The sequence below is a fragment of the Strix uralensis genome, chromosome 3 (assembly GCF_047716275.1).
Source record: "Strix uralensis isolate ZFMK-TIS-50842 chromosome 3, bStrUra1, whole genome shotgun sequence".
NCBI classification, from domain to species: Eukaryota; Metazoa; Chordata; class Aves; order Strigiformes; family Strigidae; genus Strix; species Strix uralensis.
Window position 1 is genome coordinate 76,394,007 of NC_133974.1, and position 67,448 is coordinate 76,461,454.

Consider the following 67,448-nt stretch of genomic DNA (forward strand, 5'->3'; position numbering starts at 1 on the left):
CACATCCCTAGGAGACTGGTAGATTGGTCCACCTAAGCGTTTGGTTGCCTATAGGATTTTCCAGAGATTTCCTTTCCTGAAGATATTTGAGGGGATTCTTCTCTTGCTAAAAGCTGGAAACCCCAAAGTAATTGAAGGAATCTTATGACACATGGTTGCCTCCTTTGGCCTTATCCTTCAGCCAGACTGAAACATCTAAAGGGAGAAACCTATTTGGAGTGTTGGAGTTACTCTGACCAGCATGGTTTAACAGAGGTATTGGTGAAATCTTGTCTTGCTTTCCATAGCTGAAGTGGTTTTTTTTTTCCTATCTGATAATGCTGTAGCTTTTTACATTGTAAAGCAAGAATAGTCAGTGATAGGAGCCAGTGGAATCCAACGCAGGTATTGTACTGCTCCTGGTGCTCCGTGTTTCCACACAGAGGGTTCAGATACATTTTATGCATGCAGATTTAATACAGCCAAGTTCAGATTAGCCAACATGCAGCATGTGATCACAGGTGTATTGGTGCATTCACTGTCATGTACGTTTGTCAGTGTTGGTCATCACATAGTATGTGCTTTTCTAGGACACCCCCCCCCCCCCCAATCCTACTAAATTTTACTACATGGATTAAAAAAAATAAATCTCCCAACTTTGTTGATACTCTAGCTAAGGAGGGACAGCATATTTTCTAGCCCACTTCTTGGCCTTCAGTTGCAAATTCAATGCAGTGCTTTGGCTGGCACGGCCATTAGCCGAGTATCTGTTCTGCAAATGAGTCAGCACAGGACTCGGTGCAGGGAGGAGTAAGGACTGAAGATCCAGGCTGTGAGATAATGAGTGATTTCAGCCCATCTATCCATTTATTTTTTTTTACTGCTGTTACTTTCTTTGACTTAAGCTCTTGGTTCTTCCTTTTACTCTGTCCCTACTTCCTCCAAATGCCTTAATATTGTTGCCTCCCACCCGCATCTCTAGGCCTCCCAGCTTCGTTTCCCCACAGAGAAACATTTCAGCCTGCTAAGGCTTGCTGCTGCCATCTCCTCTCCTTCCAGCCTCTGCCTCTGTGGCTGCCAGGGAGCTCCAGCTCCCAGGACCGGGACCCTCTCGCCGGCTCCCCCCTTGCAGCGGTCTCCTCCCAGGGGGGCAGCCTGGCAGTAGCCCCTGGGTACCTTTGGGCAGGTCAGGTAGGAACGGCTCTTGGGCCTGCTGCATAGCACTGCCTATGCGGGAAAAAAAAAAAAAAAAAAAGTGTGTTAAGTTTCTGTTAAATTTAAAAAAAAAAAAAAAAAGAAAAAGGACGTGCTGGTAGTCTCTGTGTGTCTGTAACCGTTGCTGAGCAGATCAGAGCAACAGCGGCTTTGCACAGCTTTATTTAAATTGTTCCTCTATTTTTTCTCTGCTCACGCAGATCCTATGAAATACCACCCTGAAATAAACTGGGTGCCCTCACAGCCAAATGTAACACCAGAGCACTTGACCTGCGTGTTTTATTTTGTAGAGAAGCGAGCGGAGCCTCCCGAGGGCGGGCGGGCGGCAGCCCCGGGCCCGGCGGGCGGAGGCGCCGCAGCCGCTTCTCTGGCCGCCGCCGGGGGGCGGGTGGCACACGACGCCCGCGCCCCATCACCGGGGCGGGGTGGGGGGCCCGGCCGGCCGATGGGCCAACCTCCCCGCTCTCCCCCAGGGCCTGGCGCCCAATCCCCGCTACGGGCTCTCTCCTCCCAGAGGCGGGCGAGGGGCGGGACCGGCAACACGCGAGGGGCGGCCCCGGCGCCGGCTCCGCTCCGCTCTCGCCCCGGCGGCGGCTGTCGCTCCCGCTTCTCGCCGCCGCTCCGCACCCGCCGCTGCTGCCGCCATGAGCGCAGACCCCGTCGTCGTCGTCTCCGCCGCCAGGACCGCCGTCGGTGAGGGGCCGGGCCGGGCCGGGCGGCGGGTGTGAGTACCCCTCCAGGGGCCGGTGCTGAGCGCTCTCTCTCCCTCTGTGTCTGCCCAGGCTCCTTCAACGGCGGCCTGGCGGCGCTGCCGGCGCACGAGCTGGGGGCCGCCGCCATCCGGGAGGTGCTGCGGCGGGCCGGGCTGGCCCCCGCCGAGGTGTCGGAGGTGATCCTGGGGCAGGTCCTCACCGCAGGTACGCGGGCGGCGGGGTCCCCCTTCCCGCGCCGGGCGGGCTCTTCCTCTCTGCGGCCGCCTCCCCCCTTGGCTGCCCCGCCGGAACGGCCGGCTTTCGGGTTTCGGACCATCATTGCTCGCCGCTAAGAACGTGGTCCGCTAACAAAGGACTTGAGTGGCATCTTGGCCGCTTCTTCATCCGCTCTGGATGGCCAGACCCATTGCTGGGTTTTTGGAAGGGGTGTGGTGGGGGGATAGTTCGGGTTTTTTTAAATCTCCAAAGTAGCTAACAGTGTACGTGTGAAAGTCAGATTCTTTTCTTTGTTACAGCATCCCTTCTCTCGCGTTGGTTATCCCCTGTCGTAAACTTAGCATCATTAAGTAATGATCACTCTGAGACTTTAAGAGCGAGGCCTGTGTTTGTGTTTATCCGCAAGACCGACCTGCGAGATCTGTGATGCCACTTGCCTGGAGACAAGTATTTTGATTTAATGAAAATGCAGCTGATAGGGAATTGTTTGTTTTGAACGGCCCCTGGCTTTTTCCAGGGTAATGTTTAATCAGTAGAGTCATAGGGCAGGCTTGTATTTTAAAGATGGAGGAAGAATATAAAGGAACTAAATATTTTTATCTTACTTAAAGCTGATCCAGATTTCTGTATATTTTTAGCTCGCTGAATGATGTGCTCTCCTTATCCCTTTCTATGCATACAAAGAGCTGGCGTTACTTTGGCCTGGGGAGCTGCAGATGAAATGTTTTCTTTGAATATAGTGCTCCTACTCTCTCCATCAGCATTACAACAGAGAATGGAAGCTTTCGGGACTGTCCTTGCATAATTGTGCTTTTGGTTTCCATAGGGAAAGTTGTCTGCTGGTGATGTACAGAAGATGTCAAAAAGAAACCCTTCAGCGAGTAGCAATTTAAATGAGTTGTTCTTACCTTACACACATACAACAGGCTCGTGCTAGTTTGAAGTTGGCATTTCATCTGACGTGCCATCAACAGCAGAGTTGCAAATATAAAACTATCAGTAGCAAATCCCCCATCTTGCAGGTATTTTATTGATCAACAATATAAATGAGACAGGTAATTGAGCTCCTCTTTACAGATTACTGATGGGAACTTCTCTATCTACCAACTGAAAATAGGAGCAAGCTCTAAATTTTGGTGGAATTGGGGTACCTGTTGTGAAAAGTGACAAGGCCGGCATTTGTTTTTTAAGAACAGACAAAGGAAAAAACACTGCCTGTTCCTGCAGGTGCTGGCCAGAACCCCGTCCGACAGGCGAGTGTTGCTGCGGGAATCCCTTACTCTGTGCCTGCCTGGAGCTGCCAGATGATCTGCGGGTCAGGCTTGAAAGCAGTATGTCTGGCTGCTCAGTCCATACTGACGGGAGACTCCAGCATCGTGGTCGCAGGCGGCATGGAAAGTATGAGCAAGGTAAAGCAAACGATTGCACTGACATTGCGCTGACTTACTGGGAGCAAACAGCATTAGGTTATGTTGAAACCCTGTATTTAGGCGAACGCTCTGGAGGCAGATTGAAAGAGTAGCTTTGGTTTCTGCACTTGGGAATGAATTTGCACATGCAACAACTGACTTCAGTAGCTTTTTTTAAAAAAAAACGACCTCATACTGGTAGCTACTGAAAAGGTGCCATGCAAACACACGCATTTAAAATTCCATTTTAATTTCTACCTAGCCCTTTTTTGGTGCATGACTTGCTCATGGCAGTTGGCAATAGACAGGGTCTTTTTGCGTTGTAAGAAGCCCAAAGAAGGAGTAATTGGAAACATTATTGTTCGCCAAGCAATTTGAGCTTGGAAAGGAAACGAAGCATTTTTATTTCAAGGTATTCATGCCATGGCTGTATTGAGGAATGGTGCTGGGCCAGTGATCTGATGCCTAGGCGGGAGATGGCCTCTTCTGCCGGCGCTTGCTTGGTGCCTGTGCTGAGAGTGATGTTGGCGTTCACTGGCAGCAGAATGTGATCAGAAACCGCCTAGAGCAGGCTGGTAGGATGGGGGACCCACAGCTGTATGGCCCCAGGGATGAGTGATTCGATCTGTGGAGAGAAAACGCTTGGTGCTTGGTGATGTGCTGCTGGGGAAATGCACAGGCCAGAGCGCGCCAGCTGGCAGACTGCGGAGGGAGAGACAGAGTGGGCAGCCGGGGAGACTGCTGGGATTTGGCGTAGCTACCTGCAGCCGCAGGGCAGGGTCTGTCTCTTCAGCTGTCTGGCTGTATTGTGCACTGGAGATGTAAAACATCTAACTGCTTTTGAAATACCTTCTTGCAGGCACCTCATGTAATTCACATGCGAGCTGGGGTAAAAATGGGAGAGGCTTCCTTGCAGGACACTATAATCCTTGATGGACTTACAGATGCATTTTATCAGTATCATATGGGTATAACAGGTATGTGGTGACAGTCCAGAAAATGAAATGGTAAACTGGGGAGGGGGGAAGAATTCACTGATAGGAAATTTCAGAAATCTGAAGTTTCACATAAGGTGTTTCAAGCTGCCCTTAAGTTGTAGTCCTGAAGAAGAAAGAAATCCCTAATACTGAAAGGCATTGAAGGCATTTTCTGCTTTGTTTGTAAAGCTACTGGGGTTTTTTTTGTGTCTGAGCTAATCTCGCTGCATCTCTTCTGCATCTGAGCAATTTAATTTCAGGAAAAACAAGCAAAATAATCCCTGTATGTAACTGAAGCACTCAGCAGTACAGATTTACAGTGGGCAGGAATTACCTAAAAAATTACCTAAATTACCGTGGATACACATGGTTCTGCAACTTCAGATTATTGCATCCTGGACGGGATAGTCAGCCAACTGCTTTTGCAGACCCTGCTTATGGAACAGAGTAACTTCAGAACTGTTCCCTCCTCTGAAGTAGTTGTAGAGAGATCTGAGCATAATAGTCCAGAGAAGCAATAAACTAGAAAAGCTTGTTTGCATTTGTATTTAACTTGATGTACCATCTGGGAGGAGATCCTGCACAGGAATTTTCACCCTCAAAAGAAAATATGGTAGAGAATCACGAGCAAACAAAATGAGGAAACAAGCTTAGCTGCTTGCTACAGCAAACATTAATAATTACCTTTGTGCTTACAATTTTGCAACTTAAAATGTTAGCATTTCCTGATGGCAATTTGCATTTTGTTCCTATTTCAGCTGAAAACGTGGCCAATCAGTGGCAAGTCAGCAGAGGGGAGCAAGACCAACTTGCTGTACAGTCACAAAACAGGGCAGAGGCAGCACAGAAAGCTGGCTATTTTACAAAAGAAATTGTTCCTGTTCTTGTACCTTCTAAAAAAGGTAGGTGGGAATGAGATAATGAGAGGTTATTTTTAAAGAGAAAATACCTGTTTTCTACTATGTCTCCTATAACCAGTGTATGGTTTCCCACTTATACAGCCTTTTCTGTAAGCTATTCTCTAAGTGTGTAGCCTGTTATTCTTTTTTTCAGCTTTCAGGCGTTATTTTTTAAATAAGAGAGAATCAGTGCAAATGTGGAATATCTAAATGTTGCTCTCTGCAAATACTACTACTGTGTTTTATTGGAGATGTAATTACTACCTAGGCAAAATGCTGAATTAAGCTAGGCTCAGAAATGGTACCAAAATCAGTATTTTTCATTTCATTAGGATCCTGCTGCACCAAACTTAAAACAGTCACGTTGATCTGGCAAACCTTGCCCACCTAGTAAAATACACAGTGACAATAATTAGGGTTACTAGTTAATTAACTAGGTCAGGTTACATGTATTAGGTATGTTTCTCTTTAGGTCTGTTAGGGTCATAACCAGACCTATTATGGTGCTTGAGCCAAAGGTCTGTTTCTAGAGCAGGGGAATTCCCTCAGCTCCTTGTGAGGTGGATGCAGAAACTGAATTTTCCAAATAGAAATCTAGAATCAGTTGTTCAACGTTTGCATTGAATAGACCCTGTGGGAAAAGTTCTGGCATTAGGCTGGTTATAAACTAATGAAAGGCTTTCCTGATAGCAGTTTAGATAATGATATTTAATGACTATTTGCAATGAGATTCCTACAAGTATCATTTGGAAGACAGCCTTCTGCTTGGAAGAGAAGCTTTTGGCTTAGGAACAGCAAGAGCAAGATCTGCTTTTGTACAACTAGACAGTATTTTAGTTGTTAGTGTTTGTCTCGGAAAACCCAGCTGTCTGTCCTGCTAGAGGCAGCTGGAGGGTTAGGGCAGTTTGTTGAACTGCACTGAGTTGGAAGCTGTATCTGACATAAGAATGGCTTGTTGGTTAAAAGGACTATGGCCTGTTGTTTGCGCCAGCTTTCTGTTCAAGATGTCTGTGTGTCTGATTAGACCCTCCTGTGAGTGTAATGCTCTGTTTTGCAGGTCCTGTAGAAGTTAAAACAGATGAACACCCTCGACATGGGAGCAACTTGGAAACAGTGGCAAAGCTAAAGCCCTGTTTCCTGACAGATGGAACTGGCACAGTAACAGCAGCTAATGCTTCAGGTTGGTCCGTCTGACTAAAACCAAAATGGGAAAGAACAGCAGCTAGTTGTGGTTCAAGACAAGGTCTCTGCGTGGGGTTTGGCTGCTGTGTGGTTACCGATGGAAGTGTTTTTGCAGGAAGTGGCAATGTGTTCAACAACATGGGTAGAACTCACGTATAACTGGTGGAGGATTTCTTTGCAGATGAGTTGTCTTTTGTTTGCTTGCTTTCTATGAACCAATACAAGTGTTTGGACAATAGCAACATTTGATAGGCTGGAACAAATAGAAACTAAATTGTCTCACCTTAAAACTATCTGTCCAGTGGTTTCTAATACTGCAGGTCTAGACAAAGGAAAACTTAACGATTCATGTTTGAAAACGTTACTGCTGTGGGACTAACTCTCCTGCCACAGGTGGCTTTGAAACTTCTTCCTTGGGCCCTTATGCTGCCTCTTCCAAAGCATACCTAATAAATCTGATGTGTTCTTTTTTCAGATTGTGCCTCAATTCTTACACCTGCTGCTTTCTAAATAGAAATCACAAATGTGTCACATTTACAGCAGTATAGCTATGTTACCCACTTTAGGTGTTTGTGTCAGAGGTCAGACTTGGTTGATCTGAACAATATTGACCTAAACCAATAAAAGATTGGTGATTTTTGTTTTGTCTAGGCTGTGAACTTATGCAAGCAGGAACAGGTGGTACAGTAAAAGCCATAAAGCCCAGCAAATACAGACAAGTTTTTTGTCATTCCACAGGTATAAATGATGGAGCTGCAGCTGTAATTCTAATGAAGAAATCGGAAGCTGCTAGGAGAGGTCTTATGCCTTTGGCTCGGATTGTATCTTGGGCTCAGACAGGTGTAGATCCATCCATAATGGGAGTAGGGCCCATTTCAGCAATAAAGAAAGCTGTAAGTAATTATCTATCTATGTACCTATTATTAAAAAACTCTTGCTTGTAATCGCTTTTAATTTTCTGGCCGTGTCTTTGTTTTTCTATATTCTAAGAAAAACTTAGTAGAAAAAATAAACTAAGTGAAAACAAAACTTAAAATAGTGGGGAATATATAAAAAGGTCTCCAAGCGTTACCAGGCTAGTGCCTGCTTGTTGGAAAAAAAATGCATAGGTGTATGAATGGAGTTCAGAGCACAAACTAGTCAGGTTTGTGGAAGGCCACCTGGATAACTTAGGGGGCTAAAGATCAAATTACATGGATGTGTATACTAACCTAATTTGGGGATGATTTGGTCCTGCCACAATATGGTTCTGATGCTGTGTCTGGCCAGGTTCGCTTTCAGATCACTGCCTGATTGCATTTGTAATAGTACCACCCTGGGAGAAGGGCCACTGACTGCATCTGCATTAGTATCGTGATAGCGCCCTTTGTGTTTTAGTTTGCCCTGCAAAAGGGTTGGAGCGTGTAAGTTGGATGCATTTCAGATGAAACTAAACAAGGTGCGCTCCAGAACCATGTCTAATGTGCTCAGACCATTATTGCACCCACTGAGGCGCTCTGTGTTCAGTCCACAGGACAAGGTTCTTGGATAAAATGCCCCGAGTGAGCAGCCCCTATGGTACCACACTGCTTGCTAATACAGACGTAGCCCATGGCAACCCCAGCTGATTATTTGGTAGGACTGAACTATGAAGAGAGCTCTTGTACAGCTGATACGGATAGATTTTCTTTAGTATTCCTTCTTAGTTTTATTTATACTGTGTAAAGGCCTTATTTTGTTCATCTCTGAAATGTCCTGACAGTGTAGAAGCCTAACTTGAACTCACCCAAGCTCTGTGGCTTTTTAATGGGAAAATCAGAACTATAATGCCTGAAACTTTTTCTTACCAGATCTCAAACTGTTCTTTTAAATCAAGAATGCTGTAAATGTATATACAATACACAGTTTAAATTGTAGAACAGACAAGCTGTATTTAACGGTACCTATAACTTTATGCTGAAAAAGGGCACACTACTACTTAATGTGAATTTTGCAGTGTGTGCTATCAAACACTTCACACCCTCCATATATTATCAGTTTATCTCTTCAGAATTTCAGAGTAGCACTTTATAGTGAGAGAAGGGCTAGGCCCTGCGTTTTAGTGTTACAACATAGTAAATCTTAAAACACTTTTCCCAGAAGGTAAATGGTTTCCATATTGTCTCCATAATATCTAGTAGAAAGAGTCCCTCCTCCTCAACTGTAGTCTTGGAGATGCACCAGTCTGGCTAACTAGTTATGAAACATCATTGCTGCAGGTAAAGCATTGCTGTCAGAAACAAAGGGAGTGGAAGTAAAAATGTAAATATGTGAAACATGCCTAAGCCTGTACCCAAACAGGCAATTGCACCACAAGTTTCTCAAGTGAAAACATGAGCCAAACCATCTTCCAAAATAGCTGCCTGTGAAAAGCTTCAAGCGGCATCTCTCAAAGGCAGGAGACTGGACAAATTACACTTGACACCTGTCACTAATGGTCATGTCACTGTTTCCTGTGTAAAAATATGTATTAAGGAGAGAATCTCTAATGGAATCATACTTGTGTCCTGAAAAACTTCCTTTTAATCTGCTAAAATGTACTTTTGAAAACAGTGCTTGTTCTGTCAAGGGCACCACACACGGTCTGATTCCCACAATTGCACCACCGCCACTGCGTGTGTAAAATTAGTCAAGATTTTTTAAAAGCAGCCAGCATGTTACAGCACATTGTACTGACTTCTGCTGACACTGGGGTTTTGTCTGTTGCCTTCGAGAATTCTGTCATCAACCCTGGCTATAAAAGAATTCCTTCAACTTTTTGGAAGTGGTAGCTTTGAATTGCCCAACTGACATCTTGGGAAAAGCTTCCTCCAGCCCTGAGGGTGACCTAAAAGATGATAAAGCCTCTATTTCTTTTCTCAGATTGACAAAGCCAGCTGGACTCTGGAACAAGTTGACCTGTTTGAAATTAATGAAGCCTTTGCATCACTCTCTGTTGCAATAGCAAAAGAACTGAAAGTAAATCCAGAAAAGGTAATGAGTTATGTTTCAGGCTTTAATTAGTGTGCCTCTTGTAATTCAAAGTGGCTCTGTTCTGTGCATCTGGATTGTATTCCAGAGGCGAGTAGGGTCCTCTTGCAATCACTTTGCCATAGGCAAGAAGGAAGGGGACCCTGGTCGGCCTTTTGTTACGCTACTGTGCTGTAGGCTTGCTTTGGTAGCAGGCACGGGTTCCTGGCTGAACAGGTGCCCACCCTATGGCAGCGCCTTGGAATGCAAAGCTAGGGAACTGCTTGAGCACACTTACTTCACTTCAGGATATGAACTTGCTGCTGGAAGCGTATTTGACACATTCACATTGAAACTCAACTAAGCTAGTTCAATGATTTAACTTTTCTGTATTGGTTTTTTTTTAGATTAATATCCAAGGTGGAGCTATTGCTCTTGGCCACCCTCTCGGTGCCTCGGGTTGTCGCATCCTTGTTACTCTTCTACATGCACTGGAACGAACAGGTGGAAAACGTGGTGTTGCTGCTCTTTGTATAGGAGGCGGTATGGGAATAGCCATGTGTGTTGAGAGATGAATGTGACTGGAAGAAGAACCCAGCGTTAACTAGCTTTTAAACAGTTTACTAATAAAACTTCTAATCATGGAGCTTACATATGGTTGTTTTGCCTAAAATTAAATAAGCTTTTTGCCACTCAATTGCTGCCTCGACAAAAAGATTAGTGGCTACTACAGGCACTTGAGTTGTTAACACACATTAGAGTTTAAATTCTCAACCCAAGGACTAACCTCACTTTCAAGAATTAATTTGTTCGAGAAAATTGCAGCAGCATTCAACCACTTGTTTTATTAACATTTTAGTTACAAGAGTGGGAAGTGTAAGTTAGACAAACATAAATAAAACCTAAGTTATTCTTCAAGTGCTCCAGAGTGAACTGCATCCTCATAGCACCCTCTCTCTTCTTTAGTTTCAGGGTGCAGTTTAATAAGATCATCAATTCGAAGAATAGTAATTGCAGCTTCTGTTGCAAACTTTAGGCTCTTAGTTTTGACCATGGTTGGTTCAAAGACACCGGCTTGCTTATTATCACGAGGTTTTCCATTGATCAAATCAAGACCAATCCTGCAAAGAAGAAATACTGTCAGATGAGAGGTAGGAAAAGTAGAGATAGAGTTGGCAGTATGCTCTTTAACTACTACTAGGTGCCAGTGGCGCTTATGCAGGACTGAAGGATGGAGGGAGGAAAGTGTTCAGTGATAACCTACACCCTTTTTTTCCATGCAAATCATGGTTCAATGAACTGGTAGAACAATTTTACATCTAAGTCACCAACCCACTTCACTTGTAATAGCCTTCCTAGAGGTAGATACTTGCCATTTTAGATTTTTGCGATCTGGGTTAACTTGAGCCTCGTTGTGGAACGCTCTCAACTTTGCAACAAGATCTGTCGCATCTTGAGCAGCATTTACTGCCAACGTATTTGGAATTATTAAGAGGGACCTTGCAAATTCTGCTATTGCGAGTTGTTCACGCGATCCCTAGAAAGAGAAGAAAGTGAAGAAAGTTTTGTTGCAGCAGTTGGTTTGAAAAGGAAAAAAATATAGCCACCAGCAAGAGTGTCAAGAATTGACATGCAAAGCCTATTTTTAGGTCATCATCTAGTCTAATTAACAGAGAAATAATAATTCATATCCTCCATTTTAAAGAACCATTTTGCATTCTGTAAGATGATTAAATTTTCATGAACCACAGAACTGATTTCCAGTAAATAAATGCTTGAGAATTCAAATTTTCCTAGTTTAACATGACGTGCACACTGTTACTTCTTCATGCAAGACTTACCATGCTGGTTGCGTAGTTTTCAAGATATATTGAAAGTGCTGCCTCTACAGCACCACCACCTGGGACCACAGACTTGGATTCCAATACCCTTTTAACAACACAGAGCGCATCATGTATAGATCGCTCCATTTCATCACACATGAAGTCATTTGCTCCTCGTAAGATAATTGATGCTGAAGTACGAGCTTTTGTACTGGGGGAAAAAGGAATCAGAAGTCAGCTGTGTTGAATAGAATATAAATTAAAACTTTTCTTGCTGAAATTTTTCTTCTAAAGCCAAGTTCAGTCAAGACAGATTCTTTCAATATTCAAAAGAAAATATCAACATTGTTATGCACTCTTGCAGGATGTGTGCATAACAACTTAAGTCAGCCAGTCTTCCACTATAAATGTTAAGATGTAGTTGGCACCTCCTTATTCAGATGAAATTACTCAGATGGTACCTATTTCCCTTTACTGTCTGTAAAGGGAAGCCAGTTTAGAAAAGTCAGTCTATCAGATTGTCTCTCACATTATGGTTGATGAAAACAGGTGTCCAGCCCCAGCAGAAGAGATTAAATACCGATACTTTCACCTCTAATTTGCAGCGGACTTGGATCCTCTCTCTCATGCATATAACTACTCATACCATTGAAATAGCATGGAAGTAAATAAATGGGATTTTATTTCAAACTTAGTAGAAAGTGTACACAAAACTGAGTATTTTAAAAAGGGTCCTTACTTTTTGATTAAAATCAGCTCATCATCACAGATTCTTTCCTGAATCACCTCTTCTGCCTGTCCCAGCATTAATGCTTCAAAACTCTCCTCACCTTCAAGGTTTGCAAGGGTTGAACATATGGTTGCTTTAACAAACAAACAAAGTGAAATTAGCATTCAATTCCAGCATATCCTTTGCCGACTACCCAGAAGAGGCATACACAAAGAAAAACAGAAATAAAAGCAGCATAGTTTTTTCTTAAATTCAGTGGCACTTTTAATTCTTGGGTAGAAATTCAACATTCCACAGTTTGTAATTGATACTGCTATTTTTACTCAACTTTTACAGCACTTACTTTTCCACAGCTAGTACAAGCTCCTGTGCTTTACCAGAATGAAAATGCTTTTTGCAAATTTAAGAATTGACAGATAAAATCTGTATAGGACCAGAATCTTTTTCAGTATGCATTTAATGATTCATGAGTTCATTTGTCTTGAACTATCTAAACAATATACTTAACTCTCCAAACAAGGGCTTATTAATGTGTGCTTAATAAAGACTTCTAAATAAATACAGATTCTGGCTCAGCTCTACCCATCCTCCACTCCTTGCACGGCTTGCATGTTAAGAAGCCAAGTTTTGAAAATTAGTTACTAATACCCTAACAACAGCTTTTACTTTAAAAAAAGTAAAAAAAATTCTATATATACATACCTCCAGATGCCTTAGCAATCCGCTTAAGGTCCTTTTTTACAACTCTTCGTACTGCCATAGCACCAGCATCAACGAAATATTTCAGACACATATCATCAATACCTCCAGTGGTGAGAATAACATTGGCACCAGTGGCCAAAATCTTCTGGATCCTTTCTTTGGTAATATCTGACTCTCTGCAACGATAAAGTGAAAGTTATAAAAAAAAAAATCTATTTAAAAGTCTAGAATCACATTCTGTCAACCCATTTCCTGAAATCTTAATGCAGAGCCCTGGAAGGAGAAGGGACATTGCACATACTTGGATTTCTTGAGAACTGACTTAATGGTAGTTCTGCCCCCAGAAGCGAAGACTTACCATTAATATTTGGTATCGCTGGGAAATGTTAACATTTAAAACATTTTTACCTCTTGTGCTTAGCCAAAATTACACTGAGCCACCTCAGCTGAAGAGACCAAAACAAGCCTGTGAAACCCCACTGTCTCAGTTACTCAAGCTTCCACACACCTCTGCCTTATCTGGTCCAGCTTCTCAGGGTCTGAGATAACAATCTGAACACCAAGCTTCATTTTTGCTTTCTGCAGGCTGAAATCAAGGCATGCAATCTTTGCGTTAACTATTCTCTTGGTCATACCTGACAAGAGAAAACAAGAAAGAAAAAGGATTTTGTCAAATCGAGTTAACAGAACGTTGAGTTAGCATTACAGATTAAAACTGTTACTTTCACATTTCAGATTTCTATTAAGTTTGCTTCTCTGCCTCCAGTTCTGCCCTAGTACAGAAAAATGCTAATAAAGACTTTCGAAGAGGTTTCTTAAGAAAACATCTCCTGTAACCTGTTACCTTTCCCCATCCCCACAACATGAACGCCCATGAAAAGCTGATCCATCAGTCTCACACCCTTTATGTTACCTCATACCAATACAGCTCTGCTAAATGTACCAGCTCCCTATGAACTTGATGTTGGCTCCCCACAAGGGAGGTGCGCTCATGTTCCAGAAGATCTCAGTGTTGGCACGCTGATACTGAGCAAGGCAAACTACAGTAACTTGCCTACTAGCTGGCAGACCCTAGAAACCACTACTGAAGCAGTAAGTTTCTAATGTGTTTTTGTTTAATTGTTCTGGAATTGAAAACCCACATGATTTGCAACGGATGCAGTCAGTAAGAAGATCCATGCAGAAAGACTAAGAGGGCTGCGTTCATACAAAAGCATTATAAAACAGCACGTTCTTACCCTGTGAGCCCACCACACAGTTCAGAGCGTAACCGTTCACAAGTATGCTCTCTTTTTGGCTGCGGCCGTGTGCCTTCAAAACATTAACCGAGTTGATTGGATACCGAGCCTGACCCTTCTGGTCAGTGTATTTAACTGCCTGTGCAGCATCCACCACCATATTAGCAAAGAAATCACCATCACTAAAATGCTGTTAAGGTTAAAATTGAAGATGAAAACTAGCATTACACTTAACAAAAAAGTCACTGACAGTGCCCAAACTAAGTCAAAAACTGTTTCCAAACAAGAACTCCAGAAAGGCATGGAAGTACTAGCTTTCTTTACCACTGCCTTAAAGGAATGAGTAATTCTTAAAGCTGAAACACTGGTAAGAAAATTAGGACAGGCTAGAGTAATGCTTGCATTTTACACATCTTTTGTTCCTTAACAAAAATACCCATCCTATGGTCAGTCTGCATTCCCTTGTTAGCACAAAAGCTAAAAATGCATTTTTTTCTGTGATATACAGTAAAATGCAACCTTCTTTCCTCTAGTTTCACTCCCCAGGTACTTGACTTCTGTAACACGTTCTTCCATTCACACAAAACCTTATGTAGTCTCACTAACATGCAATGTCATAAGGAAACAATACACTGTTAAATGTATTGTTATGTGCCTAACCAGGTTTAAATAAATTGTGAAGAGTCTGAACATGTTTTTCTATATCAGAAAATAGTATCTGTGAAATGTTTTTCACACCCCTGTTAGAAAAACAACAGCTTGAATGCCCCATTCATAAAACCTGCTGCAAAGGAAACTAGCCTAGCTACTCAAGTTCTTCAATCAACCACTCTCACTTAACTAACTTGATCAAGTTAAAGGATACATTCCTATAATTTTAGAGGACATTGATGTTTTAGCAGCATTAATTAGGCACTCCCTGCCCAATTCATCTGTGTTAATAATAAGATTTTCATTGATGTAGCGAACTGCTTCCCTGTAGAATAAAGAGAAATGCTGGTAAAGAATTTCACCCCCACAAAAAGACAAAAATCTTACATGTTTTCAGCCCTTCTAAATGTTACCTCACAGAACACAGGCATGAAATCAATTCCTCTTCTATGACAGGAATGTGACATTTTAATGTGATTACAGAAAAACAAAATTTAAAAAAACCCCAAACCAACCAAAAAGCCCAAAACAAAACACCATATCCACTTTGCACCAAGAAGTCTGTATTAACAGAGTCACAAATACAGAAATAAACAAAAAGCATGCAGTTATTGTACCTTAAAAAATGCAATGTACTTGAACTATATTAGTTTCTTACTTGCAAGCAAGTCGGTATCCGCCAATAATGGAGGTAGGATGAATTTTCTGTTTCACTAGCTCATCTGCATTTTTTAGAAGTTCTGCAGCAATAATTACCTGTTCAAAATACAAACACTATATAGATGTATTCCATACAAGCAAAGTAACCACCTGTTTCTATTAAGTGGAAAGCAGTCACAAGCAGTTGTCCAATGTCTACTCAGTGGAAACAAGTACTTGCAACCTATAGTTTCTGACATCAGGTAACAGCCACCTCATTCCACCTCCCTGCCCCCCCCACCAGCTGTCAAAAGTCTCAGGCAAGTTTTCAACACTCAGCATCCTTATTAGTTGTAACACTCAATCTTCAAGAAATGAAAAAAATTATGAATAATTATTAAATTTACAAAAGTTTAATGAATAGTACATTATGCATTATGAAAAATATGAATACTGAAACTGCAGTAGGCAAATTCCATTCCAGAGCACCAGCTGCATATGGAAACTAGCATCTCTAAAAAACCACAAGCCTCATTTGTTTATTCTGTAACCTACTTTGAAAAGACTTTCGGTGCATCTGCCTGTAATGCTTTCTTACGTACCACTGAGGTTGTCCCATCGCCAACCTCTTTGTCTTGCAGGTCTGCCAGTTCACAAAGAACTTTTGCAGCAGGATGTTCCACTTCGAGCAGTTTCAGAATGGTTGCACCATCATTAGTAATGGTCACGTCCTAATTTTCAGAAATCAAATGTTAATACAAAGTGTATTTCTATTGTGTTTTTATTGTTGTGTTTCACAACATTCATACAAATGAAAACTAATTATTCTTTGCAAATATCCATAAAATAACTATTTATACCAAATGCTTACTGCTTTTTTAACCAGGAGTCCCGTTCTAACAACGGAAATATTGCCAGTGCTGAATCTTTATGTTACAGAAACTCATCAAGTATTTTGCATGTACCAGATTAGTAGTAGTGCAGTGACTACTCTCTAATACAGTATTTTATTACAGCAGCCTGTAAAATGGCAAACCTTCCTCATTTGCTTCAAGTGTTTTAAAATCTGAAATATGGAATACTGCTTCAGAATTGTTATGGCATTATTTATTTTTTGTTATTTCTCCTAATGTGGAGACCAGGATATACAAGTCAACACCATCACAAGACCTGACTTTAAATGTAATGGTGATATTAATTCCTGTGAATTTGACCAATACTTGTAAGTAGTGATGAGAACTTAGACGTAGAAAGGAGACACCTGTACCACATAAACTACAGTACCAGATTAAACTAAAATGATGTAGCATACATTACCTGATGCTCAGTTTTACCACAGTTCTCCTACCCCCTCTCAGAACCATGAAAAAACCAGGCACGTGCACATTAGACCTATAAAGCACACTAAGCGGAAGCACTTTTACACAGGAACACAAGCCCTCCTGACGCTTCTTAAAGAAAGCTTACTTACCCCAATATCATCCACCAACATCTTATCCAGACCAACAGGCCCAAGCGAACTCTTCACAATATTGGCAATAGCAGATGCAGCAGTAACTGAATAAATAAATGAAAGAAAAAATTGTTATCTTTCCAACTTTATGGTGATTCAGGTTTACAAGAAATTGTGCCAAGAATCTACCATTCAGAAACTTGAGATAAGTGACCTAACTCAGGATTATGTTTCAGCCTAGCTAAGCTAGTAATGGCTCGATGCTACTAAAAAATACAGCTGGTATCAAACCTCACTCTTCCCTCCAAGCTGGTTCAGCTAACCAACCTAGCAAAACTAACCGATCAGAAAAAAAGAATCGTTTTCTGCTGGCTTGGTAAGATGGAGGACCTACTGAGGTCAGAAAAGCAGTAGCTTTGCAGAGGAGGTATGCAGCACTGTTTCTTTTGGCAGCAGCAAGTCATGCCATGAAACTTCACTCTCATTTACACCTCAGTTCTAGGCAGATACAGAACTATGGTATCACCGTAATTCAATTACACACCTTTTTGTCCTGATCAGGTCTGTGACTGAGACAAAACATTTATTTTGTAACTAAGTCAAGCAAGTGAAAGTGACCTTTCAGCCACTACTAAAGTAACATGAAACCTCTAACACAGCAGCTTGTGTTTAAAGGATGTTCAGCCAACTTCATATAGGAAAAAGATACAATCAACCTTTTCCTTCAGACCGTGGCAAGTTTTTCTTTATCCCACAAGCATAGCCACTTAATCTGGAAACTGAAAAAGTGGTAGTAGAATGGGAATAGTTACAACTCAAACCTTCACTTTGAACTTCAAACAATGTAAGTATTTTTTTGTTTGTTTTGGAGGATTAATGACAGCTTTCTGAAAGAAACACCCGTTGAATCAAAGGGGCCATTATCAAATCAGCCGTAGATTAAGGTAATTCTCATTGTAAGTGTTCTGCCTAAAGTATCCTCAGAACTGCATGACTCTCACGATCATCATGAATCAGGTCTTCAACTCCTTCGTCTTTTAACTACTCGGAAATTAAGAACAGTCTCAGAATTTGCAGCCTTCCCCCAAGACCCGGGATAAAATCCTGAAAAATGTGGAACCTTTTAAAACTACAGTTGAAGACACTCATCTTGAGGACGGTCCCCGCTTTCAGAAGCGTGTTATTTCCCCGCACCGTGGACCAGTAAGCTTCCCCAGCCGCTCCTTTCCCACCGAGGTTCCTCAGCCAGTCTGCAGGGCCTTGCCGGCTCACGCCCTCCGAGCTCGGGACGGGACCGGCCCGACCTCCCCTCAGGCCACCCCGCTCCCGCTGTGCGCTTCTACCAAGGAAGAAAGCGGGATGCCGGACCACTTGGCGGCCAAGAGGCCTGGGAGCGGCGCGGGATCGCGCGAAGTTCTCGCCTCCTCGTGGAGGCTGCGGAGAAGGAGCAGGGCCACCCGCCCTCCCTCCCGGCGGCAGCGGCCCTCCCCACGGCTCCTAGCGGCTCGGGGCTGAGGGAAGCGGGCGGCAGGGCGAGGCCTTTTCCGGGTGGGGGCAGAGGCGGGTAAGCACATGGCGGCGCTAACGGCCGCGCCATGTTACCTCCTTTCTGCCCCTCCCCCCACCGCTCACCACGCTCCCGCCGGCAGCGCGCGGCCGTTACCGTTTTGCGTGCGGATCGCGTCGCCGCTGGTCCGCTCGCCGAACACAGCCAGGGGCCCCTCCATCGCCGCCATCTTCCCGCCCAGCCACGGCGCGCAGCGGAGAGGAAAGGCAGCGCGCGGAGCCGCGGAATGGCCAGAGGGCCGTAGGGGATGCTGGGTAAACCCCACCCCCCGGCAGAGGCTGGGGCACAGGGGACGGCCCCGCGCACGCGAGGGGCGTGGCCACGCCACGCCTGCCCAATCCAGGCGCGTGGCACGGCCCAGCCTCAAGCCGCGATTGGTGCGCGCGGTGGAACAAAGCCGCCACGCCGAGGGAGGGGCAGGAGCACTTCCAGGAGGTTCTAGAAGGTAGGGCGGGCCGCGCGCGTGCGCGCTGCATCCCCCGCCCCTCAGGGGCGCGGCGCGGCGCGGGAGGGGGCGGAGGCTTCCCCACAGCGAGGGCTCGCTGCGGCGGGAGGGGCGGAACCTCCAGGTCCCCGCCAACGGCGCGGGGTTTGGGAGAGGTCGGGGTAACGCTGCAGCGGCCGGGGAGAGGGCAGCGGGAGGGGGCGACTCAGCGGCCGCTGCCGTGGGGTAGGCGGTACCGCGGGCCGCTTGAGCCTGATTCAGTAGCGGGAAGTCCGCCGTCTGCAGCGCACAAGAAGCAGTTTTGCTTTTAACAACGGCGGGCAGTTCTTGTAACGGCTTTGGTAGGCGCTCGGAGCCCGCCTCCCCGCCTTGCCACGCGCGGCCGTCCGCTTCCTGAGCCCAGCTCCCGTTTCTGTAGCCCCGTTTCAGAAAACGTAGCCTCAGTCTTTGCACATCGGCACCTCCTCACGCCCTTTCTCCAAATGAAAAAATTAAAGATCTCCTAAGTCGAGAAAAGCCTCTTTAACCAAGTAATAAGCGATAGGACAAGAGGTAATGGCCTCAAATTGCGCCAGGGAAGGTTTAGACTGGATGTTAGGAAGCATTTCTTTACAGAACGGGTTGTTAGGCGTTGGAATGGGCTGCCCAGGGAGGTGGTGGAGTCCCCATCCCTGGAGGTGTTTAAGAGTGGGGTCGACATAGAGCTTAGGGATATGGTGTAGTTGGGAACTGTCAGGTTAATGGTTGGACTGGATGATCTGCAAGGTCTTTCCCAACCTAGACGATTCTGTGAGCTGCCTCCTTTGTTCTGTCAGACGTGACTGGCACCACCACGCGCTTGCCCAGGCGGTAGTTAGTCAGCGGAACGGGAGCCGGGGTGGTCGGCGCTTCCGCATGACGTCATCAACGGCGGACGGAAGTTCCTTGAGGCTGCCTCCGGGGGACGTGCCGGCCTCGCCAAGATGGCGGCGCCCAGGTGCCCCTGAGCGGGGGGAGTTGACAGCCGCCCGCGGTCACGGCGGGCACCGGCTCCCCATGGCGCTGAGCAGCCGCAGCTGGTTGGTGCTGGCGGCCGCCAGGCTCCAGGCACGTGGAGCGGGTAAGCTCAGCCCCTCTGCGGCTCGCCATGCCGGTCCTTCCCGTCAGGGGGGCTCCGCGTCCCCTGTGCTGCCGGCGGAGGGCCGCTCCCAGCGCGATGCGGCCGCTAGGGGTGTTGGCGGCGCTGGTCCGCCTTGCGCAGGCCCCGGTCTTTGCCGGCCTCCCGCCTGTAATGGCCGTTCGGGCTGCTGTGGGGCGGGGGCGCTGCTGGTGCGTCTCCGGCCGGGGCGGGCGGTCTGACAAGGAGAGGCCGTGCCCGTCACAGTGGTGAGAGGTTCCCGCTGCCGCTCGGACCAGAAAGTTGTGTAGCAGTGTGAGTTCGCAAGCCTAACTCCAAATTCGTGTTTGTTAGGTTAATTAGTGACGATTAGCCTGACAGTATCGAGGATTTTTACCTTGTTATTTGGTAGCACTGTCGTTGGTTCTTTGTGTGCTTCAGTTTCAGTATTTTGTAAAGCCTTAATCCTAGGGATCTTCTAATCACGCATGAATTTCTATTTTATGCGTGGGTTTTGAACCACTGTTAAAACTTAATATACTTTTTAGCCTACAGTTCACCTCTTAAATTGGAGAAACAGGTTGAGCTCAGATAATCCATCTATTTAGTATTTTAAAATAACAGCCGATTTTGCCCTGCTAACTATACAAGCTGCATCATTCTGTATTGTATTCGTTCTATTGTCTGCACTACATATTTTTTTAAGTCTGTGGGATTTTACTTCCTGCTTCTCCCCAAGGTCTTCGTTTGGCATCAACTACGGTCAGTCTCAAAACTGAGACTGAAGTGGACACAAGTGAAAATGAGGTTGTTGCCCCGGACTTCACTAACAGGAATCCTCGGAATTTGGAGCAGTTGGCCCTGGCTAGGAAGGAGCGTGGCTGGAAGACAACGTGGCCAAAGCGTGAATTCTGGCATAGGTGAGTCAGAATTCATTTCTGCTGATGGCTGACTCCAAAAGAAAAAAACCAAAACAGCCAAATGAAACTAAAGCCCAGAAACCCACCAGGTGGAAATTCCTCAAAATGCACTTTTTGGGTTGCTGAATCAGTTGCCCCTTTAGTTGTTCTTAATCAATAGGTATCTTCTGTGTTCAGAGAACAGTAGGCTAGCATCAGGTGAAAGCAATGCGTTGAAAATCTTTCCATCTATTGTTAAGGTAGCAGTAATATTGCTTAAGCAACTGCTGTTTAACTTAGGATTTTTCTAGTCCTGTGCTGACTATGCATCATTGTTTTATTTGAGGCACCATAATGGTCTGTTTGAATTTTTTGGTGTTTTGGTTTTTTGTTCTTAAATGCTGATTGCTTTGTCCTCTGGAAAATATGTTCATTTTAAACTGGGCATTCAAAGTCATCATTTTGTATTTGAAGGAAGAACCACATCCAGTTTGTTCATACCTGGAAATGTGATATTGTCTCAGTGCAGTAAGAAATAGTTGCTCCTAATGCTCAGTGGTTACGTGTTACGGCTTATGAAGTAGTGCTTGACCACTTGCTGATCCTGACAAGGTGTTATCTGCTGTGTAAACATAAGAGATTGCTCAGTGAACTAAAGTTACATTTCTGCTGGAGCAGTTCCCCTGATCTAGCCCATAAGCACCCGTACCACGCTGTGCAGGTGCCCGGTGCTTGGCTTGGAGTGAGTGCTGGCATGAGGCAGCGTAGGACTCTGCACCTGCGTAACTGTGAAAAGTTGCTCTTGGAATTTCACTCTGCTAAACTGGTAATATGAGTCCTATTTTGAGTCCTAATAAGCAAAACCCTAGATAATAAAAGTGATACTAAGAATTCATTATTATATTAATAGTTCTAGTACCTTCACTTTTATTTCGTGAAGCGTGTCACGCGTTTAAGCATTTGGATGTGTTCTCTCTTTACGTCTGGAAAAGGCATGGTAATCCCATGTTGTTTCTTCCCTTTGCTCAGATTACGTCTTGAGCGGACACAGCATTATGTAGAAGCCTTCGTTGAACGCTCTAACGGGGATGTTGTGGTATCTGCCTCTACCCGAGAGTGGGCCATAAAGAGACACCTCTACAGTCCCAAGGGGGTAACGGCATGCAAAAACCTCGGCCGGGTAATGGCACGGCGCTGCTTGGAAGCAGGAATCAACTTTGTGAACTTTAAAGCTATTATCCCCTGGGAATATCGTTGTGACTCGGCAAGTACCCATCTCCTTACACTTGTTTGGCTCTTCTTTCCTTTTTAAGCATTAATTTTATGCCTCTTCACCATTAATTTTCTTATGTGGCTTGACAGTCCCTTCTTGCAACACTCAAAAGGGTAGCTTTGACAAGCTGCAGTTCCTGACACTGTGCTTCAGTGAGGCTGTTAACCTCTGCCCCTCCATGTAACATGTCCCCACTGATATTTCGGTGCTGATGCTTTTTCTTTGTATTTATTTGTGTCTTTGTCTTTTAAACAAGATTCAGGAATTCAAAAAAGCTGTGGAGGAGGGCGGTGTCGTTCTCTGTGAGCCACGAAGAATCTATCAGTAAAATGGAAACAGGAAAACTTTCCAAGGAACAACGATTACTGCTTTAGGTGTGTGTACCAGCACTGCGAAGGTCCGGAGCTGGAAAAAGTTGGAACATGGCATCGTATAAATAAAATATTTTAAAATGGACAGAAGTGTGTCATATTCTTGATTCTAAAATTATCAACGCCTTTAGGGCTAGAATAAACCGCTATCATTGTTCAGCCTTACAGGTTAACAGAATTTACTTCAGAATTCAATAATTTTAAAGTATATTTTCTTTTTAATATTTGATTTTGTGTTTGTTCTAACCTGAACTCTGGAAATGGTTAAATATTTGATCCCTGTACAATCTAATGTGAATGTTTAGAACTGTAATCAAGTTATGTGCTAAACTTGGTAAAAAGATTAAATTCCCTTATCTCACCTTTGCAGCTTTCTTGCAACCTGCAGATTCTAACTACTTAAACCTCGCAGGCCTTGGGAGGGAAGCTGCGCAGACGCCTGCTGTAGGGAGTAAAATGCCCCTTTCCCCCCCTTCTGTGTCTGCCTGCTGCTGGGCCACAGAGCGACGCCCTCAGCTCAGCTGCGCTCAGCTCGGCCACCTGGCAGGTGGATGGGACTGGCAGAGCTCCCCAACGTGTCCGGGCCCCGAACCCCACCGGTGCCTCGGAACTCGCTGTCGAGGAAGCTGGGCTGGGAGAGGCTGGCCCGCTCCCTTGTCGCTCCCTAACCCGGGGCTGTACCTGCTGCCTAGTTCTTGCAAACCCTGTGAGAGGTGAAAGGAAGGCCATGGTCGTGTGCCAGGGTTCAGCAGCGTGCCGTGTGAGACCGGCCCAGTTCTGCCCAAATCCTTAGCGTTCAACTGACATAATTCTTTTAAAACAATCCCACTCTTTTGCCGAATTTTTAACCTAGCGTTGGGTGCTGTTTCATTATGTTTAATACCTCGCAGATCGTGATAGCCATTGTGTGATCTTTATTTCCAGAAGACAGATGTACAGCAGGAGCTGCCTCAGCTTTCCGCGTGAGCGAAGGCTTCGCGTTTCGAGTCCAAACGTGGCCCCGGGCCGGTACCGCCGCGGCCCCGCAGGCCGCCCAACCCGGCCGCTCGCGCGTGCCGGGAGGGGTTTTTAAGGCCGGGTCGGAGCCGGCGCGGCGCAGGCGCGCTGGGCCGGGGGTAGCACGGCGGCCGCCATGGAGGTGGGGGCGGCGGGTTTCGAGCGGTGCCTGCCGCGCCTGCGGGGCTGCATTGGCCGCGCCGCCTTCCTGGGTGAGGCGCGGGCCGGGGCCGGAGGGGGGGGCGGCAGCCCTTGGAGGTTCTTGCCCGGCGAGGCCGTAGCGTCGCAGGCATCCAGGTGTATTTTAGCAGAAAATGGCGCTGGTGTGCAGTAGAACGGCGAGCGCTGAGACAGGGGGTTTTAAAACAGGCAGCAGAGGTTGGGAAGCGAGCCGCCTCTGCGGTGCTGGCCGCGGGTCGGTGGGCTGGGGATGTTAGTTACCGGGGCACACACGCTCCAAAGGGTGAGGCCAGCCCCTCCCGGAGGGATGTTTTCCGTTCCTCGCCCTCCCACAGGGACAAGGGAGTAGGAGACTCCGCTTCTGCGGCAGTCGGTTGCCTTTTGAGCTGGCTGCCGGTGGGTTTGACACAGAGGTTAGGGTGACGAGAGGCAATCCGTGCTAAGTATTTCAGATTTTTTTTGGTGTTCTTTCCACCTCAACAGCCCTTGATATGGAGTTTACTGGTTTACATTCAACTTTCCTGCAAAATAACGAGCCCAGGTAAAGCTGTTGGACTTGAAGTGTGAGGGAGACTTGCTCTTGCTCTGTGAGAACAACCTGTGCATTGCAAACCCTGTTGTTTCCACTCCCCTTCCCCCTATTCTGGTTTTGTCCATAGCCTCTTTGATTCCCCTGCAGAGCGGTACCTGAAGGCCAGGCAGAGTGTTCAGCGCTTCACTGTTACTCAGCTTGGTAAGTGCTGTTCTGGTACAGAAAATAATCTCCCGAGGCCTTAGTGGTAACAGATCTTTTGCCAGCTGGCAGGCCCTGCAGGTAGCTCTGGTCTTAATTCACTTGTTACAGAGACATTTGTTTGCTAAGGTAGGTTCCCCCCCCGCCCCCGATGTTTAATACTATCAACTTCTAAATATTTTAAATAATGTAAAGTCAGGTGGGCTGTATGCTTTTTTCTGGTCTAAAGTTTTTCATGTTTAAAGATTGTAGGTACAAATACAGGGCTTTTGAAACAGGGTGCAAGCAGGCACGGGTGACAGCAGCTCCTATTCAGGGCTGTGTCATTTGATATACTGTATGAATAAGGGGACTGTCAGAGGAAAATGAAGGCTAGTATTTCTGATATTCCTAAAATAATAACACAAGAAAGGGTCTGTAGTGGTCGTGGAGGGCTATTGACAGTTGAGAAACTAGCTCCAAAATGGCTTAAAATGCTGTTCAAAGCCTTAGACTATGTAAGATCTTAATGTGCTTTTTGGGGATTAATAGAAAAAAAAGAACCTAAGTAGTAAAAACCACATTTCAGTGCTCAGTGGTGCCTAGCTCCTTCCACATGCTTTTGCAGCGTAGTTGGACCCACATATCTGTGTATGCATAGTTGGAGATGTTTGTCACCAGCTCACCTCTTCTCCCTCATTGCTCAACCTATTTGCTATTTAATCAGACTTGACCCCTTTTCCCACTTAGCACTAAAAGGTTGTCCCTGTTCAGCTCTCAGGGAGCTGGGGAGTGACCTGGCAGTTCCTGTTAAGATTTGCACTGTGGCATTAGTGAACAGAAAACATGTACTCCCATCAGGAGATCCCCACATCTCTTACTTAATTTCCACAGTATCTGTAGGCATCCAGCTAAACGTTGCCATTTCAACAGAGGTTTCTCTCTCTTGCAGGGCTGGCAATATTCTCAAATGAAAATTCAAACAAGTAAGTAAAAAAACAGTTTTATGTTATAATGAAGACAGTGAAGTTGAGATTTTATGCAGAATTCTTTTGGGAGGAGTTATTTCTTGTGATTATCTTCTAGAAAGATTTTTCTCTTCGTTGTAGGTATGTCGTGCATTCATACAACTTTTTTCTCTTCCCCTCAACACTGGGAGTTACGGATGTCGAATTCACCCTCTCTGCATCTAGCATTCAGTTCCTCTCTCATTATGGCTTTGACTATAATAAGGTATGTAATCTCTGTGCCAGAAATCTAGAACAGAGGAAGTCCGTGAAATTACAGGAGAAATTAGGATTAATATCCCTAAATGCTATGTTTCTGGGGTAAATAGCATCTTGCTAAAGTATGAATGGATCGTGTGGCTCATTACCAACAGGGAGAGTGAGTGCTGTTTTTTCTGAACCGCCGTAGAGGCGGTAACTACATCTTTGTCAGCCTAAGACAGATTTCCCCACCTCAAGAAAGAAAAAATAATCTCTGGTGAGCTGAGAAGTTGGTAAACAGATCGCAGCGGGAGTCTTTACTAGCCATGAAGGTGGGGAAGTCTCAGTTTACCTGCATCTTGCATATTGCCACGTTTCCCATAAAATTCAGACTATGTCATCGCATAAGAGCACCGTTTAGCAATTCGGACAGGAAGCATCATGGTGTCTTGACACTTGAAGTATCTCATTGAAGGAAAGGTAAAAGCAGAGGAAAAAAAATAATTACGGTTGACAGAAACCCTTTTCTTTCCTCTATGTATAAACATGTCCTACTGTATATAAGAATGCATCTTAGATTACCTACAGTTTGTGGTTTTGATGAGGATATTCTGAGAATGAGGAACACCAGCATCTTCCAAGTATATGCAGGTTTTAGATCTGGAAAAGATCATGAAAGTCCAGGGGAGAGTAATCAACCTGGCATTTTCTTTTCCCTTGAAGTTCCTCAAAGATGGAATCCCATACATGAATGAGGTACAGGAGAAGATCCTTAGCCAGCATCTCTTAGCAGGTAGCTGGAAAGTCAGCAGGTGAGTGCTATTCAGAGAGATGGCTCCTCAGTACTGACTGTGTTGACAGTTCATCTTCACTCAGATCCCATTTTGTAGAAATACTAAAGCCTGCTGGTCTGAATGCCTTGCTGTTCCATGCTGTTACAGCATGCTGTAGTCTGAAGGAAAACTGAGATCACAGGATACAATCTGGAGAATTGTGTGAATGTTGGGAAATGACGCTTTTGCATTCCCGTAACAAGGCACAAAGCTCCATCTGTAAAGAGCTTTTTCTTACACTCTGCCTCTTTCCCCCGATCCTGCTTTAGTGCCCTGGACAGGGACGTGCTGAAGAAAGCTGTTGATGAAGTGACCAGTTGGATAGCTGCAGCAGAGGAAGAGGAGACTATGATTCTGCAGGATCTGAGTGGTGTGAAACAGGGTGCCTCCCTTAGGCACCTGTGGGCTCTGAGTGGCTTCATCACTTCTGAACCTTTGGGGCTGCTACTGTCCTTTGATGCCTGTTCTGTTAAGCTCTGTTGAGAGGGAAAGTACCTGGGCCCATCCTGCCTTTACAACTCTGTACGCCTCAGTTCCTGGCAGGTGTTCACCTCTGGGCTCTGCTTTTCCTGCTCCATTGGGGTGGTGGATCTTTCTGTAGTGGAAGTGAATATAGGTGCCTGGAGCATGCTTTGTGGTAACTGACTTCCATTTTGTGCCACTTCAGAGCGGCAACTGGAGAATGTATAGTTGCTCTGGATCAGGACAGCTTTTGACTTGTTTTAAATCCTGGGTGATCTGGTTTTTGTTTTCTTCCCCTTGGAGAAGGGAAAGGTGGGTCTCCTTTCAGAGTTTGTTCCCTCTCATGCTGAGCAACAAGGAGTCCCATGGAGACACATATATATTCCAGTGGGGATAAACAGGCCACTTAACTACCTGCATTAGCTTTTGGGAGCACTATAAGAGAGCTGAGGAATTTCTGTGTTGTTTTGGAGGAGTTGAAGTACAGGGAATTGTAGCAGAGAATAGTATGTACATTTACTCACAGAAATCAAATCTTAATCCTTTAGGTTAGGGAATAAAATACAGAAAAGGTTAGGAAGGACAGAAAGTATTTAAGGCTTTGTCTGTTGATGCTTTTTTTCTGAGTGTGGGGAGTGTGCTGTGTTTTGTATCTGCTGCATCAGGTGTAGTAGATATGATACTGATAGTTTAATAGAGTCTGGCAATGGTGAGCACCTGTGACAAGAAAGATACTTATTTAAGTAAGCAATAAGACTGATTAAGGTGTCTTTTTGCATGCTATTCAGAAGACGACTGGGTTAGTTCTTTATCAGCTGTGGGGGAAAATGTGTTGGTACCTCTGGGTGTGTTTGCCTTCTGGGTGTGTTTCTTGAAACCTTCCAAAAGCCACAGTCAGTCTTTTTCAGAGTAGCAGCCTTCCTCCCTCTTCAGTTAGCCTTTTCCTTTCCTATGTGTCCTCACAAAAACTTATTTGGATGAAGTTACCACTGTGACCTGTTGTTGTTTTGGTTTGTTTTTTTCTCCTGTCAGCATGTATGGTAATATACAAAGATCATACATTCAGAAGTATTTTCTGTACTCTGGGGGAAAAACATCTGGTCAGTCCTTCTGTCTAGAAAAATGTGTTTTCCTAAACAGGCTTGTCTGAACCTCTGAAGTTTTTACTGCCTTTTTTTTTTTTTAACTTTTTTTCTTTGTCTTAGGCTATCAGATGTTTAAAGTTCAGCTGGTTCTGAGACAGGCTCTCCAAAATGTTTGGACACAGCCCCTTGGAGACAAGAAGGTGAGATGGAGTCGTGGGCCTTCTGAAAAGAGGGTTTATATCTAGACAGAGGAGACTGGCCTTCTTGCAGGGACTCTGAAATGTTGCTTGTACTTTTAATGGCAGAGTCCAGGAGGAGGAGAAAACAATGACAAAGGAATATTCTGGGAAGTGTTGATTGTGGGATCCCAAGAAAAGGGATCCATAAAACTGAGTAACTTTGGTCTCTGTTTGTCCTGTAGCCACAAAATACATTGAGCTGGAAGTGCTTGTCTTTCAGGCACTTCTGGTGGGACCCTCTCTGTCTCCAGATTTTTAGATCTCTCCTTCAATACCTCCACAAGAATGTACAGTTTTTAGCCCTTTTTTTTTTTTTGTGTGGTTTTCCTTTTCTGACTTTTGCCATGTAGTTACTTTGAAGATTCCTACTCTGTCTGTTAGATGGCTTGCTGTTTTGCTATTTGCTATTGCTCTCTTACATTTGGTGCAATATTTTCTGAATTAACCTATGGCTGTGGACTTCTCAGAACAGAAGTATGATACCAGTCAGTTGCTTAGAAATAGATTACAGAAGGGGTTTTTTTGCATTAGTACTATTTTGGTCTGATAACCATTGTCAACAGTGACAGATTTACCCAGCCTTCTCACCTGAAGCATAGCCTTTGTGGACTTGGTTTGTGTGATTGCTGTTTGTTTCTGGTTTTCAATGCCTTGAACGTACCATATTGGTGTCAAGTTAAACTGAATTATGTTCATTTGTGCTCCAAAAAAACTCTGGTAGGAACCATCCTCTTAACAAGAGAAACATCAGTAAGACACCCTTAGAACAGGTCTCTTTTGTTACTGGAGCACTGATTTCCATATGGAAGAGAAGTGAGACAGCCCTAAGGTCCCAGGGGATGCACTATGTCTCCATCCTTCATAGCCTAGAAGCTGAACTTGTTCTCAGCATTACTGAACCCCAGTAAGCAATGGGAGGCTGAGCTACCTAATGACCGTTCTTTTCAGGTAATGGTGAAAAAAGTGAGTCCACACCATCGTCAGCTTCTGGAGAACTCTCCTTATGACTACTGCCAGAAGGAGCTCATTCTCCTGTCTGCCCGGGGCTTCACTAACCTCTTCCAGACACTTGTTAAAGCCAAGAAGGTAAAAGGTCTCATCCCTACTCTCATTTTTCATCTCTTTTTGATTTGGTACGCTGGATGTAGAGGGATGATAAAAGATAAAGTAGCAATTTATATTAAATGACTTAACTCATTCACTGTGATCATCCTGTTTAGTTGTCCACCAGATGTAAATCAGATGAATTCTTAGATTGCAGCCATGGTTTGAAAAAATGAGTGTTAAACATTATGTCTTCTTACTGACCACATCTCACTCCCAAAACATGCTCAGAATGATGAAGCCGAACACTAGATTTCCCTGTGTTACTTTTCTATTACTCCTGCAAACCAAGTGCAGCCAGGGAAGAGGGAGACCGAACCCATTCTGCAGTGTGTTTCTTACGTCACTTGAGAAAATGCAGGAGTTGACAATGATGAAAATCCTTGTGTTACGCAGCATGAGTCACCATTTAAGAAAGCTGAGCAGATTCTTGCCTTTTAAAAGGGCAAGTTATGCTTTTCAGCATGTGACAGACCAGTTTATTGGACCATATGGACCATTGGTCTGATTATGTGTGGAAATTCTTACATTCTGTATGCAGATTGTTGAATTTCAGCTTCAGAAGACCATGGGTGATGTGCAGGCAAAGGCTGTCCCTCCCCTTGTAACTGAGCCTATAAACCTGATGGCTGCAAGATTTTACCAGTATTCAGCTGAACTGAGAATCCACCTAGCTCCTTAGGTCCACTCAAACTAGAATGCTGCTGAAAAAATACCCTGCTCAGAGAGTCCACAAGTCTGATTTCATGAAAGCAGTAGTCCTTCTGTGAGCCTTGCAGCCTGAATGACTTTTGGGTAAGCGTGTGTGGATTGCTCTCCACCGGAGGAGAGGTTTACAGCTGTTGAGCATGCCTAAAATTGGTTATCTCTGAGCTTTCTTCAAAAAATATGCTCCAATGGGCTGTTATGTTTATATTCTTCCCATAGCCCCTGGTGGGACACAACATGCTTATGGACCTTATGCATCTTCATGACAAGTTCTACAGGCCCCTTCCAGGTAATGCTGTACAGAGCTGCTGTCCTCAGGCTGCTGCCTTTGCAGTGGGGATGGGACAGTAAGCACAGTGGTCATTTGCCACCCCAGCCACCCACAGTGCTTAGCAAGCAGCAGTGCTAGTTGCCTTTTCTGAGATCTAACTGCTGGAGTGGTGCATTGTTCCTCTGACTTCACCTCTCTTTATTACTCATTTGAAATACCATGGGCTTTTCCTCAGTTTTACGATGTCTTTCTCCACTTGTGTTTCACTTTCAGAAAGCTATGATGAGTTTAAAAGGAACATTCACAACCTGTTTCCTGTCCTCATCGACACCAAGACTGTAACAAAATCCATCTGGAAGGTGAGATGCAAAGGTCTTTTTTTTTTTTTTTTTTTTTTTTTTTGGAGTTAAAGCTTATCTTTCACCCAGAAGAGAGGGTATCTTTCCTCAGTGCCCTGTGGTCACAGAACTGTGATCAGTTCTCAGTGTTGCCCTGAGACATTCTGATTTTAGATCTCATTTAATGAATCAGCAGTACCAGTAAATGAGCTCACTTACTGTGAAGTCTGTCTTGGTTGGTTTCCTAACACGTTCTTCTCTTGCAGAAGTATCCGTTTCCTCGAGTATCTAATCTCTTGGAGGTGTATGCGGCTTTGTGCGGGTAAGTGGTGGGCTATAAAGCTTTCAGCAATCCCTTTGTTTTCTTGGGGCAGATATTTCAAAGTCAGTCATTTCGTATCTTTCCCTCCTCCCAAGTGTTTTTCAGCTGGTTTCTTGTCTTTCTAAATTTAAGAGCAAAAGATATGCTCATCTTTCTTATAAAGTAATTGTAGAGTAAATCATTTGTTCTAAGTCACTTCTCATATGGTACCACCATTACTTCATTGGTGACAAGTTTGGCTTGCAGACAGCCTTACATACAACTTTAGAGTTGAATGTTGCTTATGTCATATTATGAAATGACTTTCAGTTCTCAGTGAAAATGCACCCTAATTTCAAATTCCCAAGAAAGAGCTGCACTGAGCCCAAAGCAGAAACTAAATACTGTGTTCAAATGGAGCACATGCACAGATGTCATATTTTATGAGCTTAGCCATGATGTGATAGAAGAGTTCTCTTTTTTATACTTCTTTTGTGGCTAATTTTTTTTTTGTCAATTTTGCTAAGAAAAAATTTCACCTGTTTCTTCTCGCCCCCTACTACCAAGAAGGAGATGCAAAATTAATGCTTATAAAAACAGTACTGGGATTCTGAAGTACTTTTGGTTGGTTGGTTTAGCAATTTCAGACTGCAGAATCTCCAAGTTTTTATGCTTGCTTGTTCTTTCTTTTATTTCAGTCACTCTGTGGGTATCTGTTTTATTAATCTATCCTCCAGAGTTCCCCATTCAAAGAGCACCATCTAGTCAATCCTTCTCCTTGGAGTTTTCCATTGATTTTTAGATTCGTTTGCATTTTTTTGTATGCAGTTAGAGCAAACTTGGTGCTTAGAAGGTTTGATTTGGGGAAGAGACTGAGGAAGTCTTTAGGAGTTAGTTTTCTGGAAGAAAACTGGTAGATATTATTCAGCTAAGCATCTTAGGCTTTTCATAGAATACTACCAAAGTTCCTTTTAAAGCCTTTAGTAGTTTTTTCTGAAATGAAGCCACAGGTCACTAGAGAACAATAACTTGTCTCTACTGTAATGAGGAAAGACAAAATTCTTACACATCCAACTTGTCTTCAGCAGCAACCTAAATCCCAAAGATCCACCATACCCAGTGATAGTTCTTGCAAGTGACTGCTCAAGATACGGTATGTTCTTAAGCGAATCTTCCAAGTCAGGTAGCTAAAAAGGGTTTTGTTTTACTCTGTGGATGTCCACATGCAAAGCATGAGTGAGTGCCAGTGGGTCTGCTGAATTTGCACCGAGCTGCCAGTACACATTTTTCTCCAGACCCAAATCCTGCACTCCTAAAACATCAGGTAGCTGCCAAGGGTAATGCAGGGTAGGTTTGCATCGTGCAGCTAGCACGAATGATGTTTACACTAAGTTGGGCTGAACTGAGCCTGACTTGGGGCTGTGAAGAGTCGGTAGCCCTTGGAAGGGGCAAGGGGAGGTGGGAAACAGTGGTGCTAGAATGGAAAATAGTGGGAGCTAATGGGAGGGACGTCCCAAAAAGTAGCAGGAGCTTGGTGCTTCATATGCAGGGCTAGTGCTGCTGCATGTGCAGGAGGTTGTGTTCAGTACATGGTGTGATACTGGCTGAGAGGCAGACATTTCCTAGCTTCTCTTGGCAGCGTGGTGTCCTGCAGCGCAGGGCCTCCTGTGTTCTCAAATTGTTCCCATACCATCAATAACATATACAGCGCAATTTGGTTACATCTTCATGAAAGTTAATTTTTTTATGTGCATCTCAGTAAGCTTTTTCAGCCATTCGTGTAGCTGCTGCCTTTTTGTTGGTGTCACTTTCAAATGCATGGTAGAAGCATAGACTTTCTATGGGGTGTAAAGGTTCCGGGGTGAGGAAGGAAACAGAGCTGAGGGTGGGGGGGAAAAACTCCAAAGCAGAACAGTGAATCTTACAAATGTTAGGATTCTGCAGTGGAGCAGTTTCCACAGTGTGCTAAAAGTGTTTACTCCTTTTTGATTTTTTTGGACACTTACAGCTGAGAAGAAATCTCCTCATGAGGCAGGCTATGATGCGTTTCTCTGTGGTTCAGGTAAAATACTTCTTAAACACTTCAGAGTTTGTGTTGGGACTTGACAATTCCTTTCCTGCTCTGTAGCTCTATTTGACCCTAAGAAATACTTGTTTGTATACAGTCTGTTGCTCTTAGTAACTTAGCTGCACTTTAGTGAGTTTTTGCTTTCCATTTGTTAAGCTTCTTTAGCTTTGTTCTAATGCCACTTCATTATTCCTCCTAGTTCTTCTGAAGTCAGCTCACTTACTACTGTGCAGATCCACAGAGTGAGTAATGTTTAAACGTTTACTGAAAATTGCATTACGTGGATGGGTCCTACAGAAAACAGTTGTTAGTTTGCCCTGGCTGGCTTTTTGTTTTGCAGGCTGGCCTTCCTTTCAGATAAGAGAAAGTGTTATTGGAAATGTCACTGTTCTAATTAGATTTTTATTTTATAAATCTGAAAGTAGTAGCTTTATGTCAAAGCTGACATTTAAAAAATTAAGTCAGGGGTCATGCAATGGCTCAGAGGTTGGGAAATGGCATTGTGACTCCTTTTATCCTGAACAAGCTCTCCCAAGTTCAGTTCACTTGGGTAAGGGTCAAATAATTTTCCATTAGTTTCCATTTTTGAAATCTGTGTGATTCAGTGCCTTCAGTTAAGTTCCTAAGAGGCAACTGTTCAAAACCCTTCCCTTTGCTTGCAGATTTTTGACTTCTGTAGAAGATACCAAGATCTGAAATACCTATTTTGTCACCAGCTAGAGCTTCTTCAGGAGCATTGTGCTCCAGAGACACTGTGCAGCAGTGCAGCACTGGAGAAACAAAATGTTGTTCTATTTTGTTTTCTGATGTAGTGATGCAATGGAAGCTGATCCTTCTTTCTCTCAGTATCTCACCGTGTTAGCTGAGCATCTGAACAAAGTGAATTTCATCCGAGGTGGTGTTTCAAGCATTGTGCGTATGAGTTGCAGGTCTGTGACCGGTTTGTGGGGTGCGTAGGTCAGTAGCCTAGTTGATGGCTTCATTAGGGGAGAAAAATCCACCAGTGCCAAGGCCCACCTTGGCAGAAGTTGCCATCATACAAATGACACGACTGACCTTTCGAAATGGAAAATTAATTGAATTTCACCTTTGTGAAATGTTTTAGTATTGTTATGCTGTAAGATGGCATTAGTCAGTTTACATTGCCCTAATTCTCTCTGCTCTGTAAGAGAGCTTGCTGTTTCTCTGGTAATCATGACAGTTTGCTTCTATGACTGAACCTTGGGACAAAAGAAAAATAATTTTACACCAACAGCTGTGTTGTACAACCTGTCTCGTTTGTGTATCACATTTTGCTTATTTTCTGATTATATTAGTAGTGCTTCTATAGTTTTTCTGAACTCAGATATATCTCAGTATTCTTCATTTTCCAGAATTTTTCTGGGGAAGATGCTCCCTGCCAACATCCCCCTCGCTTGGTTGTCCATGTCCAAGGCTGGCCTGGGCTGAATGAAAGGCAGATTTACCAAGAGTTTAAAGCTCTTTGTCGCTTTGATGTCAGACGGCTTTCAAAGAATCAGTTCATTCTGCTTGCCAGTAAATTTAAGCAGTAAGTGACCAGAAAGCCTTAATTCCCTGTCCCTTGATCCTCTTCAATCCAAGTCTTCATCCCACCCTCCCTCTGCTGTGACAAGTCTTAAGATTCCTGTCCTGAGCTGTGGGATGCTGTAAGCAGCCTGCAAGTCGTGGCTTGTGACAACCGCTTTCATTACAGCGTCAGGCTTGTTCTGCGAGATTATAAGCATCACCCTCATCTCCGGATTTCCGTCTATCGCCACTGGAGGCACTCCCCACGCGTGAACTGTCTGCTGCAGTGAGTTGCGGGAATCACAGGAATAGGGAGGGGGTAAAGTGTGCCTTTCAGGGTGTTGGGCCCTGTCACAGCAGCAGTCTGCCACTCTTAGCAATGTTCTTCTGCCAGCCCTTCAGAAGAACAAGGGGTTCAGAAGCAGGTTTGCTTGCTGACTGCTGGGTGGCTACTTGTGAGCTTTCAGCCCTGGGCAACTGGGCTTTTGTCTTGATCCTGATTAACTGGGGGATGTTACCCCATGGATAGCACAAGATGATGTATGTGCTGTCGTAATAGACAGAGGGTTATTTTAATGAGCTGTAGCTAGCTCTAATAAACTTAGGGAGAGAGGCGGAGTCTCCCAGATGTGGGATGTGTTTTTTCTACAGCACAGTTGAAAACTCGGTAGTAGGAGAGAATTCCAGATTCAAAGTGCACCCCTCTCATGAGGTGGTGACAGCAATGCTCATGAAGGGTGGATTTCTGGCCTGACACAGTTTGTGAAAGACTCTCAGTGCATAATAAGAACAAAATTAAGCCCTAACTATAAGTAGCCTAATGGCATTTTTATTATTCTTGCCCTTTAGAGTCTCTGGTATTGTGGCACTGTGGTCTCTCTTGGCCTTTGTACTCGGAGGAGCTCGTTGCTGTTCATTCTAAAGGACTGCCTTACAGATGAGGCACGAGGAACACATTTTTTGTGGTGTCTATGATTTGTTTCATTTAATTTCATTCAGTAAACTATGAGGAAAAAAAAAAAGCTATGAATAGTGGTTTTAATTGCTTTCTTGGAAATGTGTTTTTAAAGACGATGTGCTGGTTTCCATTTTGTGGTATTTTGTACTCTGTTCAAAACATAGTTCTCTCCTGAAGAGGGAGAGATGGTTCTTTTGATGCCTAATTTACTCTGATCCTCAGTTGGTTTTTCACAGCTATTCATAACCCCAGTTTGTTCCCAGTGTTTGTGCTGCTGCATAAAACACATTTCTGATGAAGTTTGGGAAGTTACAAAATGAAAGGGGCTTATTTAGCTGCAGTTGTAAAGCAGGGGAAATGTCACTGTTTACCAAATGAAAGTGGGTAGAATTGATGGAGAAACAACTCTTGGGGCTCATGAAAGATTCAGAGGAACAGTAAATCGCAGTGCTGACAGTGTCAAGCAGTGGTATTTTCAGTGGTAGTGGAGCTGAGGACAGACATGGATAAGTAGAATTTATCAGCTTCCAATTTGTAGAATATACGCAGGTCAGGTGAGTTATGCACAGCATGTGAGCAGTCCTTTATCCAAATACATCATGAGACATGCTTTATTCCATTTCTTTGGTATAGCTGGAGTATTTGTCAGTCTAGGGACTGTGGTCTTCAGAAGTTTTTCTTATTAATTTCCCTCTCTTCTTAAAAACAACCTGCTGATCCATGTTTCCAGATAACAGTCCCTAGATTTCATCAATCAGACCTAACTGAATGGGGCCCATGATTATCTAATACATAGAATCTGCTTTTAATTGACTGCAAAATGGAAGTTGCTGCAGGGGACCTTAAAGCAGCAGCACAGTGTTGCCATGTGCCTGAAGATCATGTGCTCTTTGCTGCTAACGGTTTGCTGCTTTGCTGCTCTTCAGGAGAAGAGGACAGTGTATCTTCAGCTGTGGTTCTCGAGTTCTGCACAGCTTGTGGTCAACAGCTCTTATTTCATAAGCCAGCTCCTAGCCAGACAAGTAACTGACTTTTTGATGACCTTTTTATTTATTTATTTTTTTTTTTGGTAACCCCTTCAGTGACAGGGTTCTCTGTCGCAATGTTCCTTCAAATACCAGTGTAAATATATCCCTGTTTATTCTGTATTTTTTTTTTTTGTCTTTTAGCATCATTAGACACCTGCCTGTGTCAAGGAGAGCATAGACTCTGTGTGTTGTGTAGATTTGGGAAAAATTTTCACTGGGTGTTAAATGCAGTAGCATGCATTTTCCTATAAAAACACTCTTCTTGGTATGTGATCTGGGAAACAATACCCTTGTTCGCTGGGGTCCTGATTCAGCTAGCTACTTAAACATGGGGAGATGCAGCCTCACTTGCATCTAATCTTTACAGTCAGGATCATGAAGATACAGATGCTGTTACCTTTAAGAAGCACAGCAGTTTTTAAGGGACCATGCGTTTTGAAGGAACAAAGACATTGTTCTGTCTTTAAATTTTGTTCCCTTCCTCCCATTTTCTTCTCTGAGTGGCACGCAAGCAAATAATGAATTAGTTCTCTGCAGTACTGTTCTCTCTCTTGGCTCACCTTCTAGAGAAACACACTTCCTGTGGCAGAAAGCGGAGATCCTTTCACCACCTTTTGAGAAATAGCCCATGGGTGTGACCATGCCTTCTCCCTTTCCAAGGGACAGACGTATCTCACGTAGCAACATAGTGTAGTGAATCAAGAGACTTGGCTTTCCTGCATTAGAGCTGGGAGAATTTATAAATAAGTGCTGTAGATCTACTAGATATTCCTACTATAAATCAGTTAGGCTTATGTGCAGAGTAGATGAAGAAATGAAAGCAGGTTGAGTACATTCTGATCTTCTAGGGGAGAATTTATAGAAACAAGTGGCCTGTCTGTAGTAACCTAGGGTCGCTTGTTGCTCAGAGCCTTTTAAAGAGGTTGATCAGATGTACTAGCAGCTAATTCCCATGAAATGGGTTAGCTGGGAGCTAGTCTAGCAAATCAGAGCAGCAACTTTTAGCTGTGAGATCAGATTTACAGGTTCTTCTGAGCAGCTGTAGGTCAAGACAAAATCTCCCTGAACATGCCAATCTGGCCATTCCCACCTCAGCTGTTGCTTTTGCTCCAGACTAGGGAATTGTTATTAACTGAAGCTGGAAGTATCAAAAGTAGTTCAGGTTATGCCTGTTCCTTTGTGTCTTCTGCAAGGAGTGGGGGCTGCTTTTGATTCTTGTGAAGCCAATTCAAGGTGGTGCAACCTGCCTCGTAACTCTGGCTCTGAAGAGGTGCATGTCAGAGTTGCTGAGTGGCTCTGAGGGCTGGCAGCTCAGAAAATCAAACCTCAGACAGTGATAAAACCACAGCAAAGTCCCTAACAGCAGTTATAGCGCACCTGCTTCTCAGCACTGTGAGAAACTTGTACTTTGGTTGTAAGGCTTGAAAGTATAATTCCAGCCCTGAGTGAAACAAGATGTGAAGATGTGCATTAGAAGTGTAGCTGTGCAAATGGAGCATTGCAGATCAGAATATATCTATTTCCAAGTCCAGTTTAATTTTTGATACATTGACTTTTTTTTTTACATGTTCAAGATCTAAATATATGTTTTTTGAGATAATATTTTTACTCTGGTGGGAAACCTCTCCTGGCACGTCCTGCTGCTGAACACCCAGAGTTGGAAGTCTTGCAGTTGAGGAGCTCAGCATTGTCTCAGATTAAAAGAAATACCATCACACCAGACTGTTGTTGATAAGTCTTATTTTTATCATTAATTTGAAAAAAAGCCCAACAACTAAAACCAGAAAAACAACAACACTGCTTAATTATGCAAAAATTTCTATGGATCCATACATTGAAAAGGCAACACTTTCTAAATATTCCTTAAAATGCTGTTCTTCCTGCTTGCAGCTTCAGTGGTGATATGCCAGATAAACACTGGCATCAGAGGAGAGCAGGATTTACCTCTCTTAAAAGTCAAGGTATTCTTTTCATGTAGAAGAAAATTTTATGTACTGCTATGTTTTCTAATAGTGTGAATCAATGATTCTTCTTAATATCATGCATTCATTCAAAATACATCGTAGATGAAAACCTTGCTGCATCTTGGGATGGTGAGATTGCAGATGTCTTGCTGGATGAATGAGCCCAGTGCTAAGTGCTGGCATCGCTCACACCCTTGATGTGAGGTAGCCTAACAAGCCGGAATGGCTTTGGCTGTATTGCAGTGCTGCACCTGAGTCAAGACGTTGTGTGCCGATGAAGCGACCAAAGACATTTCCGTACACCTTACAGGAGGGTTTTCCCATGTCTACAACTGCTCTGTTAACACATTTTTGTGGTGTTCTCCATATGCAGCAGCAGATCTGACTTGTTTTCTGGTTTTATCTCCGTTTTTCCCATGGCTTTTCCCAGCACTCCCTGTCCAGGGGTTGCTGTAGTCTCCACCACTGGAGAACCACCCTCCAGAAGACTAATTGAGGGGGCAGTGCATGAAATGCTGTGGCCGTATTTCTTCCCTTATGCTTAAGGAGAGAGGGTGATTATACCCAGACTGACACAAGCGACCCTCAGAAGGGAAATGTTGTGTCAGCCCAGTTCCCTCTGTAAGGCGGGTGTGTTAAGGAGATACAGACCAGTGATGCTGGGGGGAGCACAAATCTCTTGGTTTGCCAGAGGAGCCCAAAAGCAATGGATTAGAGCTGCACTGAAGGTGTGGTGTGTCTCATGGTGGGGATGGCTGACAACTGAGATGCCTGGCTAGCCCACGCATCCCCAGGAGTCTGGTGGAGAGCTACCCATACAATTATATGTAAACACTGTCTATTTTATTATGAACACTGCGGCTGAGCAGCAGGGAGGAAGGCAAGCTGCCTCCAAGCCCTACCTGTGCCCCCAGAGACATGTGGAACTCATGGGGCAGAAGATGGCCAAGGGTGGCTGCAGGGCACAGGCTGGGGCAGGCAGAAAGGGGAGGGTCAGCAGGGATGGAGACTGGAAGGAGAACACATGCAGGCAGAGGTGGTGGAAAGGAATATTTTCTCTTGGAGCTCCCTGAGGAGCTCTGAGTTTGTTGCAAGGCAGGAGGCTGTGAAAAGTGGAGAAGAATCATACTCTCAGGGTGTGTGGGGGACGAGGGAGAGTTTATGCCCAGTGGCTCACCCAGCTCATCTATGCTTTTTCTTGCTGCAGAAACTATCTTGTTCAAGTTTGTGGTTTTAACTGTTTTTTAACAAAACCAGTACTTCAAATATTGTGGGACCACCTTTGGGCTTACCTTCAAGGAAAGAGCACGGGGCAGTCCCAGCTGTGAGGGGTACTGGGCTGGGGTTGCTCGCTTTTAAGCACAGGCACTGCATGCAGAAGTGCTCCTGCCTGATGTTCAGACCCTTGTCCTGAAGCTTGGGCAGGGGAACGAGACCTGGACACTTGGTGTGGGGAGATTCAAATGCACCTTTCCCATCAGCATCCTAACAAACAGGTGAGTAGTCAAATCCTCTTGCAACTTCTCCCCAGCCAGGTGAGCATACAGAGATGTATAGATGCTTCACCAAAGGCAAGATGGAGATGGGGCTCTTGCACCCCGTTCTTCCCACGTAGGACAGCCAGGGGCCCCCTTCAGACACAGGAGTGATTGACACTGGTTCTCATGTTTCTGGAGCAAGTGTGCTAACCCATAGACCTATACAAGACCTTCTGCAGCCAATCTTTAAAAGAAAATGGCAACAGCAAGTCTGTTGGCAAAGAAACTAATGCCAGTGCTTTAAGTTAGGCTTGCTTTTAAAATACCTGTGAGATGGAAATCTGCAAGAGGTAACGGTTATGATGCAGGAGGAACACACGGTGTCCTGGCAGAAACACATCCAGTTAAAAATGAAAAAAAAAAACCCCAACCCAGGTGCTATTTAAAACATGCAAATGGGTTATTCAACACCACCCAGGCACACACAAATTAAGGAAATCCTAAAGCAGTTCTAAGTCTGGACTTGGTCCAACCCGCTGACACCCCTGGAATTCACCTGTGTTTCTAAGCAGTGGAAGAGTAATTGGCAATCCTCATTCTGTGTTTTGAAGTAAGACAAAGTATTTTATTTGTCCCATAAAACTTGACACTAGTGATCAGAGTGAGCTGTGCATTGTTCTGAGCTTGCTCTAAAAGATGCTGCTAGAAATTTCTGCTTTGCCTCCAGCTTTTGGTTACCAAAGGTCACGATGTCTATAATTTCTCATTGTTTAACAAGCTGCTTGCTTACAAGTGCAGCCAGCGTAACCAAGACAGGCAGTCGTTCACTAACCCACTGGAACTTATCTGTCCTGTACATGAAACCCGTACAATGGACTTTGCCATTCCTACATAAATATGAGGATTTGCAAACCCACAGGCTCCCACAGCTGCCTGCAGTCCTCAAAACTTGCCCCCTCCCCTGGGATGTGGGACTTAAGCAGCTTGATGTAATTGTTCCATAGGGCTGCTGGGTCATGGGAACAGATGCCACAGGAGACATGCTGGGCTCCTGAGCCTCCCCTGCCGTCCTGCAGCCTCCAGCAGCTGGGCAGCCTCCAGGGGATGGGCTGGGGCTGGCTGCTCAGCAAGGGGTGTACAGGGGATGTCTGCAGTCAGAGATATCCCTGTGGAGGGGGGATTCTCTTGCTCCACAGCTTGCACTGATGAATATCCTGCACATACCATAACTCAGCACAAAAGAAGAGCATGGTGATGGGGGACAGAAATACAATTGGACCTCTTCCTAATCCCATAGGCACCTGTCACCATTTTTAGACTCTCAGATACTTGTACAGTCTGTCTGGCACCTCCGATTCCACACACGCTCCCTGCTGAGCTTAGCCTCCTTTACCTGTGTGCTTCCAGTGGTGTTACTGCTGGAGGAGGCATCTGGAGGAACAGAATGTGCCTGTCGGTTGCTGCTGGCTTGTGGTGGGGCCACAATGGGCAGGAGGCAGGGCTGCTGCTGCACAAAACACTGCTCCGTTCCCAAGGAGGATGTGCTTGCCTGTCAAACTATTTTTATTAGAATTTGTACTATAGCAGTGGTCATGAACTCCTGGTGCATGTGTCAGGATTAGCAGCCCCACTGCTGGCAAGGCAAGAGCACAAGAGGATCCTGGTCCCACACGTTCTTCCCAGTTGTTGGCCCCCACCAGGTCCCAGGGCCAGCAAGTGTAGGAGAGATGGGCTTTGCCTCTCCTCAGCCCCTGCTGAGGGGCTGGGAGAAACTGGATTTGGAGAGGACGAGCAGGAATAGATGACTGGGAGTTGGAGGTGATGTGAAAGGGTTTGCTATTGCTGATCTGCAAGGTGAAACTGGGTGCCAGCCCAAGGCTGGCAATTTTGGCACCTTCACCTGCACATCACTTCCTCCTTGTAGAAAGTTACCACTTCTCAGGGTTTTGCACACATCAGCATGAAGCCCACCCAGCCCACCAGAGATGGAGCAGATGGAGCAGCCAACGTGAGGAGCTGGCAACTTGCAGCAAGGGTCAGTGTTTCTTTCCTGCTACTCTCTTCCTCCACTTCTGAAGTATAAAAATTAGTGCAGCTTTCTTTGTAAGTATGGATTTCCTCTGCCCCCAACACTTTTTCTAGCTCAGGGATGGTGTTCTGCTCTGTGTTTGCAAGTCTCATCCCCAGGCAGGTATCCCAGGCCAGCTGAATACAGCCATGGTTACCATGCTCTGCACTCTCCATGGGTGCCAGAGCCAGCCTGGACCTGTGCTGGTGTCCCAGTGCTGGGCAGCCTCCCCATCCTCAGCCCTCTGCGTTGGAGCTCGTTTCCCTGCCTCCTTTATTCTGCTCAGTCGAGGGGCTGGGAGAAAATTTCCCTTGAATCACTTTGGCAGGGACCCTGTGCAAGTTTGATTTTCTAGACAGGGGAAAGGTGCCTGCCTGGTAAGGTGGTTTGAACATTTTTTGTTTCCTTCACTCCTTACTGCTGCAATCCCTGAGCAGCAGCTTCCCATCCTATAGCCACTTGTGTTCCATTTTTTGAGATGTGAAATGCTCTGTTGCATTAAAGTTTTGAGGATTTAGTGGTTTTTTTTTTTCCCAAGAAATCCCAAATTCACCTGCAAATGGAGTTTTCACCACAAAAATGGGGAAATTTTTGGAAAAAAAAATATGGAAACTTCACTTTAACCTTTCAAAAACTATTTTTCTTTGCCAATAGAAAAATGTTTTGTTTTTGTCACACTGTGGGTCTGACAACATCACCCACTGCTTATTTCACCTCCCTTTTAAATCCACTTGTGCCAAAGACTGTGAAGTCTTCCCTGGTAATCTCGCATAGTGATTTGCTATCTTTATAGTCTTCACAAGTCTGAAAAACTTGTCCACCTGCAGAATGCATCCCCTCGAGAGGGTCTTGTAACTAAAATCCTTGGTTTCCAACTCATCCTGGCTCTGTTTCTGCTCTCACCTTGTCCTCCCTGTCCCATCCTTTAAGGCTCTCTGAAGTGGCTTCTCTGAGTCTTATCTTCCTCTGTCCCCTGACACAGAAGGAGACTGGGGGGTTTGCACTGCTGTTGGTGATGTTGAATGAAGCAGAAATGTAAATGAGCCTGAAGGGCAGCAATGTAGGAAGTCTGCGTTTCACCAGGCTTGCGAGTGTGACAGGCACAGCAAAGATGAGGAATGCCATGACAAGTGACAATGATGGCAAGGCCAAACCTCATTCGGGGGCCTTGCTGTGGAGGCCTCTCTTGGACAGTGATGAACAAGATGAAACTGGAGAAGACCATAAGAGAGGTAAAAATGAGGAAATTAATGACTGAAGATAATTACTGCATTGTTGCTGCCAGAGCCCTTGGCGAGCAGAGCTTCTGAGTCCTTCACTTGGTGGAATTCCCCCATCCCACTGAGCAGACAGGACAGGCTCTGAAGAAGAGCACATGCATGGGATGAGAGGGGCTCAGGCCAACTGCACCAGTGCCATGTGGGGACAGGACCCTCAGGCACTGCGCTGCTCTGGCAGCTGTCCAAAGGAGGGGACCAGCATTGTACCCAGCAGAGAAGATGATGCCCAGCACCAAGTTGAGATAGCTGAGAAGCTCCCCTGAAACTGCAGGTGACTGCAGGTCCATTAGTGTTGTTGTGGAGGTCACATCAGCGATGGCCAGATTTAGGAAATATACAGTAAATTTGCTGCTCTTCATCCTGGAGCACAGAGACCAGAGGATGATACCATTCCCACTGAATCCCAAAGTGGTGGTGGGAAGCCTGACAAAGACTGCCTTCAAAAATAACATGCTGTCTTCTCAGCCCTTGGATTCGATCTCATTAGGCTTTGCTGGGTCTGTAATGAGGGACAACATGGTGTTCTGATCTGTCATGGTGTCACTTGAACCAAGAGCTCTTTTCTCTGTCAGCAAGCAGGGGATGTTCTGCCATCAGTTTGTATTACCCAAGCTGATGGAAAAATATAATAATTTGATTATCAAATAGTTTAAAAGTTCATAGGTACTGTAATTCAGGGAGATTGCAAACAATTTCTTATGAGTCCAACATAACTAGGAACAGAAGTCTCTAAATGTTACTTTAATTAAACAAATTACTTCACCAAAGGAGAAATGGGTTTAGCAAACACCACAGAATTAAAGCTCATACACATTTTGTACTGCATATTTTATCACAGCTGTTTTACTGAGTGATTCCCAGTTCCCTGTTACAGCAGGGTTACAAAGATAGTTTCTTGCAGAGAGAAAGCTGCTTGTTGGAAAGGACTTCTGCAAAGGTTAGAAATAAAATTCTGCAAGTTATGCAAATGTCCAAGTTGACAGTAGTGAGCTGATGGCACAGCAGAGATTATCTTTTAAATACCACTGTATGCAAAGAAATAACTAGAAAAAAATAAATACAATGTGGGCCTACTGATTTTCCTTTTGTGGATGACTATTAGGAATCCAGAGACCCAAAGTAATGAAGGATGCTTCTTCTCTTGCGATAAAGACCCAGCAAATGTGATAATGTTAGCAAATTATCTGTATTACAGTGCACTTTGTCAGCTACTAAGTACTTTTCAGGGAAACCAATCTGATAAAATCATAAATATCATCAAATAAAAAAATTACAGGTAGATAAAGTCTTGTTTATGTAACTGAAAAGCTGGTAATGTTTTAGAGCATACAAAGTCATTGACCAAAATTATTTGTGTCCCTCTGTGTTAAAATGGCAATTAATGCATTGTGTTAATACATAAATATACACAAGTATATATACATAACTCACAGTATCATTTAATTTTGTGCCTTTTGCTATCTGGTGTAGTTTGCTCATATTTATATAGACTTGGAAAAAACCTACCAAGTTCAAGGTACCAAGCAACTTTTACCCCATTTATGGTAATAACAGCTGATAATGTTCAGTGCTTTGTGAGACTAGGGCCTACATTTTCCACGAGTCATGAACTTCATTGTAATTTGCTCCAAGGATGTAACCAGGGGTGCAACACTGGTCCTTCCAGCTCTGGTGTGCTGATTTCAACCATTCTCTATATCCAACAGAAAAGGGGAGAGGTTGTTTGTGTCATACGCTTGTGCTCCCTGAGGCAAGGCAACGAGACACAGTCTCAATACATCTGTTGTGAGGAAGGGCAGGGTACTCAGCTCTGTCACCCAGAGTGTCCTTCCCCAGAGTGTCCTGGGTTGTCTCTTGTCAACAAAGTGAAGCACACCTTACCAGTCTGCTTTCAGAGAGCTAACAGGGAATGCCCAGGGGCATTTTAAAAGTATATGAATAAGAATAAAACCCTACTGTTGCTCTTTAAAAATGAGACTATGATAACTGAAAAAAAAAAAAAATTTGAAGTTTGGAATTAAATCTTTATTCTGGTGCATTTATCTCTGAGGTTTGAATGAAATGGCAAAAACCCTTTAGGCTTTTTAAATACTTCTTTGCATACTCTATTAATTAAAAAAGCTAAGAAAAATTTGAGTACCAGATGGCACTGGTCTAAAATGATAAGCCAACCAGTATTACAATTCAAATTACTTTTCTTTTTTCATAAGCAATGTAGTCCAGGAGGCATTTGCTATGACCCTTGTTTTATGCTTACAGTGCCCACTCCTACAATCCCCATGTTGTCCTTGTTGGGGCAGAACGTGAGCCTTGTGGCAGCCTCACATGTTTTTTCAGCTCCCATGAAGGAGGAACTGGGGACACAAGGGCATACACTTGCTACTGAATTATTTAAGGCTGCTCTGGTCTCCAGGGAATCGTAGGAGATGGCTACCTTCTTTCTCAGACAACTCTCTTGCTTGCAAGACTTGCAAAATGAAGCAAATGGGATGGTGAACGCTCTGCTGGTCATACAGGAATGGACAGTCCGAGACATACCCATGAACTAGATTAAAGCTAAACAAGCAGACTTTATTAGTACCACTGCTGCAGAGACAGCACTCAAATCCAGAATTCCCAAAGAGATACTGATTTTTGTTTGCACCTGGTGAGATGCATCTGTGGGTCCTGAGGGAATTATCAGACGAAGTGGCTAAGCCACTATCCATCATAGTTGAGAAGTCATGGCAGTCTGGTGAAGTTCCCACTGACTGTAAAAAGGGAAACATAACCCCCATTTTTAAAAAGGGAAAAAAGGAAGACCTGGGGAACTACAGGCCAGTCAGTCTCACCTCTATGCCCAGCAAGATCATGGAGCAGATCATCCCGGAAACTGTGCTAGGGCACATGGAAAATAAAGAAGTGATTGGTAATAGCCAACATGGCTTCACTAAGGGCAAATCGTGCCTGATGAATTTGATAGCCTTTTACAATGGGGTTACAGCACTGGTGGATAAGGGAAGAGCAACTAATGTCATCTACCTGGACTTGTGCAAAGCTTTTGACAGTCCCACATGACATCCTTGTCTCTAAATTGGAGGGACATGGATTTGACAGATGGGCCCTCAGTGGATAAGGAACTGGCTGGATGGTCACATTCAAAGAGTTGTGGTCAACAGCTCTATGTCTGAGCGGAGAGCAGTGATGAGTGGCATTCCTCAGGGGTCGGTGCTGTTTAACATCTGTGTTGGTGACATGGACAGTGGCATTGAGTGCACCCTCCGCAAGTTTGCCAACAACACCAAGCTGCAGTCAACACGCTGGAGGGAAGGGATGCCATCCAGAGGGACTGTGACAGGCTTGAGAGGTGGGCCTGTGTGAACCTCATGAAGTTCAACAAGGCCAAGTGCCAGGTCCTGCACGTGGGTCAGGGCAATCCCAAGCACAGATACAGGCTGGGTGAAGAGTGGATTGAGAGCAGCCCTGCAGAGAAGGACTTGGGGGTATCAGTGGATGGAAAACTGACTATGAGCCAGTAATGTGTTCTCGCAGCCCAGAAAGCCAACCGTATCCTGGGCTGCATCAAGAGAAGTGTGGCCAGCAGGTTGAGAGGGGTGATTCTCTCCCTCTACTCTGCTCTTGTGAGACCCCACCTGGAGTACTGCGTTCAGCTCTAAGGCCTTCTGTATAAGAAGGACATAGACCTGCTCGAGTGGGTCCAGAGAAGGGCCACAAAGATGATCAGGGGGCTGGAGCACCTTCCTTATGAGGACAGGCTGAGAGAGTTGGGGTTGTTCAGCCTGGAGAAGAGAAGGCTCTGGGGAGACCTTTTAGCAGCCTTCTGGTACCTAAAGGGGGCTACAGGAAAGGTGGGGAGGGACTCTTTATCGGGGAGTGTAGTGATATGACGAGGGGTAACAGTTTTAAACTGGAAAAGGATAGATTTTAGATTAGATGTAAGGAAGAAATTCTTTACTGTGAGGGTGGTGAGGCACTGGAACAGGTTGCCCAGAGAAACTGTGGATGCCCCCTCCCTGGAAGTGTTCAAGGCCAGGTTGGATGGAGCTTTGAGCAACCTAAAGTAGTGGAAGGTGTCCCTACTCATGGCAGGGCGGGGTGGACTAGGTGATATTTAAAGTCCCCTTCCAACCCAAACCATTCTATGGTTCTAAACTCAAGTGAGATCATTAATGTGCTGAAGTAAGTGGGAATGCAGGACTAGAAGGGGGGTCTTAATTTCCAAAGCCCCATTTCTTGTTATTACATTAAAAAAAAAAAAATCCCATATGTAAGCTGATTACACTCCTTCCTAAAAGTATTCAGGATTTTCTGCCCATTCTTCTCCAGTTTGTCCAGAAGCTGTGGTCCTCTGATGACCAGATCAGTTTCCAGCCCAGATGCACTATGATGCTAGAGGTGATATGATCTTGTCAGCCAGGCCAACGCACTCTGACACTTTTAGATAATGTCTGACATAAGTAACCATGTAATTTCCTAACTAGGGAAAAAAAAATGTGCTTCACAGGCAGTTTTCCTCAGTTTTTCAGAACAAATATTTAAGTCAAGATTCAAGCAAGTTTCAGCTGGGTCTGCTTCCCAGTCAAGCCAAGGGGTGAGTTTTGCTGGAGGTTTTGATGGGAGCTGCTGTGGTAATTAAAATGTTTAAGATACATGCTTAAAAATAATTACTTTTATCTTGAGTAATACCAGCATGCTAATTTTTGCAGAAAATGTGTAGTTGTGCATGTGAATAATTGCAAACATTCAGTGGCAGCCACCATGCTCATGATGAGGGGGACTCTGGCTAATCCAGCTCATGACTTCTTCACCAAGCAGGTTAGTGATGTTCCACGGTCTGTAGATGAGCCATGTAGGAGGAAGAGTGAAATGCAAAGCTGAGGCAAGTCACCACATGTGCTTGGACAAGCTCCAGGGTTGATGTTGAAACTAGAGAGACAGCACAAAGACTCCAAAAAGGTAACATTTCCTCAATGCTCCATGAATCTAAAGTGTTAAGATGAAAGAGAAGGTTTTCTTTTTGGCTAAATTAGGAAAGCAAAGAAACTTCTCAGAATCCCTGTTTCGTGTGTATGTCTGTGTCCTGGAAGACCTGTACCAAACAAAGACTTCACGTAAACAATCGGACAAAGATAAATCATCTGAGGTAGAAGAAGCACATTGTATGAGGGGGTGAGGGCAGCCCCCTGGAACCAGTGGGTGATGTTGGAATGAGCGTGTAGAGAGAGAAGAGCTTTTATTGCTGGTGGTGTTACAGGAGAAGCGCATGAAGCAGTTATGATTAGACTGAGTGGGGAGACCTGCTGGGTAGAAATGCAACGATGAGATGTCGCAGGGAGATACTGAAGATACGCACTCTCTGTACTAGTTTCACTTGTGCTTTGAGGGCTCCGTCTCCACTGAAGTAAAGGAAAAAGTCACATGGCTTCTTTCCTTAGAGTTTTTTTCCTTTCCATCATTATTCTTTTTTCATTTTCCCAGTATCTCAAGGCTTGTCTGGCACATCAAGTGGTCACAAGAAGGAAGTTAACAGCTCAAGGGAGAGCTGTAGAGCACATAGGTGATGACAGAAAGCGCAGAGCAAAAAAAATAAATCAAGAAACAGGCATAAAGGAAGAAAAGAGGAAATAAAAAAGGCTGTAGACATTGGAGTAATATGGAGGACAAAAGAGGCACAACAGTCATTTTAGCACTGCTTATTCTGCTTCTTTTGCTTGGTCCAGTTTAACTCAATGCTGAAAGTCTGAAGCCAATGCAATGGCAGAAATACTATTTTTAAGGTCTGTTTGTTTTCAAATCATCCGTCAAACAGATGATTTGGCAGCCCAGGCCTTTGCCTAGCCCCAGGAGGGTATCTCTGGCTTCTACGTCCATCAGATTGTGAAGTTATCCAAGAGTAGAAGGGACCAGGGCAGAAGCCCAAAAAGGAAATGCTTCCCCTCCTGTCCCCAGAAGTGTTTCCAAATCCTCATCTGAGAGAAACAGCTTGGCTTTGGCATATGAGAAAGAAATGACCCTAGAAGGGAGGGGCCACCTGTGCCTATTCCAGAAGAATTTTGACTCTTACGCAACGTTTCATATGGCAAGAAAGGCTTTTCAAAGCACAAACACGCAATTTGCTTCATGGTGCTACAACAGCCATGTCTGAGAGTGATACGAGGGGTTGATCTGCTTGTAATACAGGGGTGTATTTGAGATATGTGAGGAACAAGTGAAAATACGGGTATTGCCACTCTGGAAGATCATGACAGTTACTGCAGTTGGGGAGTGTGAATTAGGGCAGAGAATGTATCTCCTGTTGCATTAACATAAAGGTCTGTTCTTGGAAGCCAGAAGGTATAATTAGGCTTACTCAATCACATGTTTCCACTGGGGAGGTCTGCTTCACCACTGACACAAGGGGATGAATGCTTGAAAAGCCTGGCCTTGTTTTGCCTGGCACGACATGCCTTCAGGAAACCCACACCTACAGTTTAATGATCATCACGAGAAAAATTTGCATTTGCAATTATGGGACAAACAGTTCCACCCCTTCAGATGTTTCTTCCCAACTGATGACAATGTGAAGACTGAAGCATTTAAGCCTTGAGTGAATAAAGTGCCTGAACACAGGCTTGAATTTAAGTGATGGGATTTAAGTGACGCACTCACACCATGCTGTATTGAGCTTGCCTTTCTGAAGAGTTAGTGGTTTGTCTACCATACAAAGCCTTTGGATTCAGAGGCTCCACTCTGATCCCATCCTCAGGTACACATACCAGCATGCTTAAGTAGCTGAGAAGATGCAAAAAACCCCTGTAAAACTAGTTAGCTGGGATCAGGAAGCACCCTATAGCCTGGGGCTCATTCCCTGTTGTTGGGCTCACAAATTCTGTTTAACTCTGCCAGAACAAAATTAGTAGCTGCACATGAAGACCATCACAGGTGATAGGAACAAAAAATGCATGTTTACAGGCCCTGGCCAGCATCCTCCCATATTGCCTCCTCTGTCACAGTGCAGTCATCAAACCAACGGTCATGATCCAAGAGACATGGACTCCAGTGACTTGTCTGCCATGTGACGGATGAACCCCTCTGCCTCGTTATCCTGACGTGGTGCTGCATGTGGCTCTTTGGGTAACCAGCCACTGTCTCCATTGCTCTCCTGGAGCTTCCCATCATGCACAGATCATCACCAGCATATGGAGGCAGGAGAGGGTGAGTGCCATGACCTCGCTCATCATCGCTGTGCAGGGGTATGACTGCTGGTAGACCCTGTAGCACCAGCTTCAGACATTCATTCATTTGCATGGTCCCTGGCACCAAGGCAAGCTGCAGCGGTAGAAGGTAGGGCAGGTAGTGCACACAAAGGATGCTGCTGTGGCGCTGCGCTGGCACTGGATGTCTGCGCCTTGTCTGCAAGGCCAGTGGGGCACTGCTGGCCCACAAGCTGCCGGCAGCTGGCTGCTTTGAGACCATTTCCTTGCTCTGTGCTTTTGCAGTTCTCCTCCCCTATTAATTCCAGTATATCATTTATTTGAAAAGGAGGGGGCAGTCTGTCACCCCTCTCGTACCTGTTTCAGGACTCTGTCCCTGGAGTCACCTGGCAGCACTGAAGGATGACACTTGATCTTTACACTGTGTCAAAAGACAGCTCTGGTTTTGGTCTTCAGCTATCACAATGTCTCCAGAACTTTCCAGTGAAAGAGATACAGTCCATCTAGTTATTTTACTAATGTCTTTACCTGCTTTTTTATTTCTGACTAATATGGTTTCTACACTGTCAACTATATTCTAGTCTCTTACTGATTCTTCCTTCTCCCATTCCTGTCCCCAAAAAAACACCAGAAACTAAGCCTTTCTTCACCCAGAAAAGTAGTAAGTTTAATTTTGGCAAGATATGTATGTGTATAAATATTATGTATATTATATATTATACAGTCATCTGGTACATTCAGCCTGATGAGGGGGCACTGTCTAGCTTGTGACTGACACCTCGTTATCTCCTTCCATCAGTAAGTATTTGGAGGAGTACTAAGGAAATAGCTTTGCTGAGAATATATCTCAGACCACAGCAGAACAGTCTGCATGACAACGTAGGTGGAGAAAACTCAATCTGTTATGGGTATTAAGTGTGCCTTGAGTCATGCCTGTAAACTCTGCTCCTAAATGAGAATGTATGTTCCTATCAGTGGGAACGTGGGTGCATGTAAACCACAACAAAGTATTAAAAGATTAGGCCACGAACTGGGAGAAAAAAATATAGGAGAATGAGGCAGAGAAACAGGACAGATGATACAGAGCTGCCAACCATCTAGCTTTTTAACCTAAGTACCTTGTGAGCAGTTAAAGTGCAGTTACGTGCTTCCTTGCCAGGGCTATATCCCATGGTTTTCACTGGGACTGATTTGGCTAGGGGGCTGGTGGTAACCTGAGCATTTCTGTGCTACCCTGGCTCTCCTCTGCACAGCCAGCTCAGCCCCACTCCATCCCACCGTGGGTGCACAAGCAGCGGTGACTGCCCACCTGGGACATGCCCTGAAGCCCTCCCTGTGGCTGGCTCCACTGTGGCTGGCAGCATGTATGGCATTGCCAAGAGCCACACAGAAATGCTGGCATGTTGCTCATAGGGTACAAAAAATCATGTGTCCTTGACATCAAAAGATAAAGGGAAAGCATGACGAGGAAGAAAAAAACATAGTCCTAGAAAATGTGTTCAGCAGGAAATAGAGGCAGCAATAGTCCCTGCAGCATCTAAATTCTGAGGAAAATATTTTTATTAACAAAAGACTGAGACTTCAAGTGAGTCTGAACACAGTTGCTGGAAGTCCCTATTCAGGGGAGGGAGCATGCGGTGGTGTCTTTAACCTCTCCACCTCAGAGGAAGAAGGAACCTGACATTTTGATGCAGGAAGAAGAAGAGGAATTCCTAAAAAATGCAGAACTTCAGTGTCTTTATCTCCAGCTGAAATTCAGTTGGTTGTTGTTCACTACCTAACTTATTTTGTGTTATGTCAACTCTGCAGAGAAAATGCTGTTATCAGACCAACCTATGAATAGAACACGACAAGTCAATACTGTTTCTGGAAGCAAACTGATGACACAGCCAATATAGATGTTCATGCTGAAACTTTGGCAAGATGTACCACCACATTACTGTGGGAGGTAGAAATCATGAACCTAGAGTCCGCAAGAGCACCCTTTGTTCATCTGCAGGGGCTGGATTGTTACCTGGTTTACTGACACTGATTTCCATGGCTTTGTGATGACTTAACATAGCTGAGCATCTTGTCCCATTCCTGTCACAGGTATAAAGGAGAAAGTTGGAAAAGGTGGAAAAATAAAAAAAAGCCAAGACCACTTGTTTTTACTGTAATAGAATCAAACTCTGTTCTTACTGTGTTAGTGAGGTTGCAGTAGTAGGTGAATTCCCTGTATTTTTAATATTTATATTACTATACTAGCTAAGCATGTCACAAATTTGAAGTTATCCTCCCAGTACTCCCATGTTACTCCCATTTCGCAGAGGAGGAATTTTGATGAGAATGAGGAAGTCTGAGACAGAGTAAACACAGTCCTCATGATTTCTACCCTCAGAATCATTGTTTTATACTCTTGCTACACTTTAAAAATATTCTTTTGCAGAAAATTTAATGTCTTTTTTGATATTTTAGGATTCTAGATCCACTCCAGGTATATACGCTTGATAGAAGAGACAGACAGTTCATTGTTTTCATTCAGTGACCTTCTGGCTTTGTGCACCTGTGTTCAAGCTGGATCACCTTGAAAAATAAAAATTATCTCTGAGTCTATATTTTGTTTTGAAAACAGACTAGTATTAGAAGTGGTTTAAAAATAATAGAAAAACTTTACTCAAAAGAAAATGTTTGGCTACTTGAGATTTTTAATTTTAAAAATTCAAAGTTTGGGAAAAATCCTAAAGTAGGAAGAAGTCTTTCCTTTCTGAAATGATTCTTTGATGCACAGTGCTCTGGTTCATCTCTGTCAGTCAGGCTCCCTGGACAGCAAGAGAAAAGATGATTGTATTACAAAGTCCTATTCCATGGTGCACTGTGGGAGGTTCAATCCAATAAAGGAGAAATGAAACAGAAGAAAACTGGGCTACAGTTTCCTTGCAGAACCACAATGTGATATCCACAATGGAATTTTGATTTTAAAATACTGAATTAATCCATGGACTTTTAGACCACTTTCACAGTTCAGATGGAAATTCCTTTACTAAATCCCAGCATCATATATCAGCAATACACAGCTTTTTCAGTCACGTCACTACAAAGCTCTTGTTGTTTGCTGCTTATTATCTAATTACATCTATACACAGTAGTTACATTTGCAAGCATGCCATTAGATGACTTGTGAAGGTGTTGCCCTAAGGAGTCAGGGACCTATCCTGGCTGAGTCCAAAGAGTGTTTGGAAAAGGCTGTCAACAATTCCTGTCATCGACCTTGATTTTCTGAAGTACTGGTGCCTCCATACAGCGGTTATCATCCTTTTAAATAATTTTCCAATAGAAGGGATCCTCAGCACCGTAGCTATTTCTCTTCTGTGTAGGAGCAGAGTGCAGGGAGGTAGGTGGACCACCAGACTTCAGCTGAAAAATCATGAGTGTTCAGTGAACCCAACCAAAGAGACTAATGTTTCACAGTAACAAGCATCAAGGATTTTACTTAACCTCCTATTCCTGCAGTACCAAGAGCAAATAAAGAGAAATGGCTAACTTCTGTGATAGGTTGGAAATGCATGTAAATGATGAATATGTGATACAGAATAAAAATGAAAAGAGGGGTAAAAGAAAGAAGACAGGCATATTTACAATCAGAAGTAAAAGATTATTTCAGGGCAGTCTTTCTTACTAGGGCAGGCACTTCACATAACTTAGTCTGACTAGCAACTCTGTTTCAAGAAGGATTTGGACATCTGTTGATGGGAACCTCCAGAAACAACACAGGTTGAAGGACAGAGCACCATGGTACCAGACCCTTCTTTCATTATCTTTATCAGTAATACAAAACGTCTTACTCTATATGAGGTAACTGGATATAACCACACCATCTTATCTCAACCTAAACAAAGTTTAGCTAAGTTTACTGGCTATTTGGCATTCAAACTTCTTCTTCCAACCTTTTATCATGGAAAGCTCTGACTCATCTCTGTCATGCGCCTCTCACATTTTCTAATCCTGTAACTTCTGCTTTGCACAACTAAAGTTAAAATGGTCTAAACTGCTTACCCTAGTTAATCATATATGCCAAGTTATTACTTCCATTCTTATCCTATTCTCTCCCCAATGGTTTCCTGTACTGTCTTACATATATAAAATGAAAATGTAGAATGGAAATACTGTTTCCTGTGTTGTCTTACACTACATAGCAGTGGTGGCCCTAATGCTTGGTAGCTGGTGGGGCTGTCAGTAGGCAGGTGCAGTGTATTTTCTCTTCTGATGTGTGATGATGCTGGGTTTGGTGCTAGTGTTTGTGCCATTAGTGACTGGCCCAAGATGGAAGCAAGACTCAGAATGATTTTAGCAGTGGTAGATTTACACTGGGGACAGACCCCACTGTCCTCAAGGTAAGAGCTGCCACCTGCTATGCATGTTAGGACTAAAGGGTAGGTCTATGGACAGTTGAATAGCCTCTGAAACCCAAGGATAGAGGAGAGCTCCTCACATTCTGCATGGCTGAAGATAGGAGCTCTCTGAATAAGCAAGGTTTTTTGAAGGACTCATGGTGATTTCTCATGAAGAGGGAGACAGAGAATAAAATGTTGGTAAGGCTTTGCAGGGGACTGACTGCTAATGACCAAAGACTCAGCGAAGTGTCACCAAGAGTGGATCAAAGTACAGAAAGACAGATGTGAGGCTGGTTTGTGAAGAAAGAAGACAGCTGCTCTGTACTTCATTAAGGCCCAGGTTCCCCCTCTTCATGACTTGCTGGGAGGCAGGCAGAGAGCAGGAACACATTTCTGCTTGCAAAGGACACTTCTTCTAAACCAATAGATACAGAAATATGTTACAGAGATTCTTTGAGAGGTGAACACTTGTGAGTTTTAGTAAAGATATGTATTCTTCTCCTTGCCCAGGAATACCTTTTCCATTCATTTTTTATAACTTTTAAAATGTTATATTTTTTCCTCCCCCCAAAAAAATCACAGAAAGATGGGCAATAGGAAACCTTGTTATTTTATTAGTTTTTCCCAAGCTCACAGCATCACTAAGAGCTCCTCCCTTCCTGGTACTCTCCCTCCACTTCCCACCCCTCTCTGATTTGGGAAACTCCCTGCAATTGCCCTCTGGCTGCTTCCTCACCAGCACTGTGATAGGACACAGAGGTAGAAGCTCAGATCCAAAACACCATGTATGCTGCACCCAGGCAGGTAAACACAGCCACCTGGTATCGTATGAATGCGTCTGTACCCAAACTGGCCAATTTCCCCTCTGGTTGTGGGGTTGCACAAGTGGCGCCAGCCTGGAGTTGTTGTCTGGAGCTCTGCTCCTCCTGACGCCCGGCATCTTCCCTGGGTGCGAGTGCCGAGCCCCGGCGTGCCACCCGGGGCTGTGCAGGTGGGAAAAAAGAAGGTGCGGCTCAAGTTGGGAGCAGGAACATCTCCAAACCCTCCCATGCTCACATGACAGTTAGTCTATGATGCTATATGTAAACAATTCCTCTAACCTGCCAGCAGTCTGGGCAATGCAGTAATGGGCCAGACATCTCGCTTTGCTTCCAGAGATTTGCAGAGCCCTGCACACTGCTTTTGGGCCCGAATACCCCCAGCTTTCTATCTGCTATTAACTATCCTTTTATCATAAGCCATTTCAGAGCAGAACTGCATGAATCATCCAAAAACATCTCTGACAAAGAATAAAAAAGTAATCTGAAAACAGCTTTATCAAGCTATTTTAGGGTCCTATATGGTCCCAACAGTAAGCATAAACTGCCCATCTCTCACTAGCTGCCTTATTCTTACCTCAAATAAGATTCTTCACAGGTTCTCAGAGTACACCTAGTTTTCAGACCGTCTGCCACAGGCCCTAAATCCACTTTCATAAACAACACGCAGTGGGTCTTAACCACCCAGAAAAAAATATGATTAGTTCACCTCTACCAACTGTAGTTGTCAAAATCTCTCAGTAGGATTTCAGGATTAAGAAGTAATCCTTGCTTTTGGAGCCTGCTGTTCCATACTGTTCTCATAAAAACACAGTCCTATGATTGCCATTTTATAGGATTTTACAGGATTTTAGAATTGGCCTTGTAACTGAGTAGCCACCAAGGAGTCTTCATTCTAACCCTGATTCTGGACTTAGTTTTCATATTCTGTTTTCTTGAATCTTAACTCCTACTATAACCTTACTTTTAACTATGAACTGGTGGTCCCTGCTGGGCTCAAAACTAGATGGTGTCATATACTTTCACCTTGCTTTGCAGAAACCAACAATAAATCCAGCTCTCACGCCTATTGCCTGTAAAACACCATCCACCAGTTACCACCCTTTAGGGAACTGGGCATACTCTAGTATCATGGCTGGTATGAGTAGCATAAAAGATGTCTAGCAAGTTCTGTGGTGGGTTTTGGGTTAGGGTAATGTTAACCCTAAGGTTTACCCTAAGCCTAACTCCTACTTTAATGATACTCTCATATCACCTATTGAGGAGTAACCATAAGTCATTCTGGCTCTTCTAGTATCTGTTAGCCTTAATGGATCTTAAGACACTTATGATCCACGCATTTGTCCCCAGTGTGCCCCAGAGTCCCCTGTTTGCTCTCCATGGCCACCCTAGAGCCCTCTGTTTGGGCTTTGGTCATCTTACAACACCTCTGTTTTTCAGTGTGCCACTCAGCACTCTGTTAGTTGTTTGAGCCCAGCTCTTCAGTCCACACTCCTCTGAAACCTAAGCCCAACTCCTAATCTTTGAGCTGAATAATTCTGTAATGAATTTCAACTGGAAAGTGGTAATGGCTGAATGACAATCATGAGAAACTGCACTGCCTGAAAGTGCCGTCAAAGCTCATACCTTAGGCTTTTTTGTCATGGCTTGTGTAAGTATATAATTAGGAGATCAGACTTCCAGGTATACAGAGGCTCTTTTATATACTGGCATGTGTATCAATCACATAAACCCCTCTAATTTGGCTTATAAATCCTAGGTTGTTGGGTTGTGTTTAATGAATGAATTGCGAGTTCTTTTCAGGTTGCCTTATGCTTCCAGGAATTGGAGATATAAGAACATGAAATTATTCAAAGGCTCAAAGCAAAATGAGAAAAAAGGTAACACCGCTAGCTTTGTACATACAGGATATTTGAAAGTGTTAGTACATTCAATTTACATCCACTGCAAAGCTGCCCTGTCCCACCAGGTTAGTGTCTGAGAGAAAAGTTTTAGGATAAATTATCATTCATGTCACATCTTGCTGTATATTCAGTTTAGATTAAAATTAACAGAATATCCATATTATCCATCATGTCTTTATTGTTGATACTAATTTCTAGTCCCAAGATCTGTTTGGGTTCCATGCTTTGTAGCCCCCTCGTTTAATATCTGACTAGTTAAACTGATTCAGAAATAGCCAATCTTGGCAGCATCTGATATAAACACTCCAACGGTCAGCAGGTGTGGGGTCACCCTGTGCTCTTCAACCTTCCTGTTACTCCTGAAGTCACCAAGGATAAGCTGTATTTGTGAACTATGCCCCTCAAGACCAGGTTTCACTCTGCTGCCCTGGCCATGTAGATGATGACTGCTGGTGCTCAAGGGACCAGTCATGAAGGAGGTGCTATGTGAGTGTGAGAGAGTTATCACAAACCACCCACCCTGTGAAGACACAGAGGCCAGGGCATCCCTGATTTTGGATTGTGTTTGCACAGCAGTTTGAGTGAGCTATGAACCCAGGTACCTGGTCAATCTTGAAATGTTAACGTATTTCTACAATGACCCTTCTCATTACTCCTATGCATATTTCATTTTATGAGAAAGGAACAGGTTTTTTTTCTTTTTCAGAGGTAGCTTGAAATTTTTTGTCCCACAGCTGTTGAACGTAAGGTAGATTACAATTTAAGTCAACAAAAAGCAATTAGAAGTTGTTTTATTTCACTCTGTTTCTTTCCTAACTTTATTCTGACCCTCCCTTTGAGGTCATTTATTTCTCACATTAGTTAGTAGTTTTTCCCATTTGGGGATTTGGTAGTTTTAGTGAAACATCTAAAGGAGAAGACCAAGCAAACTCTCTCCTTTTTTGGCTAAGAATGTTTGTTCTGCTAATATCTGAATATAAAAACAACCTAATACTTGGGGCAAAAGCAGGGGACATCCTCAGGGGACTTTTCAAAGAGTTTATCCACTCTTAGGCCTGTCTGAACTTTTCAGGGGAGACTGTTTAAATCTCAAGAACAGATTTTTGGTTCACACTGCTGGGATTTTTTTGTAGAATAATCTCAAGATACAATTTTAACCAAAAGGAATGGATGTATGAGACTAACACAATGATGTGGCTATTTTCTTTGCTCTGTGGTTTCTTTCTTTCTATTTCCTTCATTATGTGAATTAGTTTTCCTTCCTTCCTTCCTTCCTTCCTTCCTTCCTTCCTTCCTTCCTTTCTTTCTTTCTTTCTTTCTTTCTTTCTTTCTTTCTTTCTTTCTTTCTTTCTTTCTTTCTTTCTTTCTTTCTTTCTTTCTTTCTTTCTTTCTTTCTTTCTTTCTTTCTTTCTTTCTTTCTTTCTTTCTTTCTTTCTTTCTTTCTTTCTTTCTTTCTCTTTTATTCTCCCTCTCTATCCTTCTCACTTTCTTGTTTTATCATATTAAAACGTGTAAGACAAATTTACAAATCAACTTATAATATTTTAGATGGCATGTGGTGGCACAGTTCTAAATTGAGATTTTTCCTTCTGATCTTCTCATCCCCAAATAGATCTCCTACTCACTTTGCATTTGTTTGTTTAAACTGTGTCTCTTGGTATTGTAGCAGCTCAGGACAACTTTCCATATACTGCCATTCAGTTCCCACAAGAGTTAACTCCCAGGCTTTCAGCTAGATGACTTGCTGGTTACTGAGTGATGCCATTTGAAGCACAGCCTCAGATGATGAGCCTGGGGCACTTTATTTGGCATGCCTCAGATATCTGGAGTGATGGGAGAACTGCACATTTCTTTTTGAGGCAGTCATGGTCAGAGTCACTATTTGCTCCCCCTCTTACCAAAGGCAAATGGTTGGAGAAGGTAACCTTCAGCTTCTTCAAGGAGGTTCTTCAGCAACTTCAGGGAAATCTGAACAGACCATGGATGTATCTGGAACGAGAGGATTCTTTCCATTCTCATCTCTGAATGCTCTCATGTGGGAATGACCTTAGTAAGTCCAGAACTTTTTCCTCTTTGTTTTACTCTCCAGAGAGAACTACTCCATTTATATAGAGATACAAATCAAGAACTTTGTTGACTCTTTTCTTACTTTGAGTATTTTTTTCATACTTGAGTCTTGTAATTCTTTTTTTCCTTTCCTATTTGTTTTAACTCTTGAAGTAGATAGCTTCTCCTCTCCTTTTCTTCAGTGAAACTTTACTACACTTCCAGCGGCACAGTGTTTGAGCCCTTTCCTTCTACAGTTTTTGCAGAACACTGCTTTTGGGAGGCTTGCACTCATTCCGGTCACTGCATTTACTTGTTGCATTTACACTTACTTCTCTACCACACTTCCAGCTACATTGTTTGTTCCCTCCAACTGCATCTCAAGATGGTGGCATGGTCAACATGCAGGTGGGATCATCATTAACATTTTTGTGCAGGTTTAAATGACATCAAGCCCTGAGGCTTCCCAGGTTGTTTACCGAATGCCCTTTTTTAGACTGTGATATCCTGTTTTAAGAAGTTGTTTTGAACCCAGGAAACCCAGGGGTCCTCAGAGAAATTTATGACTGGGGTGAATGGTTCTGTTTAAATAATCATTGCAAAAGTTGCCCCAGTAGAAGTTCTTTACCTTGCATTTGATGTTCTTAACTGCTTGAGGATATGGGTGAATTCTCATTATGGCATGCTAATGAACAAGGCTGCTTATATGGATGAACCAAGTCAGCTGGGCAAGCTTATTGTCAACAGTTAGTCCCTGTTAAACATCAGTAAATCAGCAAGGGTCCTGAATGTGACTCTGTATCATCACAGGGACAGCTGGGAAGTTAACAGGGAAGGGTGCATGAAATATTTGTACGAAAATCAGCTGAAGCAAATGCTGCTGATTCTCCGTTATGAGATAAAAGGAGACATACAAAAGGAGAACTTGTTCCTAACTCAGCAGAACAACAGTTAAAACCATTATAATAATGTCAGGGAACCTGAATAACTACTTCTCCTTGTGATGGGTCGGATTTGTAATGTTTGCCAGATATTTGCAATTGTGCTAAGTATTCAGAGTGTGTAAACATGGTTAAATTATGTTATGCTATGATAAATGACACTTAAAGCTGGTAAAAAATGGCTGTCTCAAAACAGTGGCATTTCACCTTCCCTCCACCTCTGTACTTGGAGGGAATACAATTCTGAGTAACTACATATTATTTTTACTTACTTAATTAAAGCCCTTCCTGGAAAAGTGACGTTGGTATCAATTTTTTTTTAAAAACAAAAAACTTGTGAGCCAAATTCACTTGAGATACATATGTTTGACTTAAAATTTATGTCATTAGCTTCAACAAGAGCTGAATAGACCTGCCTGGGAACAATCTAGGGCTCTAACAAGAACCGCCAATGCTACCTATGACCACTATATCATGAAGCTTTGCAATGTGATGGAGACCTTGCTTGTCCAAGAGCAATTTGAGAATATCTCTTTAGCTGTGGTTTAGCACTCATACGCTGAACCCCATAGAGAAGAAAGCTCAGGATTTTTGCTAGCATAATGGGCTTAGCCACATTGCCAAGAGTAGTTCCAACTGGGTTTCAGCTAGCATCAGTATATCAAAGCTGGTTTTCCTTTTGCTAAGGCTTTTGGATATGACCAGAAATTAAGGGTCCACAAAACAGAAAGAAAAGGGGGAGGGGAGGAGCACACAATGCTCACAGTATATTTTTATACATATTTACAGAAGGAAGAGCTGTGCTATCCAAACTTGAGCTTTCCCCATGGATGACTCAAACATAACGTTTCATCCCAGCGAAGGCACAGAGAACATCTCAATGCACAGAAACATTTCTACACAGGAAAGGGTCTGGGAGATATTGACCCCACTTTGGGTAATTATGATCATCTCCTTCCTGGGTTTTTGTGAAAATGGAATTGTCCTCTGGTGCCTCTGCTTCCAGATCAAAAGAAACCCATTCACTGCGTACATCACACACCTGTCCATTGCTGATATCTCCTTACTGCTTTGTACATTTATTCTGTCGATTGAGTACATTGCTGGTTTTGGATTCGCATATGGTTTTTACTATTATATAACCACCACACTATCTATTGTCTTCCTTCTTGGATATAATACTGGTCTCTATCTCCTGACAGCCATCAGTATTGAGAGGTGTCTGTCTATTGTTTACCCCATCTGGTACCGATGCCACCGGTCACAGCACCAATCGGCAATTGTGTGTGCAATTCTGTGGACTCTGTCTTTTCTGATGACAGTAGCCGAATACTTAACATGCAAAGATGATTCAACGAAGGAACAATTCGACGATGGCAACCATTGCCAAGCACTGCTCATCTTCACATGGATCCTGACTTTCATGATCTTCATTCCTCTAATGATTCTGTCCAGCCTGATCTTGGTTATCAGGATTCATCGTAACTCCCTGAGACCTCATTCGTCAAAGCTCTACATCATCATTGTGGCCACAGTCATTGTCTTCCTCATCTTTGCCATGCCTATGAGGCTGTTGTATCTTCTGAATTACCACCACTGGTCGTCTTTGCTCAGCCAGCAGAACCATGTCACCGTTGTTCTCTCCACCGTTAACAGTAGCATCAACCCCCTTGTTTACTTTTTTGTAGGAAGCAGCAAGAAGAAGAGGTTCAAGGAGAGCCTCAAAGTTGTTCTTAGTAGAGCACTCGCTGATGGGCTGCGGCCGAGAAGCCAGGAAGTTGGCATGAGTTTGGATATAGCTGAAACAATTTTCTAAAGCTTAGGGGGGAAACTCTAGGGGCAAATAATTGGACTTGGAAGGTTTAATAAACCACTGCAAAACTAAAAGTACTTTTCTCCATAGAATGTAAAAAGCAGTGGTGAACTGGTACTATTATCTTTGGTGGTTGAGCAATGGAAAAATATGGACTAGAATAAAGATAACTTTTATTTGTATTTTCTTAATTATTCAAACACATGCTACATCCTGATGTGACTATGTCAGTCAAAGATACCACAGTGGAAAAGAGACAGGCCAACAGAGAATTTTAAAAAAGGACACAGAAATATGTTATAAATAGTGTGACATTTATACAAGCACTGAGCACCCATAAATGCTATTGAAGTCATCAGGGCCTATGTGTATTCGCATTTTTAAAAGTCAAACCCACTAAATGCAGGATTCACGTTACACACTGGGATTTAGTTTCAACTGTTTCCAGCTTGTTTAAGTGCGCAAAAGAGCCACTCCCTGGGGGAAACAGAGGAAGAAATGCACGTATGAGAGTGAGTCCCCATACATACCCAAAAACATACGGTATAGCTTTGGTCTAGCTAGACATTTAAGTATATATTAAATGGTCAAGTGTCTCTGTGGTTAAGGGGCTGCTTCAGAGTCTGTTTTCAAGGTGTATGTTGCATAATTTCCAGTGACATCAACATTTCTCTGGGTTCTGTGATAATTTGGTATCTGACACACAGGAGTAGCAGGCAACATAGGGATGTTGTCAACTCACAGATGGCTTTTTCCCTAATTGTCAATGGTGGGCTTGGCTTATCCCCAAAATGTCAGTGTTCCTCTAGGTTTAGTTATTCAAGGAGTCTGTAAGAAAGTCAGTCCCAATACTTGCTGTCCCAGCCACTTACTTAGTATTTAGCTGTTCTCTGGAGAATATATATTCCCTGTGTTGTCTCTCTGTTTTATAACAATCGGTTTTGGATAAACAGAAAAAAAGAAAGGTGCCTCAAACAATGCACGACCAGGACTACACCCCAGCCACACCATTCCAGTTGACTGCCAGGGTGCCAGGGCTGGTATTTTGTGGAGTTTAAATCCCAGAGCCACTTGCCCAACTATAGCCAAGCTGCAGAGGGCAGAGGAAGACAACAGCAAGAAGGGGATGGGGCTAAGTCAGGTTTATCACACAGAAACAGAATATGAGAGGTCTGGGCAGCCAGAGAGCTGTGGCACTTTCAAAGAGATGTCTAGTAGATGCATTTGCTTGTGGCCTCCACAGAGCTCCAAATTCAGCAGGAACTGAGACCTCCTGCCACAGGCAGAAGCAGCATCTTCAGCTTCCCGCCAAGTTTCCATTGGCACACTTAATAGCTAACTGGGGAAAGAAAAATACAACCTACCCCTCCTTTGCTGAAAGACTGCCAGTCCTGGAACAAGGAAGATGGTAGGTTAAGACCAAGGATTGGATGGGAATTCACATAGAGAAGAGATCTCAGAAGGATAAATATTCCTTCTACGCATGTGTCCTTTTCTCCTTACATTAAAGTGTTGCAGTGTGTCACTGCTGAAAAGACTTAGGAAAAGGAAGAGGTTACTCTTATATATTCCTAATTCCCTCACTCCAAAGAAACCTTTATCTATGACAGCCCCTCTACTTGTCCCAGTTTTTGTCTTTGAAACTCTAGTCCCAGGCTATTCACCTCTATCGATTCAGGTGGTAGAGGAGTGCAGTCTGTTTCTCCCTTAGATCAATGATCTACTGTACTGCCGGAATGACAAATCAGCAGAGCAGCTGCCCATTGCCAATGGTGAGTGCAGGACATGGCAATCAGGTCTGTGGACACCCTGGGACGGTCAGGGGGAATATGTGTGTGATGTCCACATACATGTGGCATGTGTGCGCATGCACCTGGTGGGGGCCTGTCAGGGAATTTGTCAACACTGATAAATGCCATAAACTTGAATACTAGGGTAGATCTAGCCCAGAAAAAACCCAGACTCTTGTCTAAAGCCATTCCCTACCCTTACCTCAAAACCCTTTACAATAATCACATGGAGAACCAGACAGAGGGGCAAAGTTGCAGGAAGCATGTTCAAACATGCTTCCACGGTAACCACGCATGTAACCCAGTTCTCTCAAAGTGATTCAGGTGAGACAAGGCATATTATTTACAGTGCTTAAACATACCCAGATTATTACGATAGGTTTGTGTTAAGGGTCACTACGTATGCAGTCAGGGCAGTAGGTCTGAAGAGGCAGTAATGGATGCTCGTGAGCTGAACAGGTGCTCTAGGACTTCTAGCTTCATACTCCTTTTCACCTGTGTCTGGCCATGCCCTCAAATGTTTCAGAATTTGGACAACTGCCCATATATTAGTTCACACAGCAGACAAAATTAACATTCAGCATGAGATGACCATCCAGAAGGATGAATAAGAATGAACAGCTAGCAGCTGAAAAATGATTAATGTTTCCCAGTCCACAGATAAAAATACCTTAGGGATGTTCTTTCTTCTTTATCACAGCACCTGATGACTCTGTGCAGACAGGCTGCAGTACAAGGGGAACTAATAAGCACATTATTCCATCATTTAAAAAAAAACAGGGAAAATGTGACATTTCATTTGTTACACAACAAGAATGTGATTCTCCACCAGATTGCATTTTTAAAAATGATTTGCATCTGTGAGAGAGGGGGGAATAGCCCTTTGCAGGTCAGGTGGTGTTAATAAGCACTTTGCAGTGGTGCAGAACAGGAAAGATTGTCTTGTGGGTAAACTACTAGCCATGGAGTTTAGAGATGTGGGTTCCATTTTAATGCAGTCTTGGTATCTAATTTTTCTGTACCTCCCTTTTCTGCCTATAAAATGAGGATTACATTATTTTGTTTCCAGTGTTGTGCTTTCACATTTACAATATAGACACTTCAGAACTGCAGCTATCTCTTGGTTATCTCTTGTAATGTCCAGGTCAATAAGGACTCAATTTTGCTGTGCAGTCAAGACAAGGAATTATCCAGGGAAGAAATGCCCAGTATAGTGCTTACTTTATTAAAACTCTCTTTACCACACTTCTGTTCTACTTGATACTAATGAATGTTGTGTGATATAAAAGTGTCGTCAGAAATGCAGAGAGGGAAGTCACCTCCTTTGGCAGTGCTCAGAGTTTTTTTGCTGTCATAGCTACCCCCTGGGTGGAGAGGATGACATGGGGCAAGTTGCTGTACAGGTTCAGGTCCAAAATGATGCGATGAGTTTATGCAGCAGCTTTCCTCACAGACTTTGTAAATGATCCTCTGACAGCAAGGGCAGAGGGGTGAGGAAGAACATACTGCCCATTTTATTTCTAGCCTGGAGCTTAGCCTGGGAAATCCTCTAAGGGAGGCTGTAATACATCACAGTTGTACTGGTTGCTGATGTAAAACAAAACCCCCTCTTGCTCCCTTTCCTAGCATGAGAAAAATCTACAAATACCCAGCATTTCTTGGTATAATGCCTCAGGTCACCTTCTGGGGGGAAGATAGGAGGGACAGTTCAATTGCAGGGTCCTCCAAAAAACTCTAGACAAATCTCCAGCAAGGTCCTAGGTAATTTCATCTTCTGGGAGCCAATGATGCTTGGCTCTGTGTGCACCCGGGAGAGACTCCTGCCCATGTTTCTCCTATACTGCCTGTTTCAGGGTGATCCACACACTGGGTTTTGTGAGCAGAGAGGGACAAGGGATTGCATATGACTCCTTGAGTTCCCTGCATCATGGATGCCTGATGAGAAGATGGTGCCCAGAGAGACCATTTGAATCCTTAGCTGACTTTCATTCTCCACATTCTGTAATTCTTTCCCTGCACTGCTTTCTTGACCTGGAAATACCCATAGCCCTTAGCCTGTTATGCTAGACCTGGACTGTGTACTCCGGTCCTGGCAGTGGGGTGTGCACCCCTTGGTACCCTCAGTGGGTATCAAGGTGAAACCTAGCTGTATGCCCACCTCTCCTTCCCCAGCACTGCCCGGTTTCCAGCAGGAAGAACAGCTGCTGCCTGCGGCGTCACTTACTCCTTTAGTTCAGGCAAGTGGCATTCATGGTGTGCTGATGTTGCAGTGATGATACTGGTCGGCAGAGGGTATTCTCAGATGGTACCTAGGTCAAGGGAAAGCAGAAAATCGGTGTGAGCTCATGTGTAGCTGTCATAATATGCTGTCTGCCATGTGTGTACTTTGCTGCTTCTCTTTCTAACTCCACGCAGAAATAATTTATTAAAATCCATTACTCAGGGCTTCTAGCTACCTCCATTCGGTTGCCTGGGCACTTATGTGATGTCCACATGGAATTATTTTGCTTTTCCAGTTGAGTCCTACAAGCCTAAAAGATAAAGCACCAGGATCCACATTCAAAGAAATGTATTGTAGGTGCAAAACTCTGAATTCAGAGAAGAGGTACTGAGATGAGGTAGCCTGCATGGGTCTAGTACTTCTGCCTTACATAGAATAATTCAATTTTAAATTATATGATTACAACCTATCTTTTCCCAAACTGGATTCTTGCCTCATTAAATACACAGACTGGATCTGCTGCTGGTTTAGTAAGTATTTCTAGAATCTTGTCTTCAGTTGTTTCAGAAATATGGAAGGCAGGAAAGGAGAGGGAGTGGATGTGGCAGTGTCCATCTGGCACCAAATCCTATCTCCAGCAGCGGTCACAAGCAGATGCCTACAGAGGAGAAGAAACATGGCAAACATGTATCACACTTCCTTATCCTCTCCAAGCCTTCAACAGTTACCAGCTCAGAAACTTCCTAGTCTAGAAATCTTTGTATTTGGTAACTTACAATGGATTTCTCTTCAACAAATACATCTGACCTCTACTGAAGGCCGTAGAAGTTTTTTATGTCTTCTACACTGTTTCACAGCTTAATTAAATGTTTCCTGAAAAATATCCTCCTTTAGGTTGTTTTGAGCTGCCACTTCCTAGATCTTTTAACGCCCCTAGTTCTTGTACTGGAAAAAAAACATGAACAATCTGCTCCAACCAGTCTGTCTATGCCACCTGTGACTGAAGAGATTTCTGTTGTACCTCCCAATAACTATTTCCCCTTCAACTTCTTTCTTAAAAAAAAAATCTCCTCACTTTTAAGAAGCTCCTTTCTTGA

The 67,448-nt window shown here is 43.9% G+C and overlaps 5 protein-coding genes and 1 non-coding gene across 11 annotated transcripts; 4 read left to right on the forward strand and 2 right to left on the reverse strand.

Moving 5' to 3' along the window:
- Nucleotides 1-1,737: 1,737 nt before the first annotated feature.
- ACAT2 (acetyl-CoA acetyltransferase 2) lies at nucleotides 1,738-10,208 on the forward strand. Its single transcript, XM_074862958.1, has 9 exons — nucleotides 1,738-1,887; nucleotides 1,977-2,111; nucleotides 3,351-3,532; nucleotides 4,392-4,509; nucleotides 5,268-5,411; nucleotides 6,466-6,588; nucleotides 7,329-7,483; nucleotides 9,471-9,581; nucleotides 9,965-10,208. The coding sequence occupies exons 1-9, from the start codon at nucleotides 1,839-1,841 to the stop codon at nucleotides 10,130-10,132; spliced, it is 1,185 nt and encodes a 394-aa protein (XP_074719059.1). The 5' UTR covers nucleotides 1,738-1,838; the 3' UTR covers nucleotides 10,133-10,208.
- Nucleotides 10,209-10,376: 168 nt separating this feature from the next.
- TCP1 (t-complex 1) lies at nucleotides 10,377-18,617 on the reverse strand. Its single transcript, XM_074862957.1, has 12 exons — nucleotides 18,457-18,617; nucleotides 16,812-16,897; nucleotides 15,943-16,071; nucleotides 15,360-15,457; nucleotides 14,916-15,026; nucleotides 14,051-14,232; nucleotides 13,321-13,447; nucleotides 12,813-12,988; nucleotides 12,120-12,243; nucleotides 11,399-11,591; nucleotides 10,931-11,094; nucleotides 10,377-10,678 (listed from the first exon to the last, which is right to left on the reverse strand). Exons 1-12 carry the CDS (start codon nucleotides 18,527-18,529, stop codon nucleotides 10,465-10,467), a joined length of 1,677 nt encoding a protein of 558 aa, XP_074719058.1. The 5' UTR covers nucleotides 18,530-18,617; the 3' UTR covers nucleotides 10,377-10,464.
- LOC141941961 (small nucleolar RNA SNORA29) lies at nucleotides 17,464-17,599 on the reverse strand. The gene has a single exon (XR_012628497.1). It is a non-coding gene; the product is annotated as a small nucleolar RNA SNORA29 (small nucleolar RNA).
- Nucleotides 18,618-19,543: 926 nt separating the features above from the next.
- On the forward strand, nucleotides 19,544-22,534 carry MRPL18 (mitochondrial ribosomal protein L18). The gene is made up of 4 exons (XM_074862959.1): nucleotides 19,544-19,904; nucleotides 20,641-20,821; nucleotides 21,830-22,064; nucleotides 22,330-22,534. The coding sequence occupies exons 1-4, from the start codon at nucleotides 19,559-19,561 to the stop codon at nucleotides 22,399-22,401; spliced, it is 834 nt and encodes a 277-aa protein (XP_074719060.1). The 5' UTR covers nucleotides 19,544-19,558; the 3' UTR covers nucleotides 22,402-22,534.
- Nucleotides 22,535-23,507: 973 nt separating this feature from the next.
- PNLDC1 (PARN like ribonuclease domain containing exonuclease 1) lies at nucleotides 23,508-35,502 on the forward strand. Of its 6 annotated transcripts, none has more exons than XR_012628180.1 (19): nucleotides 23,508-23,652; nucleotides 24,104-24,161; nucleotides 24,280-24,353; nucleotides 25,285-25,318; nucleotides 25,442-25,565; nucleotides 26,264-26,352; nucleotides 26,643-26,743; nucleotides 28,041-28,120; nucleotides 29,108-29,245; nucleotides 30,191-30,260; nucleotides 30,516-30,601; nucleotides 30,847-30,902; nucleotides 31,967-32,034; nucleotides 32,890-32,943; nucleotides 33,149-33,191; nucleotides 33,762-33,878; nucleotides 34,323-34,498; nucleotides 34,664-34,762; nucleotides 35,326-35,374. XR_012628180.1 is itself a non-coding variant. In XM_074862960.1 (19 exons), the coding sequence occupies exons 1-19, from the start codon at nucleotides 23,577-23,579 to the stop codon at nucleotides 35,396-35,398; spliced, it is 1,599 nt and encodes a 532-aa protein (XP_074719061.1). In that variant the 5' UTR covers nucleotides 23,508-23,576; the 3' UTR covers nucleotides 35,399-35,502. The 6 variants fall into 6 exon arrangements, 5 of the variants coding, with proteins under 5 accessions (XP_074719061.1, XP_074719063.1, XP_074719064.1 ...); XM_074862960.1 differs by having other exon boundaries at nucleotides 33,762-33,861; nucleotides 35,326-35,502; XM_074862962.1 differs by having other exon boundaries at nucleotides 31,970-32,034; nucleotides 33,762-33,861; nucleotides 35,326-35,502.
- Nucleotides 35,503-61,353: 25,851 nt separating this feature from the next.
- On the forward strand, nucleotides 61,354-62,407 carry MAS1 (MAS1 proto-oncogene, G protein-coupled receptor). Its single transcript, XM_074864795.1, has one exon. It carries the CDS (start codon nucleotides 61,354-61,356, stop codon nucleotides 62,341-62,343), a length of 990 nt encoding a protein of 329 aa, XP_074720896.1. The 3' UTR covers nucleotides 62,344-62,407.
- The last annotated feature ends 5,041 nt before the right edge of the window (nucleotides 62,408-67,448 follow it).

What these genes read in the sequence shown, in the direction of transcription:
- ACAT2 (XM_074862958.1), top strand. Translation starts at nt 1,839, where the DNA reads ATGAGCGCAGACCCCGTCGTCGTCGTCTCCGCCGCCAGGACCGCCGTC. An exon ending in GTATCATATGGGTATAACAG is followed by an intron (nt 4,510 to 5,267) that starts GTATGTGGTGAC and finishes TTCCTATTTCAG; the next exon opens with CTGAAAACGTGGCCAATCAG. An exon ending in TGAAAGTAAATCCAGAAAAG is followed by an intron (nt 9,582 to 9,964) that starts GTAATGAGTTAT and finishes GTTTTTTTTTAG; the next exon opens with ATTAATATCCAAGGTGGAGC.
- TCP1 (XM_074862957.1), bottom strand. Translation starts at nt 18,529, where the DNA reads ATGGCGGCGATGGAGGGGCCCCTGGCTGTGTTCGGCGAGCGGACCAGC. An exon ending in GCGATGGGACAACCTCAGTG is followed by an intron (nt 15,458 to 15,942) that starts GTACGTAAGAAA and finishes TATTTTGAACAG; the next exon opens with GTAATTATTGCTGCAGAACT. An exon ending in GAGCTGATTTTAATCAAAAA is followed by an intron (nt 11,592 to 12,119) that starts GTAAGGACCCTT and finishes TTTTTCCCCCAG; the next exon opens with TACAAAAGCTCGTACTTCAG.
- MRPL18 (XM_074862959.1), top strand. Translation starts at nt 19,559, where the DNA reads ATGATCTGCAAGGTCTTTCCCAACCTAGACGATTCTGTGAGCTGCCTC. An exon ending in GCTCCAGGCACGTGGAGCGG is followed by an intron (nt 19,905 to 20,640) that starts GTAAGCTCAGCC and finishes CTTCTCCCCAAG; the next exon opens with GTCTTCGTTTGGCATCAACT. An exon ending in AAGCGTGAATTCTGGCATAG is followed by an intron (nt 20,822 to 21,829) that starts GTGAGTCAGAAT and finishes CCCTTTGCTCAG; the next exon opens with ATTACGTCTTGAGCGGACAC.
- PNLDC1 (XM_074862960.1), top strand. Translation starts at nt 23,577, where the DNA reads ATGGAGGTGGGGGCGGCGGGTTTCGAGCGGTGCCTGCCGCGCCTGCGG. An exon ending in ATGGCTTTGACTATAATAAG is followed by an intron (nt 25,566 to 26,263) that starts GTATGTAATCTC and finishes TTTCCCTTGAAG; the next exon opens with TTCCTCAAAGATGGAATCCC. An exon ending in GAGGTGGTGTTTCAAGCATT is followed by an intron (nt 33,862 to 34,322) that starts GTGCGTATGAGT and finishes TTCATTTTCCAG; the next exon opens with AATTTTTCTGGGGAAGATGC.
- MAS1 (XM_074864795.1), top strand. Translation starts at nt 61,354, where the DNA reads ATGGATGACTCAAACATAACGTTTCATCCCAGCGAAGGCACAGAGAAC.